This window comes from Jaculus jaculus, chromosome 1 (genome assembly GCF_020740685.1).
Source record: "Jaculus jaculus isolate mJacJac1 chromosome 1, mJacJac1.mat.Y.cur, whole genome shotgun sequence".
Lineage (NCBI taxonomy): Eukaryota > Metazoa > Chordata > Mammalia > Rodentia > Dipodidae > Jaculus > Jaculus jaculus.
In genome coordinates this window covers 245,530,317-245,590,768 of record NC_059102.1, presented here as the reverse complement: position 1 = coordinate 245,590,768, position 60,452 = coordinate 245,530,317, and the positions used below count along the sequence as shown (strand labels likewise).

Sequence of the window (60,452 nt, the reverse complement as noted above, 5' to 3'; positions counted from 1 at the left end):
AAAAATTACTTTTTTAAATTTGAGATTCCAAACAAGGTGTACTGGTACTCGACTATAGTTCCATTACTTAGGAGGTAAGGCAAGAGGTTTGCTATATGTCCACACCACCCAGGACCACATAGCAGGACTGCATTTCCAAACAATGAAGCAAAGAAGTCAGGTGTGGTGGCGCACACTTTTAATCCCAGAACTTGGGAGGCAGAGGTAGGAGGATCGTCATGAGTCCAAGGCCACCCTGAGACTACATAGTGAATTCCAAGTCAGCCTGAGCTAGAGTGAGACCTTACCTCAAAATGATAATGATAATGATAATCCCAGTACTTGGGAAGTAGTGATTGGTCATCCTCAACTACAAAGTGAGTTGAAGGACGCTAGGACTCATGCGACCCTGGCTCAAAAAATAAATAAATTTGAGAGTCTGCATAAACTTTTAAGTTGAATTTGACTATAGTCATATATTTATATGTCTTCTATGTGGTATTTCATTCTGCTCTGAGCTTTGGAACCTGACAATACCATTGTTCCTGTGGCTTTTTCATCTCCCTTGCTAAAGATGGAGAGAAGAATCTCCCATTATCCTTTCTCTGTACCCTTTCATCAGTTGGGAATGTAGAGCATTTTGACCCTCTGCATAGTCTCCAGAAGCTTATAGCAGCTTGTCTTCCCCCGGTTTGAAGCTATATCTTTCACAGTGATATCTAGAAAGTCAATAAATGTGCAATAACAGTTTAATAATCATTATGCTGTATGTCAAGATTATATAAAATTCTTTCTTTTTTTTTTTAAGTGTGCTGGGCATGGTGGTGCATACCTTTAATCCCAGCACTTGGGAGGCTGAGGAAGGAGCCATGAGTTCAAGGTAGGGTTTTACTCTAGCCCAGGCTGACCTGGAATTCACTGTGTAGTCTCAGGCTGGCCTTGAACTCACAGTGATCATCCTACATCTGCCTCCCAAGTGGGAGTAAAGGCGTGTGCCACCATGCCCAGTAGAAGATCCTTTCTTTTTGGCCTGGGCATTGAACCCAGGGCCTTGATATGATATGCTAAGCATACAGTACCACCAAGCTGTATTTCCAATCTTTTCTTTTAAAACATCAACTTCTCCTGATCCTTCTGCTTCTGTCTCCCAAGTGCAGGGATCACAGGTGTATCATCACAATCAGCTTCAAAGCAGCTCCATCTCTTCTGTTCCTCCTTCCTGCTTTGGGTGACTGAACCGAAACCAGTTTTAGTTTTAGAAGTGCTTCAAGCCTATAAGCCCAACACTTGGGAGGTGGAGATAGGAGGATCAGGAGTTCAAGGTTGTTCTCTGCTACATAGTTTTAGGACAGCCTGGGCCTATATGACCCCATGTGGAAAAAAAGATTAAGTGAATCCATACTTAATGTGATGCATAATATGCCTTTTGCAAGTTACTCTTTGCTCTTCAATACTACTTGATTATATTTCAAAACTCTGCCATAAGAGGATGTGGTTCATGCCTTTAATCCCAGCATTCAGGAGGCAGAGGTAGGAGGATCACCATGAGTTCAAGGCCATCCAGGTCAGCCTGGACTAGAGCAAGCCCCCACATCGAAAAACCAAAAAAAAAAAAAGGAAAAAAATGAACCTGAGCAATCTGTGATGGAGACAGAATAGGATGGGCTCCTTCCCTTGTTTGCAAGTGTCCTAGAGCAGCGCATAAAAACTAGGTTGTGCCTTCAGTATCCTGGTCTTCTTACTTTAAATCTACCCTTTGACAGTCAGGTGCTAATGGTTATATTTTATTGAAACCAGCACTTTGTGAGTCTTCTTAGAGTGGGTATTAGTTACTTCCCAGCACAGTTTCATTAACTAGTAGAATTTGGGAGAGAAAAATTATTTGGATTGAGTTTCAGGTTTGCACAGTCAATGGTCTTCATCATCTTCTCACCCATAGCAAGTCTGCTGGTATCACAGGAAATGGGTTCCAATTTCCTCCTTCAGGTCAGGATGCCAGTGTGAGGGTTACAGTGTCAGCATAGAACTTCGGTGCCCAGAAAGGGGTAACCAGGGTAGTCGCCACCTAATGAAGGCCTGTTTAGCTCCTTTGTGTAAACGCTGACAATACCCACTTGCGTGTATTACTTCCCACATGACTCGCTTTCATTAAGTGGAAAGACCTACAAAGTGAGAATAAGGTCCTAGGGATACAGCCGGGTTGGTAGAGTGCTTGCATAGCATGCGCAAGGCTGGGTTCAACGCCAGCCCTGCACAAACCAGGTGTGATAGCATGTGCCCGTAATGTCAGCCCTTGAAGATGGATGCAGGAGAATCAGAAATTCAAGGTTATACATGACTACATAGTTCTAAGCCAGCCTGGGCACCTTGAAGTCCTTTCTCAAAAGAAAAAACAAGTTAGAACAATACTTCTGTGAATAATTAAGAGTATGCGCTAAGTATGTTTTTTTTTTCTCTTATTAGAATACTATGTTTAAATAGGACTTCTGTTTAAAAATGTCTTTAAAATTTCATTTTCTGGCTACCAAATCAAAAGCCCATGACATAAAATGGGGCTGTATTTGTGCTCATGATTTTTACAAAAGCTTTATGTACACTATAAATAAAGATGCATAGACAACACTTCCCCTTGAGTTGCACATCAACATATAGCATTGTATATTACAATGAAAATTTGTAACTTAAGGCTATTATATATAAATACATATACCTTTGTAACCTTTATACTGTAAATAAAAAGCTGCTTTTAGACTTTTTTCCTCACTTTGAAAAATGTCAAGCTGGACATGGTGGCACATGCCTTTAATCCCAGTACAGGTGAAGGATCACCGTGAGTTCAATACCACCCTGAGATTGCATAGTGAATTCCAAGTCAGCTTGGGCTAGAGCAAGACTCTACTTTGAAAAACAAAAACAAAAGTCAAAATTATTTCAAACATATAGGAAAGTTTCAAAAAAAAAAAAAAGCAGAGTGTGGTAGTTCACCTGTGATCTCTGCACTTGAGGGCCTGAGGCAGGGAAATTGCTATAAATTTGAGACCTTGCTGGGCTGCCTAGTGAGTTACAAGCCAGCCTGAACTAAAAAATCAGTGAGATTGAGCTGGAGAGATGGTTTAGTGTTTAAGGCGCTTGCCTAAAAAGCTAAAAAGACTCAGGTTTGATTCCCCAGTACCCACATAAGTCAGATGCCCAAGGTGGTGCATGAGTCTGGAGTTCATATCCAGTGGCTGGAAGCCCTGGCATGCCCATTCTCTTTCAGATAATTTTTTTTAATTATATATATAATTAGTGAGGAAAAGTCGGGCGTGGTGGTGCATGCCTTTAATCCGAGCACTCGGGAGGTAGAGGAGGAAGAATCACTGTGAGTTCGAGGCTACCCTGAGATTACAGAGTGAATTCCAGGTCAGCCTGAGCTAGAGTGAAACTCTACCTCAAAAAACCAAAAGAGGAGCCGGGCGTGGTGGTGCACACCTTTAATCCCAGCACTTGGGCAGCAGAGGTAGGAGGATCACTGAGTTCAAGGCCACCTTGAGACTACATAGTGAATTTCAGGTTAGCCTGGGCTAGAGTGAGACCCTACCTCAAAAAACCAAAAAATAAATAAATAAATGAGGTGAAAGGGATGCTATTCCTTTAGTGAGATAACATACACAAGAAGCCCCTCCCTCAAGATAGCTGCTCACAGTCCCTCACTGCTGAACCTGCTCATGGTTTTTGTTGTTTTCGACGTAGGTCTTTTTCTAACCCAGGCTGGCCTGGAATTCACTGTGTCTCAGGGTAGCTGGCTGTGGTGGTGCACACCTTTAATCCCAGCACTCAGGAGGCAGAGGTAGAAGGGTCACTGTGAGTTGGAGGCCACCCTGAGACTACATAGTGAATTCCAGGCCAGTCTGGGCTACAGCGAGGCTCTACCTCAAAAAAACCAAACAAAAGGAAAATTTAAAAAAAGAAAGAAAGAAAAGAAAAACCAAGCCAGTGTGGTGGCCCAAGCCTTTAATCCCAGTATTTGGGAGGCAGAGGTTGGAGGATTGCCGTGAGTTTGAGGCCACCCTGAGACTCCATAGTGAATTCCAGGCCAGCCTGAGCTAGAGTGAGACCCTACCTCAGGAAAAAAAAAATAAAATGTTAACATGTGCGTGTATGTGTGGCACATTTACATTCATATGTATGGGTGGCATATTTACATTTATCCATGTGTGGCTGTACATGTATGCATGGCATATTTATATTCATGTGTGGTGCACATGTATATGTGGCATGTTTACATTTACATGTGGATGCACATATATATGTGGCATGTTTACATTCATATGTGGTGCACATGTTTGTATGGTATATTTATATTCATATTGTGTAAGTGCACATATTATGTGGGGGTGCAAAGGACAGGTGTCTTTCTCAATCGCCCCCCATCTTGTTCTTTGAGACCAGTTCTCTCAATGAACCTGGAGCTCACCAATTTGGCTAGGATAGCTAGACAGTGTATCTCAGAGATTCCCTGTCTCTTCCTCCCCAGTCCTGGGACTACAGCCACACCATGCCACGCATCTTACATGGCGTCTGGGGACCTGAACTAGGTCCTCCTGCTTGTGCATTAAGTACTTTACCACTGAGCACTTTTTGTTTGTAATTCTGAGACAGTGTTGCAGTTCGCTTCTCTTGCTAGGACAAAAAAACACCACCCGGCATGGTGGCACACACCTTTAATCCCAGTACTCCAGAGACAGAGGTATAAGGATCGCTGTGAGTCCAAGGCCACCCTGAGACTGCACAGGGAATGCCAGGTCAACCTGGGTTAGAGTGAGACCCTACCTCAAAACAAAATCACAGCTAATGGGAGGAAAGGGTTTATTTCAGGCTTAGATTTTCAAGGGAAAGCTTCATCATGGCAGGGACAGGCATGGCAGAGCGGGATTAAAGTTGTCTGGGCAAGCTAGCTAGCACTGGCAAGCAGGCCTAATAAATCTCAAGGTTTATTAACTACCAATGACACACCTCCTCCAGCAAGGCTCTATCTCCCAAACTGCCACCAGCCAGATTGGTCATGAGGGTGTGGGGACCCTTTACATTGAAACGACCACATTTGTTCTTGACCCCCATAGACTCATAATCATCTCAGGATGCAAAATACATTCGATCCAACTTTAAAAGTTCCCATAGGTGGGCTGGAGGGATGGCTTAGCAGTTAAGGCACTAGCCTGCCAAAGCCAAAGAAGCCAGGTTCAATTCCTGAGGACCCACGTAAGCCAGATGCACAAGGTGGCACATGCATCTAGAGTTCTTTTGCAGTGGGGCGCACCCATTCTCTATCTGCCTCTTTCTCTCTATGTCTGTCACTCTCAAATAAATAAATAAAAATTAAAAAAGTCTAAGAGGATGTAAATAAGTCATATGGAAACCTATTTTTTTGGACAATGGAACACTTGGAAGCCATAGATTGTTACTAGAAAATTTTAAGTGTCAGGGATGGGATACCTTCCCTTGTTGACCAGGGAGGTCCCTGATACCAAGACATTATAGGCCATTGTCGAGGCCTTTGTTTTCCCACTAGGAATAGATGCTAAGACCCTATTGCTGAAGACCACATATTCAGGCTACAAGGCACTAAGAAATCCTGCTGGAGCTGAGCTGAAAACCTCCTCCATGTAGATGAGCTGATAGAAAGCTGGAAGAAGCCATGCTACATGCAGCTCAATGAGAGAGAAATCACCCTACCTCAACAGTGGACACTGCAAGCCTTAAATTTGGCCAGCCAGGCCAAATAAACCAATGGGTGCAATAGTGTTATAGGGGAAACCAACTGCCCTCTAATTGGACTGGAGGCCCATTCCATGGGAGGAAATACATCCCTGATACTAAAACTTACATGAGCCCTAGGGGTGTAACTTCCCAGTAAGCATTTCTCTTAATGTTCATACTCATATGTTAACGCTACTCTCACTTGTGGTTAGAGAAGCTTCTCTTTTCAGATGCAGTGACCTGGGATGACTCAGAAGGCATCATGGTGCTGAGAAAAAGTGACAGAGGAGTGCTCAGCACTGAAATATCTCTATCATACATTCCAAGGCTCAGGGTCCATTGTGGAAGAGGTGGCAGAAAGAATGTAAGAGCCAAAGGAAGGGTAGGACTCCTTACAACATGCTCCTCCAGATACAAAATGGCCTGGATATCCATGACTTCACAGTGCCTGACACTACCTACATAAGATCATCATAATAGGAAGAAAAGATCATGACATCAAGATAAAATAGAGACTGATTGAGAGGGGGACAAGATATGATGGAGAGTGGAGTTTCAAAGGGGAAAGTGGGAGAGGGAGGGAATTACCATGGGTTATTGTCTATAATTATGGAAGTTAATAAAAAATTTTTTACCTTGCCATGTGGCGTATGCCTTTAATCCCAACACTTGTAAAGCAGAGGTAGGAGGATTGCCATGAGTTTGAGGCCACCCTGAGACTACATAGTGAGTTCCAGGTCAGCTTGGGCTAGAGTGAAACCCTACTTCGAAAACAAGTATTTTTTTAAAGGCCAGGCATGGTGGTGCATGCCTTTAATCCCTGCGCTAGAGATGCAGAGGTAGGTGGATCGCAGTGAATTCAAGGCTAGCCTGAAACTACATTGTGAATTCCAGGTCAGCCTGGGCCAGAGTGAGACCCTACCTCAAGAAAACAAAACAAAACAAATAAATCAACTAATTAAAAAATTAAAATTTAACATTACATCCAAAGAAAAAAATGCTCCAAAAGGCTTCATATTTCACCCCCAAAACTGTGCTGCTTGCTTTGCGGGCAGATCTTCCAAGCCAGAGCAAGAACCTTTAGCTTTCTTTATTTACTTAAAAAAAAATTTTTTTTATTGACAATTCCAAACTTATAATAAAACATATTTCCCTTCCATCCCCCACCTTCCCCTTTACAACTCTGCTCTTCATCGTATCCTTTCCCTCTCTCCATTAGTCTTTCTTTTATTTTGATGTCATCTTTTTCTTCTGTTATGAGGGTCTTGTGAAGGTATTATTAATCGAGGCCAGTTTCTGTCTAGACAGTTGCATTATAAGGAGTGGCCCTTCCTTTGGCTCTTACATTCTTTTTAAAAAAATATATTTTCATTAGCCAGGTGTGGTGGTGCACACCTTTAATCCCAGCACTCGGGAGGCAGAGGTAGGAGGATCACCGTGGGTTCAAGGCCACCCCTGAGACTACAGAATGAATTCCAGCTCAGCCTGGGCTAAAGTGAGACCCTACCATGAAAAACCAAAATATATTTATATATGTGTGTGTGTGTGTGTGTGTGTGTATTTGATAGAGAGAAATAAGGAGAGAGAGAATGGGTGTACCAGAGCCTCCAGCTGCTGCAAACAAACTCGAGATGCACGCACCACCTTGTGCATCTAGATTATGTGGGTCCTGGGGAATCAAACCTGGGTCCTTTGGCTTTGCAGGCAAGTACCTTAACCATTAAGCCATTCCCTCCATCCCTGCTATTATGTTCTTTCTGTCACCTCTTCCTCAATGGACCCTGAGCCTTAGAGGGTGTGAGAGATGTCTCAGTGCTGAGCACTCCTCTGTCCCTTTTCAGCACTACGTTGCCTTTGGGTCATCCCAGTGGTCACTGTCATCTGAAAAGAAGTTTCTCTAACCAGAAGTGAGAGTAGCAAGAATAAAGGAATATGAACATTAAGTGTAGTGCTTTCAGGGCTTCTTTCATTGTTTTGAGGTAGGGTCTCATGTCTCGTTCTTGCTAGCCCAGGCTGACCAAGATTCACTTGGTAGTCTCAAGCGAGCCTTGAACTCACAAGGATTCTCCTAGCTCTGCCTTCCTAATGATGGCGTCAAAGGCATGTGTCACCACACCTGGTGCAAGCAGTTAACAAAGACTTCAACAAGCCTGCTTCACATTGCCCAGTGGCCATCTCAAAAAAAAAAAAAAAAAAAAAAAAAGTACCAGGTGGGCAAGGCTGCCAAAATTTGTTAATAAAGGTGACTTTGAAGAACAGGAGATTCCTTCAGCATTCATCCTTCAGGTCCCCTTTTTTTAAAAAAAAAAAAAAAAGAACCAGCGCTCCCCCTACCGTCCGAATGCAGAACAGCTGGGCCAATCTCAATGGTGGAAATTTTTTTAATTTTATTTATTTGAGAGAGAGAAAGAGGCTGAGGGAGAGCAAGAGAGAATGGGTGTGCCAGGGCCTTCAGCTGCTGTAAACAAAGTCCAGTAGCATGTGCTACCTTGTGCATCTGGCTTATGTGGGTCCTGGGGAATCAAACCTGGGTCCATTTTGTTTGCAAGCAAACACCTTAACCACTAAGCCATTTCTCTGGCCCTAGAGTCTCTTATTAAACAATCACAGCTGAACTGGGCTGCAGTCTCCCTGGCCCAAAACTTTCATTTCTTTCTGCCAACTTGTATCTTTTGTATTCTGCTGCCTTCCCCACCAAACAAACCAGTCCCTTACTTTTAAAGTTTTTCTTTTTCTTTTTCTTTTTCTTTTTTTTTTTAATTAGAGAGAGAGAGAACACCAGGGCCTCCAGCCACTGCGAATGAACAGACACATGTGCCACCGTGTGCATCTGGCTTACGTGGGTCCTGGAGAATAGATCTTGGGTCCTTAGGCTTCATAGGCAAGTGTCTTAACTTCTAAGCCATCTTTTCATGCCTGTCCTTTACTTTTAAATTAAACTTTGGGGTTGGAGATGGTTCAGTGGTCAAAGGCACTTGCCCACAAAGCCTGATTGCCTGGATTTGATACCCTATTACCTACATAAAGCCAGTTACACAAAGTGGTGTGTGTCTGGAATTCATTTGCAGTGACGTGAGTCCCTGTCACACCCATTCTGTCCGTATATATCTATCATCTATTTTTATCTCTACTTGCAAATAAATAATAATAAAAATTGTTTGTTTCAAGGTAGGGTCTCATTCTAGTGCAGGTTGACTTGGAACTCACTCTGTAGACTCAGGGTGGCCTTGAATTTACAGTGATCCTCCTACCTCTGCCTCGCTAGTGCTGGGATTAAAGGTGTGTGCCACCAGACCCGGGCCCCCATTTTTTTTTTTTTAAGCTATAGTGTTGCTTAAGTTCTTGGGACGTAGGCAGAACACAGCCAACTTCTCCACCAGAATATCACAAAAACCGCTTCTAGCCCAGTTCTGAACAATGTTCTCTTTCTTCTCCGAAACCTCATGAGCTGAGCTGTCACAGTGTTCAGTTCTTTCTGTATTTAGGTCTTTAAAACTCTCACCAGAATGGCTCTGCCCACAGCACTGCAAAGCTTTTTCTAGTCCAAAGTTTCAAAACCTTCCACATTCCTCCCACAAAGCAGCTCTGAAAAACCAAAAGCCACATGGTCAGTTTTCTAGCAGCAACCCAATTTCTCAGTATCAGTTTTCTTTTGCAGTTAGCTTCTTGTTGCTGGAACAAAACACTCTGTGCTAGAGTAAGACCCTACCTCAAAAAAAAAAAAAAAAATCAGGGCTGGAGAGATGGCTTAGCAGTTAAGGAAGGCACTTGCTGGCAAAGCCAAAGGACTCATGTTCACTTCTCCAGGACCCACAAGGTGAGGCATATGTCTGGATTTCATTTGCAGTGGCTTGAGGCCCTGGTGTCTGTTCTCTTCCTCTCTCTCTCTCAAATAAGTAGAAGAATAAATAAAATAAAAAATCAGATAAATAAAACATTAAAATACACAAACGCACCTGTCAAAAGCAGCTGATTGGAGGATTTCAGGCTTAGAATTTCGAGAGAAGCTTCCTCAAGACAGGGAAAGGCATGGCAGAGCAGGAAGCTGTCACATGGTTGGGGGGAAGTAGCCCGAGTGAGCTGCCTAGCACTGTCAAGCTGGCCTAATAAACCTCTGGCTCTTTGGTTTCCTTTTTGCTTGTTTGTCTGTTTTTTCAAGGTAGCTGACCTGGAATTTACTATGTAGTCTTCAGGGTTGCCTCAAATTTACGGGAATCCTCCTACTTCTGTCTCCTGAATGCTGGGATTAAAGGAGTACACCACCATGTCTGGCTCTTTTTTTTTTTTTTTTGAGAGAGAGAGAGGAGGCGGATAAAGAGGATGAGTGGCATACCAGGGCCTCTAGCCACTGCAAAGGAACTTCAGATGCATGTGTCACTGTGTACATCTGGCTTACGTGGGTGGGTACTGGGGAATTGAACCTAGGTCCTTAGATTTTGCAGGCAAATGCTTAACTGCTATCTCTCCAGCTCATAAGCTCTTCTTTAAAAAAAAAACAATGTATTTATTTGGAAGCAGAAAGATATAAAGAAGGAGAGGGAGAGACATCTAGAGAGACTGTAGGTGCACCAGGGCCTGTAGCCACTGCAGATGAATTCCAGATGTATATGCTATTTTGTGCATCTGGGTTTATGTGGGTACTGGGGAATCTAACCCAGGTAGCTAGGCTTTTCAGGCAAGCACCTTAATCTCTGAGTCATCTCTTTAGCCTCTGTACTGCTCTTGTATAAACATGGAGGGTTTTATTTATTTATTTATTTTCAAGGTAGGGTTTTGCTCTAGCCCACGCTGACCTGGAATTCTAGTGAAGTTTCAGGCTGGCCTTGAACTTATGGCAATCCTCCTACCTCTGCCTCCCAAGTGCTGGGACTAAAGGCGTGTGCCACCACACCTGGCATTTTTTTTTTTTTTTTTGAGGTAGCTGTCTCACTCTAGCCTAGAAATCACTCTGTAGCTCAAGCTGACTTTGAACTCAAGGCAATTCTCTTACCACAGCTCTGGAGTGCTGGAATTAAAGACATGAACCTAGCCGGGTGTGGTGGCGCACGTCTTTAATCCCAGCACTCGGGAGGCAGAGGTAGGAGGATCGCTGAGAGTTCGAGCCCACCCTGAGACTACAGAGTGAATTTCAGGTCAGCCTGAGCCAGAGTGAGACCCTACCTTGAAAAACAAAACAAAACAAAACAAGACATGAACCACCACATTCAGTTTGAAACCCTTAAAATTAAGGGATCAGAGACTCAGTAATGTTGGCAGTACAGAGTACAGTGGTGAGCACAGCTGTCTTCCAAAGACTCAGGATGGGAAACTGAGGCAGGATAGAAACATGGGAGAATTGGCCAGGCATGGTGGCACATGCCTTTAATCCCAGCATTTGGGAGGCAGAGGTAGGAGGATCATCATGAGTTCAAGGCCACCCTGAGACTACATAGTGAATTCCAGATCAGCCTGAGCTTGAGTGAGTGAGAACCTGGGACCCTACCTTGAAAAAAAAAAAAAAGGAAAGAAAGATGGGAGAATTGAACTGAAAAGGAGCCCCTCTCTTCTGAATCTGGTGCAGTCTCTCCGTTCCAGTAGTTAACAACATCTGCAGTGATGTTCCCTTCCTGAAATGTTAATTGGGGTAAGCCACTGCCCCAAAATTAGGTCCTGTATCGTACAGACTTTTATATTGGTCATGTCCTGTACTGTATAGTCTATTGTGCTGGTTATGCCCAACACTGTAGTTTTTTCTATTGTTTCAAGGCCATAATCTGTATTGTGGCTCCTATCCCATACTGTAAATCAACTTGTGTTTCCTTTTTATCTTTGTAGCACAGCTGCAGGCATCTGTCTTCTAACTAACCATTTTTCTGTTCCTGTAAAACTTGCCTATCTCATACTCAAGGTCTCTGGCACTAGGCAGGAGCTCTGGGTATTTTCTTGTGGTAGGGTCTCGCTCTAGCCCAGGCAGACCTGGAATTCACTATGTACTCTCAGTTTGGCCTCAAATTTATGGTGATCCTCCTACCTTCTGAGTGCTGGGGTTAAAGGTATGGCTTCAAGATAATTTTATATAAGCTCTGAACCACCAAGAATCAGGGTTCAGGCTTTGGAGGAGATTCCCCTTGGCCCATGCTGGTGTGAAAATAAACTTTCATCCTGATTATCCAGTCAGTCTCTGGTACTAGTTCTTTGAGTCTCAGTTTCCTCATAACATCCTATGCAGATGTTTTTTTTTTAATTTTTTATTTATTTATTTGAGAGCGACAGACACAGAGAGAAAGACAGACAGAGGGAGAGAGAGAGAATGGGCGCGCCAGGGCTTCCAGCCTCTACAAACAAACTCCAGACGCGTGCGCCCCTTGTGCATCTGGCTAACGTGGGTCCTGGGGAACCAAGCCTCGAACCGGGGTCCTTAGGCTTCACAGGCAAGCGCTTAACCGCTAAGCCATCTCTCCAGCCCTATACAGATGTTTTATGATAAAGTAGCCAAGACCCAGGCTTAAGGTCTGTGTGCATAAGACCTTGAGAAGAACCTTATTCCTTTCCCCAGACAGTTAACATTGTTTACAAAGAAGATATTCTACCTTCCTTCATCCTGGGGATCTTGTCAAATGTAATCCTATCAAACAGTCCTCAGGAACTGCCCTGTGATCTCATTAAGATTCCTTAGCAACCCTCTAAAGATAGTAGTTTCAAAACCCACTAGACTAGGAGAGAAAAATGATGACATAAAAATAGAAGAGAGAGTAGTTGAAAAGAAGGGATTCAGTGGAAGGGGATTTGGGAGGGGGAAAAAGAAGGATAGTGGGAGGGGATTAGGATCATGACATATTGTCTGTATGTATGGAGGTTGTCAATAAAATGTTTAAAAAATACTATATATGGCTATTGTAAAGAAAATAGAGGGCTGGGGAAATGGCTTAGCAGTTAAAGTGTTTGCCTGTAAAGCCTAAAGATCCGGATTCGGTTCCCCGGGGCCCATGTAAGCCAGATGCACAAGGAGGCACATGCATCTAGAGTTCGTTTGCAGTGGCTAGGGGCTGTAGCATGCCCATTTTCTCTTTCTTTTTTTTTTTATTTTACTTATTTTATTATTTTTTGTTTTTTATTTATTTTCTCAATTTTTATTAACATTTTCCATGATTATAAAAAATATCCCATAGTAATACCCTCTCTCCCCCCACTTTTCCCCTTTGAAATTCCATTCTCCATCATATTACCTCCCCATCTCAATCATTGTACTTACATATATACAATACTAACCTAATAAGTACCCCCCTCCCTTCCTTTCTCTTCCCTTTATATCTCCTTTTTAACTTACCGGCCTCTGCTACTGAGTTTTGTTTTTTTTTTTTTCTCACACAGAAGCCCAATCATCTGTAGCTAGGATCCACATATGAGGGAGAACATGTGGCACTTGGCTTTCTGGGCCTGGGTTATCTCACTTAGTATAATCCTTTCCAGATCCATCCAATTTTCTGCAAATTTCATAACTTCATTTTTCTTTGCCACTGAGTAGAACTCCATTGTATAAATGTGCCATATCTTTATTATCCACTCATCAGTTGAGGGACATCTAGGCTGGTTCCATTTCCCAGCTATTATAAATTGAGCAGCAATAAACATGGTTGAGCACATACTTCTAAGGAAATGAGTCCTTAGGATATATGCCTAGGAGTGCTATAGCTAGGTCGTATGGTAGATCAATCTTTAGCTGTTTTAGGAACCTCCACACTGATTTCCACAATGGCTGGACCAGATTGCATTTCCATCAACAGTGTAGAAGGGTTCCTCTTTTTCCATATCCTTGCCAACATTTATGATCATTTGTTTTCATGATGGTAGCCAATCTAACAGGAGTGAGATGGAATCTCAATGTAGTTTTAATCTGCATTTCCCTGGTGACTAGTGACGTAGAACATTTTTTTAGATGCTTATATGCCATTCATATTTCGTCCTTTGAGAACTCTCTATTTAGCTCCATAGCCCATTTTTGGATTGGCTTGTTTGATTCCTTATTGGTTAACGTTTTTTTTTTAAATTTTTTGTTCATTTTTTATTTATTTATTTGAGAGCGACAGACAGAGAGAAAGACAGATATAGGGAGAGAGAGAGAATGGGCGCGCCAGGGCTTCCAGCCTCTGCAAACGAACTCCAGACGCGTGCGCCCCCTTGTGCATCTGGCTAACGTGGGACCTGGGGAACCGAGCCTCAAACCGGGGTCCTTAGGCTTCACAGGCAAGCGCTTAACCGCTAAGCCATCTCTCCAGCCCATTAGTTAACTTTTTGAGTTCTTTGTATATCCTAGATATTAATCCTCTATCAGATATATAGCTGGCAAAGAATTTTCCCCATTCTGTCGGTTGCCTCTTTGCTTTATTCACAGTGTCCTTTACAGTACAAAATCTTTGTAATTTCATGAGGTCCCAGTGATTAATCTGTGGTTTTATTGCCTGAGCAACTGGGGTTGTATTCAGAAAGTCTTTGCCAAGACCACTATGTTGAAGGGTTTCCCCTACTTTTTCCTCTAGCAGCTTTAGAGTTTCCAGTCTGATGTTAAGGTCTTTAATCCATTTGTACTTAATTCTTGTGCATGGAGAGATAGAAGGATCTATTTTCATCCTTCTACAGATACATATCCAGTTTTCCCAACACCATTTGCTGAAGAGGCTGTCTTTTCTCCAATGAGTATTTTTGGCATTTTTATCGAATATCAGGTGGCTATAGCTACCTAGGCTTACCTATGGGTCCTCTATTCTGTTCCATTGATCTACATGTCTGCTTTTGTGCCAGTACCACACCGTTTTTGTTACTATGGCTCTGTAGTATAGGTTAAAATCAGGTATGGTGATACCACCAGCCTTATTTTGGTTGCTCAGTATTATTTTAGATATTTGAGGTTTTTTTGTGATTCCAAATGAATTTTTGGATTGTTTTCTTTCTATTTCCATGAAGAAAGCCTTTGGAACTTTGATGGGGATTGCATTAAATGTGTAGATTGCTTTTGGTAAGATTGCCATTTTCACAATATTGATTCTTCCAGTCCAGGAACAAGGGATGTTTTTCCACTTCCTAGTGTCTTCTGCAATTTCTCGCTTGAGTGTTTTAAAGTTCTCATTGTAGAGTTTCTTTATTTCTTTGGTTAGGTTTATTCCAAGGTACTTTATTTTTTTATGCAATTGTGAATGGGAGTGATTTTTTGATTTCATTCTCTGTGTGTTTGTTGTTAGCCTATATGGAGGCTACTGATTTCTGTGCATTTATTTTGTATCCTGCTACGTGGCCGTAGGTTTTCATCAGCTCTAACAGTTTGCTAGTAGTCTTTAGGGTCCTTTATATATAGAATCATGTCATCTGCAAATAATAACTTGATCTCTTCCTTTCCAATTTGTATCCCTTTTATGTGTGTCTCTTGCCTTATTGCTATGGCTAAGACTTCCAGAACTATATTAAATAAAAGTGGGGACAGTGGACACCCTTGTCTTGTTCCTGATTTTAGTGGAAAAGCTTCCAGTTTTTCCCCATTTAGTAATATGTTGGTTGTAGGCTTGTCATAAATAACCTTTATTATATTGAGATATGTTCCTTCTATTCCCAGTCTCTGTAGAACTTTTATCATGAAGGAATGTTGGATTTTGTCAAACACTTTCTCTGCGTCTAATGAGATGATCATGTGATTTTTGTCCTTCAACCTATTTATATGATGTATTACATTTATAGATTTGCGTATATTGAACCATCCCTGCATCTCTGTAATAAAGCCTACCATTCTCTCTTTCTATCTGCCTATTTATTTGTCTCACTCTCAAAAAAATAATTTATTTAAAAGCTGGGGGTAGTGGCACATGCCTTTAACCCCAGCACTTGGGAGGCAGAGGTAGGAGGATCACCGAGGCCAGCCTGAGATTGCATAGTTTATTCCAGGTCAGCCTGGCCTAGAGTAAGACCCTAACCAAAAAACGAAACAAACAACAACAACAACAAAAATTATCAGGGACTAAACCTGCAGTTTGGTGCTTGCTGTGTGTGCACTTCGCTAGCTCATTCATTCCCCCTAGGTAGGTACTAATTATCCTATGTTATTAAACATGGGGAAAACAAAGCGCTGGGAAACCAGGTTTACTATGTGAGCAAATCCGCTCTGCGGGTGATGTTTATTCAAGCAGGGTCTAACCTCAGCCGGGCCTCCTGGACCAGCCCCCTCATTCTGTTCTCTCCAGGCCCCGCCCCTCGCTTCGCCCCGCCCACTCGGAGTTTCCGGGCCGCGACGTTGCGCGCCTTGCGAGCCATGGCCGCTGGGGGGCGGACGAGCGACTCGGGCCCGACCGCTCTGGGCCCCGCTCCTCGCTGGCCCTCGGACTCCGCTCCTGCGGCGAGCCGCAGCCCTGCCCGCGCCGAGTGCGGATCCGCCGGGCTCCCCGCGACGGACCCAGCGCCTCGGCTCCTCGGGACCGACCGAGGGAGGCCGCAAGCAGCGCCGCGGGGTGTGGGGCGGACCCAGGAGATGAAATGACAACGTCAACCCTCCAGGTACCTCGGCGCGGCCCAGCCCGGCTGCGGAGGCCGGCGGCGGCGGCGGGGCAGGGCCTGCGGGCCGCGGAGCCGGCGGGCGGCGAGGCAGGCGGCCTCCCGTGCCCGGGCCTCGCCGCCTGCGTCCGGTTGCAGCGTTTCGCCTCCGCAGTCTCTTCCCCACACGGAGCCGAGAGGTCGTCCGGCCCTCTCCCCGCCTGGCGGAGCCCTCGAACCGCCGCCTTGCAGCGGCACCGCCTCGCCGGCTCCTCCGGGTCCCTTCGGTCGGCCAGGGAGCGACGCTCACTCCCTTCTCCCGCCACCGGCCTCGGCAGTCCCTCGGCCCCCAGCGAATGAGTTCCGGCTCCCTTCTCGGCCAGCGACCCTTCATTCATTCCCTCCGTCGTGCGAAGAGATGCTGGGTGGCGCTGGCCGATGGAAGGAAGGGCTTGTTCACCCAAGAGCTGTCAGAGCTTTGCATAAACATATCCAGGCCTCAGACTCAGGGTTTGAATCTCAGCCCTGCCTCACACGAGCATGTGGTCTTAGACCAGAGTTTTGCTTTTGGAATCTCGTGTTTCCTCATCTGTAAAATGGGGCAGTACCCAGTAAGATGGTTGTCAGACGGCTGGATAATTCACTGAAAGGAACCGTAACATAGGTTTTGGTGTCTACCTAAGTGTCCTTAAGTAAGCCTTGACAAAATTAATGCTTGGTGAGGGGAGACCCATGGACTTCATGGAAGCAAAGACATTTGGCCAGGGCCTCAGAGGCGGGATGGGCATGGGTATATAAATTGTAGCTCTGGGCTTCAGATCTGGTCAGAGCCTGACTCACCTCTACAAGATACTCTGATCTGTTTTTGTTTACGGCTGGGAAGCCTACTTCAGCCTGCAGGACCTTACCTGCCTGGCTTGTGAGCCCAGGATATTTTTAGCCCATTTCAAGTAGCTATGTGAAGATGTAAGTCACATACCATCAGTTCCCCAGCTAAAGTGTACCACTCAAGTGCTTTGAGGGTGTTCTCAGCTGTGCAGCCATCATTGCTTGTAGAACATTTTCATCACTCCAGAGAAACTCCGTGTCTCTTAGCCAGCACTCCCCAATGCCTCTGTTCCTAGGCCACCACGAATCCATTCTGGATCTCTAGATTTGCTGTGGACATTTTATGTGAATGGAATTAGACAGTATATGGTCCTTTATGGCTGATCTGGTAGACTTAACATTATATCACAGGCTTTTACATTTCTTAAAAGATTTACTTTTATTTATTTATTTGAGTGAGAGAGAGATGTATAGTGAGGCAGAGAGACATATAGAATGGGTGCACCACTGCAAACGAACTCCAGATGCATTTACCACCATGTGCACCTGGCTTATGTGGTTCAAACCGAGATCCTTAGGCTTTGCATGCAAGCACCTTAACCACTAAGCCTTCTCTCCAGCTAAGCTTTTACATTTTTTTAAGTAGCTGAGTTGGTGGGGGGGAATCAAAAAACCAGGCTTTCATGATGTGCAAATAATTCAAAATTCAGATTTTTAAAAAATATTTTTATTTTTATTTAGCAGAGAGAGAGTGGGCATGCCAAGGCTTCCAGCCACTGTAAAAGAACTCCAGATGTGTGCGCTCCCTTGTGTATCTGGCTTATGTGGGTACTGGGGAATCAAACCGAGGTCCTTTGGCTTTGCAGGCAAGTGCCTTGACCGCTAAGCCCTCCCTCCAGCCCTATAATTCGGATTTTGATGCCTATAGGTAAAGTTTTATTGGAAGACATCCCAGCTCATTCCTTTGCATATTGTCTATGGCTGGTTTTGTGTTACAAAGGCAGTTGAGTAGTTGCTACAGAAATTGACTCATAAAACGTAAGATAGTTGGGTGTAGTGGCACAGTCCTTTAATCCCAGCAATCCAGAGGCTGAGGTAGAAGGATCACTGTGAGTTCGAGGTCAGCCTGAGACTACATAGTGAATTCCAGGTCAGCCTGGGCTACTGGGAGACTCTACTCAAAAAACAAAAACAAAAAACAAAAGCCAGGAGCTGGATGGCTTAAGCGGTTAAGGCAGTTGCCTGAGAAGCCTAAGGACCAAGGTTTGATTCCCCAGTACCCACATAAGCCAGATGCACAAGGTGATGCATGCGTCTGGAGTTCCTTTGCAAGAGGCCCTGGTGCACCCATGCTCTCTATCTCTCTTTTTCTCGTAAATAAAATATTTTAAACAAAAACAAAACATAAGCTAATTGCTCTCTGGTCTTTTATAGAAAGCTTGTCAGCCCCTCTATTAGCAAACCTTTGTTACTCTTTTCCTTCTCCTTTGCCATAGTGTTACTAGAGGTGGGGCAGGGCTAGCACATTTACTTGTCACCTCATTCTCCTGTTCGGCAAAGCTATTTCTCTCCATTAAAATAAAGGCACCTTCTGCATGCAAGAAACAGTGTTGATTGTCAGGAAATTCTAACACATGCACTGTTTGTTAGGTGCACTGATAACGTCTAGGAGAGACAGGATGCGTCTACTCTGTTCCATACAGGGAGTGGATGAGACCCCAACTTTAAAAGGACAAACCCAATCAGCTACGTAGAATGAAAAGTCAAAGGAACTGGGGGTGTTTGTTGTGGAGAAGAGATGCCACCAGGACATGGTTCAGGAAGGGCCGAGGGGGTAAGAGTAGATAAGTGGACCTTCTGTGTAAGCTCACAGAACGAGAAAGTTCAGAGCTAGGGGAGTAAACAAAGCCTGGCTGTAGGCAGCACTTCCACTTTTCCTGTCTCTAACCTAGTGAATGCCTCGGACATAGCCTGTCAGCCTCACTCCAGTTTGGCAGTTTTTGCTGCTGTTTTGTTTTTCAAGGTAGGGTCTCGCTCTACCCCAGGCTCACCTGGAATTCACTATGTAGACTCAGAGTGTTCTTGAACCCATGGGGATCTTCCTACCTCTGCCTCCCAAGTGGAGTGCTGGGATTAAAGGTGTGCACCACCATGCCCTGCCTATCTGTGTGCCTTTCTTTTGGAGATATCTTACTTACAGATGAGGACAGAGGCTGAACAAATGCCCTGGCCCTGCCAAGAGCGGGTCAGGAGGCTATTGTTTGTTGTGGCTGGAACTGGTCTGTGGTAAGGATCTGCCTGCCAGGCAACTAGTGCCACACCAGATGGAGGGGAATTCTGGTTGTGATGCATAGGTTGGGAAGGCTGCTGTGCTAAAACTGGCTGGAGAGGGCTTCCAGTTGAGTCGGGACTTGAGCCTGCCGGGCTTTTGAGACTTCCAAAGACATCACTCACAGAGTTCCCAGAAGGCTGTTCCCCACCATTGGTAGTATGCACGCCTCAGGAGTTAGCAGACATTGTCCTTCATGGAGTTATGGTTATATGGAGCCATGTGCCTAAGCCTCTCCTCCAGGTGTCAGCTTTAGGCAGTTTAGGAAAACGTTTCCGTTTAGCCTAAAGTAGTGAGTTAGGCCAATAGAGAGGGGTACAGGTGCTTTTATGGGGGGGGGTCTTGAGGTAGGGCTACATTCTAGCTGAGGCTGACCTGGAATTTACTATGTATTCTTAGGGTGGCCTCGAACTCACAGTGATCCTCCTACCTCTGCCTCTCCAGTGCTGGGATTAAAGGTGTGCGCCACCATGCCCAGCGGTACAGTTGCTTTTAAGGCCTCTTCTTGGGTTGAAACTCTCAGGAAGATGAAGGAGTTTCTTAGCTGGTTGACTCTTTGACCCCAGGTGTGGTCTCTGGCCTTCTTGCTAAGTACATGGCAGTCAATGTGTCTGGTGTTTCCTTTGCCAGGCCATGTGCCTTTCCCTTGAGGTAGTGAAGTAGAAAGAACCTTGGATTTGCCCTTGGCGCTCCAGCTCCATATGCTAGTCAGTTAGCACTTGCTGAGCTCCAGAGCAGCAATGGGGAAGAACTGGGTTTTAGGCACCTGAGCTCCTGTGAAGTGGGATGGCTGTCTTTTCAAGCTTCTTCATGAGCCTTTCCTGTTGCTGTCAGCAAAGTAGGACAGCAAAACAGTATGAGGCCAGTAAGCCCAGAGACTGGACACTAGCTCTCACCTGGTTCTGTTGCTCTCTGGATTTCCTGGGAAGTACTGAGCTATGTGCCTTGCCTTTCCAGAAAGCCATTGATTTGGTGACAAAAGCCACAGAAGAGGACAAAGCCAAGAACTATGAGGAGGCGCTGCGGCTCTACCAACATGCTGTGGAGTATTTCCTCCATGCTATCAAGTGTGAGTCACAATCAGGTGTCCCCTACCTGCAGGCCCTGTGAGACGAGGATGGGCACACAAGGCTCACAAGGGCCATTGTGGTTCTTTTGTAGATGAAGCACATAGTGACAAGGCCAAGGAGAGCATTCGAGCCAAGTGCGTGCAGTACCTAGACCGGGCTGAGAAGCTGAAGGATTACTTACGAAACAAAGAGAAACACGGCAAGAAGCCAGTGAAGGAGAATCAGAGTGAAGGCAAGGGGTAAGCTGCTGGAGTGTGCATCTAGTGGGACCAGAGTCACCGTGTGCATGTGCTTCCTGTGCTGGCATTCTTTCTGTTGTTTTTGAGCGGCAGGGCCTTCATGCCTTGAACTCACGATGATCCTCCTACCCTCTCTGCAAGTGCTAATATGACTGATACGGTGAGATTAAAGGTGTGGGCCACCATGCCCAAACCACACACTAGCATTCTTTTTTTTTTTTTTCTTTTGTTTTTTTGAGGAAGGCTCTTGCCCTAGCCCAGGCTGACCTGGAATTCACTACGTAGTCTCAGAGTGGTCTCAAACGCACAGTGATCCTCCTAACTTCCGCATGCTGGGATTAAAGGTGTGTGCCACTACCACTGGCCTTTTTTTTGTTTTTCCAGGGTAGGATCCTGCTCTAGCCCAGGCCGACCTGGAATTCACTATGTAGTCTCAGGGTAGCCTTGAATTCATGGTGATCGTCTTACTTCTGCCTTCTGAGTGCTGAGATTTTTTTTTTAAACTACTTTTTGTTCATTTTTATTTATTTGACAGCGACAGACAGAGAAATAGGCAGGGAGAAAGAGAGTGAGAATGGGTGCACCAGGGCTTCCAGCCACTGCAAATGAACTCCAGACACGTGTGCCCCCTTGTGCACCTGGCTAACGTGGGTCCTGGTGAATCCAGCCTTGAACTGGGGTTCTTAGGCTTCACAGGCAAACACTTAACCACTAAGCCATTTCTCCAGCCCTGAGTGCTGGGATATAAAGCATGCAACACCACTCCTGGCTCACTCTTCATTTTTATTAAATATTTTATTTGGAAAGAGAGAGAAAAAGAAATTAAAAATGAGTGTGCCAGGGCCTTTAGTTATAGCAAATAAACTCTAGATGCATGCTCTACTTTGTTCATCTGGGTACTTGGGCTTTGCAGCAAGTGCCTTAATTGTTGAGTCGTCTCTCCAGTGCACATGCTATCATTCTTTTCTTTTCTTTTTTTTTTTTTTTTTTTTTGAGGTAGGGTCACATTCTAGTCCAGGCTGACCTGGAATTCACTATGTAGTCTCAGGGTGGCCTTGAACCCACAGTGATGATCCTCCTACCTCTACCTCCCTAGTGCTGGGATTAAAGGTGTGCGCCACCACGCCTGGTATCACATGCTATCATTCTTGATGCTGATGCTGCCTTGGACTTCCATTGTACCTTCTTTGCGGGAAATCTACTCATATCAAAAATGCCAACAAGCTGGGCATCAACTCCTGTGGATGTGGAGTCAGGAGGATCCATAGGAATTGCTGGGTAGCTAGTGTAGCCCACTGGGTAAGTTCTAGGTTCAGGGGGAGACACTTTGTTTCAAAAACTATGGTGGAGGGCTGGAGAGATTGCTCAGTGGTTAAGGTGCTTGCCTGCAAAGCCTAATGATCCAGGTTTGATTCCCCAGTACCCACGTAAGCCAGATGCATAAAGTAGCACATGCATATGGAGTTCGTCTGCAGTGGCTAGAAGCCCTGACATGCCCATACTCTCTCTGTATCGCTCGGCTTGAAATAAATTTTTAAAAAAATTTAAGATGTATATTTATTAGAGACAGAGTGAATGAGAGAGAGTGGGTGCGCTAGGTCCTCTAGCCACTGCAGACAAACTCCTGATGCATTCCCCACCATGTGCATGTGGATTGCGTGGGACCTGGAGAATTGAACCTAAGCCCTTAGGCTTTGCAGGCATGTGCCTTAACTAAGCCATGTTGCCAGCCCAATAAATAAAATATTTTCTAAGAATTAAGGTGAGGAGTAATGAAGAAAAGTATCTGAAGCTGGGCATAGTGTGCATGCTTTTAATAATACTTGGCAGGCTGAAGTAGGAGCATCACTGTGAGTTGGAAGCCAGCCTGAAACAAGAGAGTGAGTTCCAAGTCAGCTGGGCTAGAGTGAAACCATACCTTGAGAAAAAAAGAAAGATACCTGAAATTGGCCTGTACACGTACAAACATGCATACCACATATAAAAACGTGAAAATACCGAAATGTTTATTTATTAACTTGAATATGAATAACTGCACAAAATAGGAAATTCAAAACCAAACAAAAGTTTGTAAGTTTTCATCTGTAACTGAATAAAATGGGACTGGGCCCTTTTCTGACCTAGGAGATGACTATGTGAGTCAGTATAATGCACACAAGCCATTTTCCCAAGCTTGTGATCTTCTGTCTCCTCTCTTAGCAGTGACAGTGACAGTGAAGGGGATAATCCAGAGAAAAAGAAATTACAAGAGCAGTTGATGGGTAAGAGGCATGTGGTCCCAGGGCAACAGGGGAGACATGGCTTGTGTCCTCTTGGGTCTGCTTGCACTCATGGGTTGGCCCCCCTCTTGCAGGTGCTGTTGTGATGGAGAAGCCCAACATACGGTGGAATGATGTGGCTGGGCTGGAGGGGGCCAAGGAGGCCCTCAAAGAAGCTGTCATTTTGCCAATTAAATTCCCACACTTATTCACAGGTAAGAGTATAAGCACTATCCCAGATATGAAAATATCAGATTTTTTTTTTTTTTGGTTTTTCAAGGTAGGATCTCACTCTGGCCCAGGCTGACCTGGAATTCACTATGTAGTCTCAGGGTGGCCTTGAACTCATGGCGATCCTCCTACCTCTGCCTCCCGAGTGCTGGGATTAAAGGCGTGTGCCACCACGCCCGGCAGAAAATAGCAGATTTCTGAGGGATCCTCTTCTGCACTTCTTCATTTTTTTTCTGCATTTTTTTTTTTTGTGGGGGTTGAGGGGTTGGGAAGGGTTGCAAGGTAGGGAGGTTTTTGAGGTAGGGTCTCACTCTAGCCCAAGCTGATCTGGAATCCACTAGATAGTGATCCCACTACTTCTGCCTCCCTAGTGCTGGGATTAAAGGTGTGCGCTACCACTCCCAGCTTGAAATGACAGTCTTGAGCCTAATGTGCCAGTGACAGTGGAAAGCAAAGCAATCCAAAGCTTGTGGGCCAGCTAGTCTGACATTTGTTTGCAGTCTGGCAATTTGAGAGAGACCCTATCTCAAGGTGAAGCATGCCAAGTGTGGTGGAGCATGCCTTTACTCCTAGCACTCAGGAGGCAGAGATAAGGGGATCTCTCTGAGTCTGAGGCCAGTCTGGCACTACAGAAAGTTCCAGGACAGCCTGGACTAGAGTGAGACCCTACCTTGGAAAAAACAAACAAAAAGAAAGCCAGAATCTGGGCATGGTGGTGCACACCGTTAATCCCAGCACTAGGGAGGCAGAGGTAGGAGGATCACTGTGAGTTCGAGGCCACCTTGAGACCCCTTAGTGAATTCCAGGTCAGCTTTCATCTACAATATCATATAAACTAAAGTTGTGGCCTACATGTACCTATAATCCCATGTAGTGGCAGGAGGATCAGGAATTCAGTATTATTCTTGGCTATATAGCCAACCTGGACTACATGAGACATTATTTTACAAAACAACTGAGTAGGGACTGGAGAGATGGCTTAGTGATTAAGGAACTTGCCTGTAAAGCCAAAGGACCCCACCCAGTTCGATTCTCCAGGATCCACATAAAGCCAGATGCACAAGGAGGTACATGTGTCTGCAGTTTGTTTGCAATGTGGCTAGAGGCCCAGGCATGCCCATTCTCTATCTACCTCTTTCTCAAGTAAATAAAATATTTAAAAAAAAATGCTAGCCAGGCGTGGTGGTGCATGCCTTTAATCTCAGCACTTGGGAGGCAGAGGTAGGAGGATCACTGTGGCTATCCTGAGACTACATAGTGAATTTCTGGTCAGCCTAGGCTAGAGCAAAACTCTACCCCAAAAAAAGAGGAAAAACAACCAAAAAAAAAAGTTGTGTGGAGCCAGGTGTGGCGGCGCACACTTTTAATTCCAGCACTCAGGAGGTGTGCATTCAAGGCCAGCCTGAGACTGCATAGTAATTCCGGTCAGCCTAGACTAAAGTGAGACCCTAACTTAAAAAAAAAAAAAGTGTGGGTTGGCTATGGTGGTACAGGTTTTAAATCCCAGCACTTGGATTGCCATGAGACTACATAGTAAAATCCAGATTAGCTTGGGTGAGACCCTACCTTGAAACACCCCCTCCCCTGCCAAAAAAAATTGTGTGGGCTGGAGAGATGGCTCAGCAATTAAGGCACTTGTCTGCAAAGCCTAATGACATAGGTTCAACTCCCTAGTACCCATGTAAAGCCAGATGCACAAAGTGGTGATGCATCTGGAGTTCATTTGCAGCAGCTCATTGTGTACCCATTCTCTCTTCTGTCTGTAAATAAATAAAGCAATTGTGACTACAACTTTGAATAGAACACCACATGGCAAGATCAGGAACCAGTGCTATCTTATCATTTGGCAAGGACATGGGATCATGAACAAGAGCCAGAGTAGGCTCCCAGCAAATGTTCTTTTTAATCCTTCACTCCTAGAATCAACTGCTTCATAGAACTTTCTCTTTCTTACTGTATTGACAGTGACTAGAGGCCTTCAACTTTTCTTTGCTCATCTTGTTTATTCTTTATTGCAGGCAAGCGTACCCCTTGGCGAGGTATACTGCTCTTTGGGCCCCCTGGCACAGGGAAATCCTACCTGGCCAAAGCTGTGGCAACAGAGGCCAACAACTCCACCTTCTTCTCCGTGTCCTCCTCAGATCTTATGTCTAAGTGGTTGGGAGAGAGTGAGAAGTAAGTCAGCCATCAGGCCATGCTGTTCTGCCAGCTCCTTGTAGTCCAGATTCTGGCCCCTTGGCAGTCACCTTCCAGAGGAGTGTAACTTAACCTAATATGGAAAACAAGAGCTTGGTAGCTTATTGATTGGGACACCAGTATTGGGGAACTTGGTGGGAGAGATGGAGTACTGAAGGGAAAGGAAAGTGGGGTTTGTTGAGGCACAACTGGTCCCAGCACTCATGAGACCGAGGCCAGAGGATAATAACTTCAAAGTCAGCCTTTAATATGTAATGACACCTTGCTTCAACACACACACACACACACACACACACACACACACACACACGTCTTTGGGTAGAGATTTGGCTGCAAAGCCACTCACATAAAGCCAGATGCATAAAATGGTAAAAGTGCCAGTTTGTTTTGTTTGCAGGGGCAAAAGATCCTGGTACTGCCCCTCCTCCCCCCCCCCCCACCACACATATTAAAAAGAGAAAATCCAGGGCTGGAGCACTAGGGCCTGAGGGTTCCTGAGACTACCCAAGGTTGAATCTCCCAAACCAACTTTATTTTTATTTATTTATTTGACACAGAAAGAGGGAGAGAGAGAATGGGCATGCCAGGTCCTTCAGCCACTGCAAACGAACTCCAGAAGCATGCGCCCCCCTTTTGCATCTGGCTAACATGGGTCCTGGGGCATTGAACTTGGGTCCTTTGGCTTTGCAGGCAAATACCTTAACTGCTAAGCCATTCCCCCAGCCCCCAAATCAACTTTAAATAGCTGGGTATGGCCACACATACCTATAACTCTGTCCCAGCAAGTGTTCTTAGTGCCTCACCCATCTTCCCAGCCCTATTTATTCATTTATTTATTTTCAAGGTAGGTATTCTCACTCTAGGCCAGGCTGACCTGGCCCTCTGTAATCCCAGGCTGGCCTTGAACTCACAGCAATCCTTCTACCTCTGCCTCCCAGGGCCTGAGATTAAAGGCCTGCACCACCACACCTGCTTCCTATTTATTTTTCGAGAATGTGTCTCATGTTGCCCAGGCCAGTCACAAAATTTCTGTGCAGAAGAGGTTGGCCTTGAACTTCTTGTTCTCCTGCCTCCACCTCACAATTGTCAGGATTATAGGCTTGTCAGCACATACTGCTTGTGTAGTAAGCTCAGTATACCCTTTTGGGCATTATCCTTTGTTGAGATAGGTCTCTAGCCTAGGTTGACATGGTACTCCTTTTGTACTCCCAGGCTGGCCTCAAACTCACAGCCTACCTCTACCTCCTGAGTGCTGCTGGGATTAAAAATGTGTGCTGCCATGCCCGGCTTGTGGGGCATGTTATGAAGTGAGGTTAGCTTATTCCCAATACAATACCTCTTTTCTTTACTTTTCTTTTTCTTTTCTTTTTTTTTTTTTTAAGGTAGGGTTTTACTCTAGTCCAGGCTGACCTGGAATTCACTAGGTAGTCTCAGAGTGGCCTCAAACTCATGGCAATCCCCCTACTTCTGCCTCCCAAGTGCTAGGATTAAAGGTGTGCACCACCATGCCTGGTTTGTGGAAGGGACACAAAAGGTTGCAACTGGGACCCAGGGTTGGCATGTTTGGGAATATCCAGGTCCTGACCTCTTTCTTACCGTCACAGGCTAGTCAAGAACCTGTTTGAGCTGGCCAGGCAGCACAAGCCCTCCATCATCTTTATTGACGAAGTGGATTCCCTCTGCGGGTCGAGAAATGAAAATGAGAGTGAAGCTGCTCGCAGAATCAAAACTGAGTTCTTGGTCCAGATGCAGGGTATGTGCCAGTGCCATGTCCTCTCTTGGGTGTCCACCTCCAGTCAATCCAGGGCTCCACTGTTTAGTTGGGGCTGGGCCTGACTGACCTCAGGATAGAAAGGCACTTCTTTTATGAGAGAGGATCCTCAGGGCTTTGTCATGCAGTCCCTCTGCCCCTCCAGGGCAGGTGGCATTGTAGACCTTTACCCAGCAAACCCACACAGGATATGGTTTAGTTCCAGTTGGGCCCCTGCCACTGGTGACACAAGGATAGATTCAGTGATGACTCACAAAGTGGTCCATCCCCATAGGTTCTGACTCTTGCAGTTAACCTCAGAATCCCATCTTTGTCTTCCACTCTCCACAGGAGTGGGGAATAATAATGATGGAACTCTCGTTCTTGGTGCCACAAACATCCCCTGGGTGTTGGACTCAGCTATTAGAAGAAGGTGAGTCTCCCCTAAAAGGTGCTGAGGACTGAAGTCTTCCCATCCATGGTTAGCCTGTGGCTGGCAGCTCATGGTTACAGCCTGACCCTGTTCTTTACAGTCATCCCAAGTCTGCAAGTTAAGCAGAGCCCATAATGAAGCTGGCTGTCCTTTCTTCCCTTCACACCTTTCTGTGTTCAGCTGTCACTTTATTCCACACATGTGGCTCTTTAGGTTTGAAAAGCGCATTTACATCCCGTTGCCAGAAGAGGCTGCCCGCGCACAGATGTTCCGGTTGCATCTTGGAAGCACTCCCCACAACCTCACTGAAACAAATATCCATGAGTTGGCCCGGAAGACTGAAGGTTACTCAGGCGCAGACATCAGCATTATTGTGCGGGATTCCCTCATGCAGCCTGTCAGGAAAGTCCAGTCGGCAACACACTTCAAGAAGGTGAATGGCAGCTGGTGTTAGCATCACCAAATTGGGGGCAATATTCATTTTATTTGCCAGCTCCCTAGACATTTTCTTTTCTAGGGTAGGGTTTCACTGTGGCTCAGGCTGACCTGGAATTCACTGTGTAATCTTAGGGTGGCCTTGAACTCATGGTGATCCTTCTATCTCTGCCTCCCAAGTGCTGGGATTAAAGGCATGCGCCACCACACCCGGCTTCCCTGGACATTTTTGTCTGAAAACCAATAGCAAGGTGTTAAGTACACTCTTTTGCTCCAAGAGTGGGGCTGTATTTGTACCCTCTTCCCTACAATTCTTTATTATTATTTGTTTGGTTGGTTGGTTTTTCGAGGCAGGGTCTCACTCTAGCCCATGCTGAACTAGAATTCACTATGTAGTTTCAGGTGGCCTTGAACTCACAGTGGTCCTCTTACCTCAACCTCCCAAGTGCTGGGATTAAAGGTGTGTGCTATTGCACATAGCTAATTTTTTTTTTTTTTTTTTTTGCCATTATTGGTTTATTCTAGTGTGTTCATACTGTTAAGCAAACATACATGTTCTTTACAACATTGGTTTTTTTTTTGCCTTTTTAATTAATTTTTTTATTAACAACTTCCATGATTGTAAACAATATCCCATGGTAATGCCCTCCCTCCCCCCCACTTTTCCCTTTAAAACTCCATTCTCCACCATATCCCTTCTCCCTCTTAGTCACTCTCTCTTTTATTTTGATGTCATGGTCTTTTCCTCCTCTTATGATGGTCTTGTGTAGGTAGTGTCAGGCACTGTGAGGTCATGGATATCCAGGCCATTTTGTGTCTGGAGGAGCACATAAAGGGTCCCCTTGTGCATCTGACTTACGTGGGTCCTGGGGAATCAAACCTGGATCCTTTGGCTTTGCAGACAAATGCTTTAACTGCTAAGCCATCTCTCCAGCAATCTTTTTTTGGGGGGGGTGGGGCTTTTCAAGGTAGGGTCTCACTCTAGCCCAGGCTGACCTGGAATTCACTATGTAGTCTCACGGTGGCCTCAAACTCATGGTGATCCTCCTACCTCTGCTGGGATTAAAGGCATGCACCACCACTCTCAGCTCCTCATTTCTTTTTTTGTGTCAGAGTCATGTAGCCTAGGGTGGCCTCAGGTTCACTGAGTAGTTCAGGATGACCATGAACTCCTGTTCTTCTCAACCAACCAAGTGCTGAGATTACAGGCATGTACCACCATACCTGGCTCAATCAGAGTTCTAAAGAAGCCTGTCCTCCTTCAACTCTGATGACCCAGAAACCACACCATTCCCTCCTCTTCAGGATAGCTCTAGGAATCTGGGTGTCTCACTATTCCCTAATACTGAGGGTAGCCACACCAATCTGTCATTCTCCACTTGGTTTCAGGTCTCTGGTCCTTCACGCACTAACCCTAGTGTCGTGATTGATGATCTCCTGACCCCATGTTCTCCAGGAGACCCCGGAGCCATAGAAATGACTTGGATGGATGTTCCTAGTGACAAACTCTTAGAGCCTGTGGTTTGCATGGTAAGTGATCAGCGGGAGAGGACCAGAAAGCCCAGAAAATTGGAGGTCTGGATCCAAGAATAAAATGAGCCTCTCAAAAAAAAAAAAAAAAAAACAAAAAACTCCTGCATCCTGGACATTATCGCCCTCCCTCCACCTCAAATATAGAGTAGCCTCTGAAGCTGCTGGGTAGCAGGCTCCTGCCATGATTCAATGAAGGCCAGGCCTAGGACTAGGACATTAGCATTTTATATTCTTTGGCAGAAAAAGTAAAGCCCAGATACTTTGTCATTCCAAGATCTTGGCTTTTTGGTCCGTAAGAAGCTAGCACAAGTTTGTCAACATGGCTTAAATGCAATAGTGAAGGTAGCCTAACCTAAATGGTACAGAATTCTAATGTTGTCGATTGGGCACCTTTTCTGCCCTGGCAGGTGTTCACCCTGCGGCTGGTGTGTGCTGCTGCTGCTGGGATAGGTAACTTTTAGGGTTGAAGGCATCTCCATTCTTTCATATGGGAAGGTCTGCGTGGAAAACTTGTGCAGTGCTTCAGAGGGAAGGGTCAAGCAGGGCAACTGCATCAAGGTAGTTCTGCCCTGGGGTGACCTCCGGCACGCTGAGGATCTGCTGTCTTCAGCTGCATACTCTTGTCTTTACAGTCAGACATGCTCCGGTCTTTGGCTACCACCCGGCCTACGGTGAATGCAGATGACCTCCTGAAAGTAAAGAAATTCTCAGAGGACTTTGGACAGGAGGGTTAATAGCTTCTGCATGCTGATGATGGTGAAGTTGGAGGTCGACTGGAGCAAATTCATGGCATTGCCCATGTTGGTGGCCAGACAGGGCCTGAAGTCACTAGTATCCCCTCTGCTGCCTGGCTGCAGACCAGGAAGCAGGAAGGAAAACCCTCCGTGGCCGCAGAGGTGTCCTGCTGTGCGTTGGGCACACGCGGATACTGGCTCTGCCTCTTGGTGGCTTACAAACTCCTTGCCCTGAACTTCCATGTCTTTTCTTTTTGAAACCTCTTTTATTTCCCCTAAATTAATGCTGCTTTGATGTCTGTCTTGTTTATACATAAAGATAAAACCACCTGGAAGTGTCAGGAGTGGCAGCTGCACCAGGCCCCAGCCCTCTGCTCCTTTCTACCTAAATTTGGCTCCTTGGGTACAGACTGTGGGATGGTAAGAAGAGCCATTCCACCACCTAGGTTTGCATCTAGAGCTCCTGGACCTCACTGAAGGAGGAATTGGTGTCTTCTGTGAGCACAACACTGTTTCCATCAGGAGAGAAGGCAGGCAAGCCGGTCTTTACTATTGCCTTTTCCTCACTGACTGAGAGAGCACTGACCCCAGCCTCTGCTGGGTCCCTGTCCTGGAGATGGTCTAATAAATCCTTTTCCCTCTTGATCCACCAGAGTAATCTCATCTTTGATGCTTACCTGGAGCTGTGAGGAACACTTTTTTTTTTTCAAGGTAGGGTCTCTAACCCTGGCTGACCTGGAATTCACTATCACTATGTAGTCTCAGGGTGGCCTCGAACTCTTGGTGATCCTCCTACTTCTGCTTCCCAGAGAATGCTGGGATTAAAGGCATGTGCCACCATGCCTGGCAAGGAAGAACACTTGACTTTAGTAAGAACCTCTGGCTTTTCTCTGCTCTCTCCAACACAGCAGGAAGTAGGAATAGTCACTACTCAGTTTTCAGGCCTGCTTTCCAATCAGGTGGCAAGGCCTTCCCCTAAGACTCTGAAGTTCGGTCAGAGGTATCTTTCTTTGTTTTAAGCAAACATCTCATATAGCCCTCCCAAAATCACTGAGGTGGCCAGGGCTAGCCTAAAACTCCTTCTTCTATTTCTCAAGTGTTGGAATTACAAGAGTGAGCCCTCAAGCCAAGCTTTGGCCAGAGCTGTTAGGGTATATGGACAGCTCTTCCTGTTCTCCAGTATTCAGATTGGAGGCTGCAAACTAGGAGGGTTATGGGTCAGATGTAGTCTACAGCTATTGGGTTTGTGCTTCTCCCAATATTTGTATATCAAGTTAACACAAAAAAAATCAGGGCTGGAGAAATGGCTTAATGGCTGAGGTTGAACTCCAGGAGTGTCAATAGGTTAGGCTCCACCACCCATATTACTTGAAGCATCAAGGGACCTAATATCCAGATAACAACTCTGCAGCAACTGTGAGCAGGATCTTTTTAAAAAAAAAAAAAAATATATATATATATATATATATATATATATATATATATATTTAAATTTTTTTTTTTAATTGAAAGAAAATGGTTGCACTAAGGCCTCTAGCCACGAAAAATGTACTACAGATGCATGTACCACTTTGTGCATCAGGCTTTACATAGGTGCTGGGGAATTGAACCCAGGTCATTAGGCATTGCAGACAAGCACCTTAACCACTGAGTCATCTCATATCTCCAGCCTGTGAGTAGGATCTTTGGTTACTTGGGAGTGCTTACATAGCTCTTATTTCCTTGCAGCTCATTAGTTTAAAAATTCTGGATTCAGAGTCAGGATATTAGGGCTGGGGAGATGGGTCTGCCCTTACAGGTGCTTCATTGCAAAAACATCTATTAGCTCAAGATACTGACTGGAATGTTTGATTTGGAGGCTGGTATCTACTATGGATAGATGAGATTGTATTGGAAGCAGGAGGATTTGTTACTTTTGATTCACCACAAAGGTGTCCTTAGGGCTGTGACGTGAAGAGTATAAGGAAGCATCAGAAGGTTTAGACAGCTCTCTGCAGAAGCTTTGGAACATCCTCCAAGGGGAAGGAGGCTCACTGAATTCAAGCTTTCACACTCATGTTTTCAGAATATCTTTTATTTTGGATGCAGGGTCTCATGTATTCCTGTGAACTCAGGTACTTCTGCTTGCACCTCTCAACTGCTGGGCTCACGGGCCTGAGCCACTCTGTCTAGCTGTAAAGGAGAACTTTCTTCAGATTCCCCAGTGCTTTAGTCTTCTAACTCTGGGGAACGCTTGGTTGTGATTCCAAAGTTTGACTGCTCCTGGTCTGTTCTACTTGGTCTCCTGAGCCTCCCACAGAAGCTGCAGATGAGGAGGGTCTTTCCTGGGTTTGTTGAACTACTGTTTAAAATACTTATTCTGGGCTGTAGACAAGGTTCCATGGTTAAAGCACTTGCTTGCAAACCGTGAAGGCCCAGGTTTGACTGTACCCATGTAAAACCAGATGTGCAAGATGGCACATGTGTCTGGAACTCGTTTGCAGTGGTTCACAAAGCCCTGGTATAATTTACTATACTGTTAGCACTTGTGTATTTTGATTTAGAGGATTCTGTTTTGTAATATGTTAATGGTAGAGCATATGCTTAGCATATGCAAGGAGCAAGACTCTGGGCTTACTTCCTAGCACTGGGGAGAGAATATACATGCTCACCAAACTAAAATGAGGTAATAGTCTGGGGTTCCTTCAACTGAAAAATCTGACAGTTTCTTCTAGATAAGCTCTAGTCCAGGCTGACCTGGATTTCACTCTGTAGTTCCACACTGGCTTCAAACTCAGTAATCTCCTACCTTTGCCTACTGAGTGCTGGGATTTAAGGCATGCACCACCACGTCCAGCTTTTGACAGCTTCTTAAAGCCAAACACTAGTCAAGCACTTACTTTTCAAAACACAATTTTTTTTCCTTTTTTTAAAAATATATAATTTATTTATTTGAGAGAGAGAAAGAAAGAGAGGAGGAAATGGGCACATCAGGGCCTCCAGCCACTGCAAACGAACACCAGATGCATGTGCCCCCTTGTGCATCTGGCTTCTGTGGGTCCTGGAGAATCGAACTGGGACCCTTTGGCTTTACAGTCAAATGCCTTAACTGCTAAGCCATCTCTCCAGCCCTCTTTTTTTTTTTTTTTTTTTTGAGGTAGGGTCTCACTCTGGCTCAGGCTGACCTGGAATTCACTATTCTCAGGGTGACCTTGAACTCACAGAGATCCTCCTACCTCTGCCTCCCGAGTGCTGGGATTAAAAGCATGCACCACCACACCTGGCTTAAAATTTATTAATTTAAATTAATACTGTTACTAAACACTTCCTTGAACATGTAACTAGTGTTGAAGGCAAACCAAGGACTCTTCACATCAGACCCAAGCCCTTTGACAGAGGAGTGCTCAGCACTAAAATATCTCAATCACACCTTCCATGGCTCAGGGTCCATTGTGGAAGAGGTGGCAAAAAGAATGTAAGAGCCAAAGGAAGGGTAGGACTCCTTACAATGTGTACCTCCAGACACACAATGGCCTGGATATCCATGACCTCACAGTGCCTGACACTACCTACACAAGACCATCATAATAGAAAAAAATCATGACATCAAAATAAAAGATTGAGAGGGGAGGGGATATGATGGAGAATGGAGTTTCAAAGGTGAAAGTGGGGGGAGGGAGGGAACTACGATGGGCTATTGTTTACAATTAATGGAAGTTGTCAATTAAAAAAAAAAAAGAAAAGAAAACAGCACACTCAGGAAAGATGGTCAATCACAACCTTAACAGCATTTGTTTTTTTGGAGCCAGGGTCTCAATGTATAACCCTGGCCTAGAAGTCCCTATGTAACAAGATTGGCCTGCAACTTGTAGGGATCTTCCTCCCTCCATCTCCCAACTGCCGGGAAATATGTCTAACCTTATCTGTATTTTGAAACATAGCTTTCAGATATTGGGAAACTACATTATTATCAAATATTGGCTTTGGGGTAGATTATACATGTCTTATGAAGTCATTCCTACCGTAAAATTTGGCGTATTTATTTCCACACAAAACTGTCAGGAAATATTCACTCTTTCACCAGGGGAATAGTTTTCCCACATTGTACTAGTATTTTGTCCAAACCTGATTTTAGGGCAAACATTTCTGTTTTGCTCCAACTCAGTTAAAACGCTCACTGGCGGTCCACTGTTTTGTCAGATCCGAGCCAATTCCAAGTAACATGTGCCCAGCTCAAACCAAAGGAACCGCATCTTGGCTTTTCAACTTTCAACTCAAGCATTAAAGCTTCAGTCATTCACCTCCATCCAATGAACGTTGGTAAATGTTTTGGGGTCCATTTTGTCAATGAACAAACAGCCCTGCAAGTGGTCCATTTCGTGCTGGATGATTCGGGCTGTCCATCCACTTGCCGGCCACACCACTGGCTCTCCTTTCGGGTTCAGCCCTGCAAAGGAAGTTATAAACTAAGGAAGTACCTCGTGCATCATGCTTAACCAATTGCCTTACTTCCTGTTCCTTGCCCTGGCCATTCCTACTTACTTACAAGAGGCATCATCAGAGAGCAAATGTGGACAACAACACGTATCCCTTCTAGAAGGATGCCTCAACTCTGCTGGTTGCCAAGTATTTAACCTGGTTCACAATTAGGTTGTGAGGCTCACATTTGGGGTAGAGGTTCTGAACCTTCCTCTTACCTAAATGCTGCTTCCTATCAAAGGTATTCCAGCTTGGTAGAATAGAAAGGTTAATCACATTCAGTAAACCATCGGAGGTATGATAGGAGTGGATGGCTGGATGTTCTAGTTTGGGCAAAGTTGGGTCCCGCTTCTCTAAGCCCACAGTGATGCAAAAATTCAGTGCGCGTGCACACAGGCACACCCCGAAACCCTTCTAAGACCGGCACCCCGCATCTGAGGGCTCTACCCTTTCACGAGCCTCCTTTCCACTGTCAGCCCCGAGTCCGTGCGCTCCGGGTCTTGCTTCGCTTCGGCGGCAGCCGCAACGTGCTCTGGGCCGCCTTCGCTCCACAAGTGGGCGACAGCTCACGGCCACCCAGCCCCGTACCTGAGACCTGCACGGCCTGGAAACGCGGCACAGAGGCCAGGAAGCCGGAGACGCTCTCGCAGCCCTCGGGGAAGGTGACGAGGCGGCTGTCCAGCACCCTCAGGCTGGGGTTCACGAGCACGCGCAGCGAGAAGGGCTCCATCTGGCGGAGCTCGCGCACGCGCGGCGCGCACGCGCGGAAGAGCGCTTCCGGGAACTCGAGCGCCAGCACCTGCAGCGGCACGCCGAGCTGCGGCGCGCTCAGGCCCAGGCAGCGCCGGCTCCGCATCACCCGCACCAGCCTCTGCACGAGCCGCTGCAGCTCGGGCCCCGCCAGCTGCGCGGGCTCCACCGGGGCGGCCACGGCCCGCAGCACGGGGTCCCCGACCTGGCACACGTGCAGGTATGGCGGCTGCGGCGCTCCCCGCACCAGACGCCTCACGTAGCGCCAGTAGGAGCGCGGGCGCGCGGGGCCCTCCGGGCTGTCCGCGGCTGCCGTGGAGCTGCAGGCCCGCGCCTGCCCCCGACCGGGCCAGGCCCGCGCCCACAGCAGCAGCCCGCCCCACAGCCGACCCATGGCTGCGCCTGCCCAGCACCTCCGCTGCCTCCGACGTTTCCGCCCGGGGGCGTGGCGCTAGGGACGCCGGGAAACGCAGTCCCATGAGGGCACCAGCTGACAATCCATCGCTTTATTAATTACCCCACTTACAAGAGTGACCGGGAAGCACCCCGTTTTTCATACGAGCTGACCTAAGCCGTCCCGGGCGCAGCAGCCCTGGCGTCTACACCGGCAGGGACCTTCCCTCTTAGATGCTGTTGGAACCCCTGCTCCCGGCCACAGGCTCTTCGCTGGGTGCAGGGGATGCCTTCTAGGACGGCTCACTAGGAAGCTCGGCTGCCGGCTGCTCCCCTTCCGTCGACTCCCCGTGCAGCGGTTCCCCAGGCTCGTCCTCGCAGGAGACTGTCGTGGCCAACTCCGGGCTCGGCTCCTCTTCCGGAAGCTCGGGTGTTGGGGCCGTGAGATCCGGCACTAGTTCCTGGTCATCTAGAGACAGCATCTCTCTCTTAGGTAGAATGAAAGCAAGAGGCTCCTGGATGATGTTGACGTCCACATGCCCCAGGTTTTCATACTTGGAGAGCTGAGAGGGGGCAATGCCTGATCCAGAAGACATGAAAAGTAAAGTGAAAGAAAATAAAGTCAATCAAATGCAACAGAGGTCTCAGAAAACAAAAAAAGAAAAAAAATCAAATCAGACACAATTGCATATTTTAATACATCAATGACTATCTTTGTGAATCCGGAGTCACATAATGGAGGGCTTGTGGAACTAGAGCGAGAAGCTCAGTAAAGTACCAGCTTCCTGGGAAAAGCCCAGGCCAAGGTGAACATCTGCCCTCAGCAGTGTGATCACCGACCCACTGTCCTTTGGGAAGTGGTGCCTTCCCTCCAACTTCACAAAGGAAGAGAAAATAAATTGGGAAAAATATTTTTATTTAAAACCACTTTTACTTTAAATCCCAGTAGTCTGAAAAAGCCGGGCGTGGTGGCACGCGCCTTGAATCCCAGCACTCGGGAGGTAGAGGTAGGAGGTAGAGGTAGGAGGATCGCTGTGAGCTCAAGGCCACCCTGAGACTACACAGTAAATTCCAGGTCAGCCTGGGCTAGAGAGCAAGACCCTAACTTGAAAAACCATAAAGGAAAACAAACCAAAACAAAAACAACAACAAAAAAACCCTACACATTTAGAGACTGAAAGCACACGTTTATAATTCTAGCACCTAAGAGGCTGAAGCAGGCTGCATGTGGTGATGCATGCCTTTGATCTTAGCACTTGGGAGGCAGAGGTAGAAGGATCACCGAGTTGGAGGCCAGCGTGGGACTACAAAGTTAATTCCAAGTCAGCCTGGACTAAGACCCTGCTTTGGGGGGTGGGGGAGAAGAGGGCTGGAGGGATGGCTTAGCGATTAAGGTGTTTGCCTGCAAAGCCAAAGGACCCAGGTTTGATTCCCCAGGACCCATGTTCGCCAGATGCACAAGGGGTCTGGAGTTTGTTTGCAGTGGCTGGAGGCCCTGGTGTGCCCATTCTCTCACTCTCTCCCTCTTTCTCTGTCAAATAAATAAATAAAAATAAAATATTAAAAAAAAAGAGGCCACCATACCCTGCACAAATTATCTTATATATAGATGTAAGGCAATTAAAAAACCCATGTAAAGCCAAATGTACAAGGTGGTACATGTGTCTGGAGTTCATCTGCAGTGGCTGTAGGCCCTGGTGCACCCAATCTCTCTTTCTCTCTCCCCTCACACACACATACATACTCAAATAAATAAATAAAATATGTTTTAAAAAGTCCTACCAGAGGGCTGAAGAAATGGCTTAGTGGTTAAGGAGCTTGCCTTCAAAGCCCAAGGATACAGGTTCAATTCCTCAGGACCCACATAAGCCAAATGCACCAGTTGTCACGTGCATCTAGAGTTTGTTTGCAGCAGCTGGGTGCCTGGGTGTGCCCATTCTCATTCATTTTTTTTAAAGATTTTATTTTTTTAATATCTTAATATTTTTATTTATTTATTTGACAGAGAAAGAGGACATGGGTACTGGGGAATTGAATCTGGGTCCTTGGGCTTTGCAGGCAAACACCTTAACCACTAAGCCATCCCTCCAGCCCCTAGTTTTTAAAATTTTTTCACTTATTTTTATTTATTTATTTGAGAGCAACAGACAGAGCGAAAAAGAGGCAGATAGAGAGAGAGAATGGGCGCACCAGGGCCTCCAGGCACTCCAAACGAACTCCAGGTACATGCACCCCCTTGTGCATCTGGCTAACATGCATCCTAGAGAATTGAGCCTCGAACCGGGGTCCTTAGGCTTCATAGGCAAGCGCTTAACCGCTAAGCCATTTCTCCAGCCCCAGCCCCTATTTTTATTTATTTACTAGAGAGGGAGTGAGAATGGACACACCAGGGCCTCTAGCCATTGCAAACGAATTCCAGATGCATGTACCACCATGGGCATCTGGCTTATGTGGGACCTGGAAAATTGAACCCAGAGCCTTAGCCTTTGTAGGCATGCACCTTAACCACTAAGCCATCTCTCTAGCCCCATTCTCATTCTCCCTCCTTCTCTCCCAAGTAAATAAATAAATATGAAATATATTATCCCAACACTCAGGAGGCAGATGTAGGAGGATCCCCATGGGTTCAAGGACACTGAGACTACAAAGTGAATTTCAGGTCAGCCTGGACTAGAATGAGAGCCTACCTCAAAAATAAATAAATAAAATTAAAAAATAAATCCTTTCTTGGGAACTGGAGAGATGGTTCTGTGACTAAAGGCACTTGCTTACAAAGCCTGCTAGCCCAGGGTTCAATTTCCCTAGATCCCACATAAAGCCAGATGCACAAAGCAGCCCATGCATCTGGAGTTTGTTTGCAGTGACAGGAGGCCCTGGTGCATCCCTACTCACGTTGCCATTCTCTGTCTCTCAAATAAATAAAAATAATGAAAAAGCCCTTTCTCTTACCTAAAGTCTGGGCTATTTGAGCTGGCGGAAAAAGGATTTGAAGGCAGCGATTCAGATAAGGTACCAGGTCTTCCAGGAAAACAGTGCAGAACTGGACAAAGAGCTCTTGCTCCCCAGTGCTGAAGGCAGCCTCTTCAGCTCGATGGAAGGCCAGGATTATTTTGGTTACCTATGAGAGACAAGGGTGTCAACAATCAGAGTCACTGTTGCCAGTTTATGAAAGAAAGCACAAACATGTGACCCCGAAGTTTTCATGAAGAAAGTATAGTACGTTTTATTGCTATCTTGTTCAAACTCAGAATTGTGGTCAGTGTTCACAATTCTGGGCTGTGGCAATGACTCAGTGATTAAGGCCTATGTTTGATTTCCCAGCACCACATAAAGCCAGATGCAAAGTGGTGCATGCATCTAGAGTTTATTTGCAGTGGCAAGAAGCCCTGGTACGTGCAAACATGCATGTATGTGTGTATAAGTAGATAAATTTTTAAAAATACAATTGTCACTTCAATGACACATTTATGATCCAGCTCATTTTTTACTGGTATAGTTTCCAGTTCTGGTAAAGGAATGAAAAAAAAAAATTTTATGCAAGGGAGATAATTTCCTGTTGGCCTTGAGGAGGAAACAACTCTATTGTGGCCTCTATGAATGAGAGCCTCAATCCTGCAACTTCTGTAACTGTACAGAATGTCATCTGTCAACTGGAATGCACCCTTAGCGGGGCCTGGCACTCCAGATGACACCTATGCCTAGCTGACGCTTGAATGCAAGAACTTTCTGAGGCCCTGAGTACAGGACCAGAGACACTGCAAATAGATTCCTGCCTCAGACACTGGACGATAGTAAATGTAGTATTTCAGGCTGCTCAGTTAGTAGGAATTTGTTATCAAGCAGTAGAAAAGTAACCTATTACTGAACCATTACAAGACTGTTGTAGAACCATTCCCACAAATGGCACACATAGAGTACTTATTACTGAGAGCTGCTCAACTAGAAAAACCAGTAGGACCACACCTAACTTCAAGCCAGCAGGCGCTATGGTTACATGAACTGGTTCACTACAAAAGTCTGGATGCCTCTTACCAAAGAAGGTTGAGAAGTATGCTGTAGAAAACTACTCACCTTGGCAAGGGCATCCTCCAAGGCCCGGGTCACATCATGAGCCAGGGCCACAGGGCAACAGAGACGCAGATCATTAAAGGCAACCAAAATACTGTTGAGAAAGCAGGCAAGGGGTGGGAAGTCCAAGAGCACCATTGGCGGCTGCAGTGTCCCTGGCTGAGTAGCTGGCACAGCAGCAGGCACGTTACTGCTGCCCAGGATGGCTGGAGCAGAGATGAGGGTGTAAGAGTTCATCTCATCCTGGAATTTCTCCACTGCTTCCTGAATTGCCTTCTGGAAACTAGTGATTGCCACCTGCTGGAAAATAGGAGCCAACTGGCCCCTGAAATCAGCCCCCACTCGGCTGAAAGACAGCCCAAAGTACATGCACTGGCCCAGCAGGGAGTCCAGGCGGCTGCCTATCCCGCGGTAAAGGTCAGTCTCTAGCACCTGCAGGAACTGGGAAACTTTCTGCAGCACCCAACCATGGAAGATGGCACCCTCATTGACGGTGTACTCTCCCATGGCAGGTGGCAACAGGGGGTCCTCGTCTGAGAAGATGGCACGGTACTGGGTGATGATATCAAAGAGGTGGACACGGCAGGCCTCGATGGTCTTTGTGATATGGAAATAGGGATCATCATTAGGGATGGCAGTCAGGATGGAGCGGAGCCAAGCATCCCGGGCCTGGAGAAACTTCACCCTTAGCTCTGCTTCTGTGAAGACATCCATGCGTCGAAGGTAACCAATGACACGGAGGCAGGCTGGGAGTTGAATGTTGGTCCTCAGCTGCTGGATCAGCTGGCTTAGCATCAGCTGCATGGACTGCCGCACCTCATTCACAATGCCCTGACAACACAGGGACTCGTCACAACATAGTGGGGCAAAATACTTTGGAACTCATTCCACTAATTAAACATTACAGACAAGGCTTTCCTAATATATAAAGTGGATTGTTTGTGTGTGTAAAGCCACAGGCTTTTCAAGGTAGGGTTTCACTCTAGCCCAGGCTGACCTGGTATTCATGATGTAGGCTCAGGGTGGCCTCGAAATCAGGGCAATTCTCCTACCTCTGCCTCCCAATGCTGGGATTAAAGGTGTGTGCCACCATGCCCAGCTTATAAAGTTGACTTCTAAAGATAAATGTTTTCAGGCTCACCAACAAGGACAAACAGGTAAGAGAACCTACTGTGCAAGCATGAGGACCTGAGTTCAATCTTTAGCACACACACAATAAAAATCTGGGTGTGGCTATGCATGCCTGTAACCCTAGTGCTAATGGGCAGGGCAGAGATAGGAGAATCACTGTGGCTCTCTGGTCAGCTTGACTGAGGGGGAGGTGGGAAATGGTTCAGTGAGAGACTGCATCTCAAGGAAATAAAGAGTGATTGAGGACACATTGTTTTCCACTCATCTTTGCACATGCACATCTGCATACACATGTATATATCACGCACACACAAGAAGATATAGTTGTATCACTAACTTGTTTAAAATTGGGGCTGGAAAGGAGGCTCAGTGGTCAAAGGTGCTTTCTTGCAAAACCTAATGGCCTGCATTCAATTCCCTAGTACTCACATAAAGCCATATGCAAAGTTGTGCATGTATCTAGAGCTTGTTTGAAGTGGTAAGAGGCCCTGGTGTGCCCATATTCTGTCTTTCTCTCAAATAAAAATACTGGGCTGGAGAGATGGTTAAGGCACTTGCCTGCAAAACCTAAAGACTAAGGTTCGATTCTCCAGATCCCACCTAAGCCAGATGCACATGGTGGCACATGCACCTGGAATTCGTTTGTAGTGGCTTAAGACCCTGGAGCACCCATTCTCTCTTAAAAAAAAAAAAAAAAATAGCTGGGTGTGGTGGCATGTGCCTTTAATCCCAGAGTTCGAGAGGCAGAGGTAGGAGGATATCCGTGAGTTTGAGGCCACCCTAAGACTACATAGTGAATTCCAGGTCAGCCTGGACCAGAGCTGAGACCCTACCTTGAAAAAAAAAAAAATTATATATATGTATATATCCTGGAAAAGCCAAAAAAAAAAAAAAAAAAAGCCACAAAAACCCTATAAGTACTTCCTGTGGCAATCACAATCAACTCCAGGCCCTGGTTGGATAATATTCCAGCTTCTTTCAACCTCAATCCTCTACTTTGTTCATCCCATTTCCCAGTTCGCTGTCTCTCCGACCATCATGTACTGGCTCCTTCTCATCGTTTAGGCCCAGTTTAAATATTACCTATAAGCCGGGCGTGGTGGTGCACACCTTTAATCCCAGCACTCGGGAGGCAAGAGGTAGGAGGATTGCTGTGAGTTCGAGGCCACCCTAAGACTACAGAGTGAATTCCAGGTCAGCCTGGGCTAGAGTGAGACCCTATCTCCAAAAAAATAAAAAATAAAAATAAATAAATATTACCTCTAGAAAAGGTTTTTTGATCACTCTGTGTAAAGTAACACACTAATAACCCCTAGCCTCGCTGCATTCCACCTCCTGGTTTGTTTTCTTCAGACATTCATTACCTGTTTGTCAATTATCAGACATCCACTAGAATGTAAGCTTCAGGAGAGCCATGGCCTTGACTGCTTTGCTCACAGGACATATATATATAGCCAGTACTTAGATCACTGTCTGGCATGATTACCACAGGCCTTGGAACATAAATGGATAAATAGCTATCTTCTGTTCTAGCCTGGTTGACAGAAATTGATGTTAAGCATACAAAGGTTTCTACCAAAAGGTTCTGTCACAACCTTAGAACTAATGATTATAAGAGCATGAGCTTGAGTGCTCTCCGGGAAGCTGGCTACCTGGATGACAGGGATGGATGAGTACTTCCTTTCCAGCCGGCGCACATAGGCTGCAAGCTCCAGAGCCTCTTCATAGTAGCTGTTCCGGACACAGGTGTCCATGAGCTGGGGAATCTCTAGAATTTCCAGGATTTCTGTGTGACGGTTTAGAGTCAGGGTGTTCATCCGGCGGTTGGAGCTGATCTCTTCAGCTTCCTTCATGAAGTTCCTAGAACCAATCAGGAAAACAGGTCCCTGATCACTGTAACTTTGAGGCCATCCTGATGCTAGTTCCAGGTTTGCCTAGGCTAGAGTAAAACCCTACCTTGAGAAACAAAAAAGAAACATTCATCTTTTCGAGGTAGGGTCTCACTCTAGCCCAGATTGACCTGGAACTCACTCTGTAGTCCCAGGCTGGCCTAGAACTCACCGCAGTCCTATTACATCTGCCTCACGAGTGCTGAGATTAAAGGCATTGGCCACATCAGGCTTCAAGTACTTTCTTCTTCTTCATTTTAAACTTGGGGGCTGGAGAAATGGCTCCGTGGTTAAGGCACTTGCCTGCAAAGCCTAAAGACCCAGGTTCAGTTCACCAGTACCCATGTAAGGCAGATGCACAAGGTGGCTCATGCATCTGGAGTTCATTTGCAGTAGCTGGAGGCCTTGGCACACCCATTCTCTATCTGCCTCTTTGTCTCTCAAAATTAAAAAACTAAACACATACACTACTTTGTGCTGGCTTTACACTGATACTGGGGAATTGAACCAGAGTCAACAGGGTTTACAAGCAAGGGTCTTTAACCACTAAGCCATTTCCCTAGCCATATAGGACCCCCCTTTTTTTTGAGATAGGTTTTCATTCTAGTCTAAGGAGGCCTTCAACTCAAGGTGGTCCTACCTTTGACTCTTGAGTGCTGGGATTTAAGGTCTGCACCACTATGACAGGCTTAGGAACCACTTTTATGAGTTCCCCAAATGGGATTTCCTTGTCAACTTCTAATCAATGAAGTTTTGGAGCAGATGACTTCCAGTCCGTTGTTGTACATAGATATATGTTTTTTTAAATGTTTATTTTATTATTTTTTTTTGAGACAGCGGAGAGAATGGGCACACCAGGGCCTTCAGCTACTGTGAACCAACTCTAGACGCCTGTTCCCCCTTATGGCACCTGTGACATTGTGTGCTTCTGTCACTGTGTGTGTGGTTTACCTGGGACCTGGAGATATGAACATGAATTCTTAGGCTTCGCAGGCAAGTGCCTTAACTGCTAAGCCATCTCTCCAGCCCTATAGATATAATTTTAGTATTTTTATTTATTTACAAGAGAGAGAGAGATTGAATGGGTGTACTAGGGCCTCTAGCTACTGCAGATTAACTCGACACTTGCCCCATCATGTGCATCTGACTTATACATGGGTTCTGGGGAATCAAAAGTGCCTTAACCACTAAGCAATCTCTCCAGCCCTGGATGTGTGTATCTCCAGTGATAACTTATGTGTGTGTGTGTGTGTGTGTGTGTGTAGAGTTAAGCCATCTCTTCACACATGTTGTATGTGTGTAATATATCATGTAAACTATTTCAGATCTAGTGATACATGCTTTATGTAGATGCCTCAAACTTACTATGTAGTCAAGGATGAACTGGAACTTCTGATCCTCCAGCCTCTACCTCCTATGTGCTGGGATTATTAGTGTATGCCAACATGAGCGGGTGGATTTCTTTTCTTTTTTTGGTTTTCGAGGTAGGGTCTCCGCTAGTCCAGGCTGACCTGAATTCACTGTGTAGTTGCAGTGTGGCCTCAAACTCACAGCAGTCCTCCTACCTGTTTCTGGAGTACTTGGATTAAAGGTTTACGCCATCACACCCAGCTGAACTTTGTTTTTAACTTAATGCAACAGTCTTACAAACGAAAGATGTACTCCTGGCTTCCAATTCTGAGTAGGAAACGTACAAGCTATGTTTTTGGACAAATAACTAACCTGTCTGTCTTGGTTTCCTCATCTGTAACATGCTACCTAGAGGTTTGTGAGGTTTAGGTGTATGAGTAAAGCGAACACCATACAGCCTGGAACATGCATGGTGTGTGCTGCTAAGGGCTAGTTATGTCTAGCAGTCTAAGTGTCCGATACCACAGCCAAGAAGAGCCTCTTTAGCACCCTGTCCTCCGCACCTGCAACTCTGCTGAAAGCTGGGCAAGCGGTCCAGCAGGCGGCCGAGCGACGCCTCCACGTCGCCGAACAGCCGGTGGATGCGCTCGGTGCACTCGGCGCCGCGAATGAAGGTCTTGTAGTTGGCGAAGGCCAGGTCGCGCGTCTGCTGCAGCAGCTGCGCCCGCTCCTCGGCCAGGCGCTCCGGCTCGCGCCGCAGCCGCTCCAGGCCCGACCCGCTCAGCTCCCGCAGGTAGCGGCCCACGTCGGGCCGCTCGCGCCACTGCGCCTCGGGGAAGCGATCCCGGAAGAGCGACGCCAGGAGTCCCTCATCTTCCACCTCCCCGACAGCCGCGGCCGTGGCTGTCGCGGAGGAAGAGCCGGGGCTCGAGGACTGGAGAGTCGCCGCGGCCGCCATCATCCCGGCGACGAGCCGCACTTCCCCTCCAGGCCGGCGAGGGCGCTGCTCCCGCCCGGACCCTCGACGCCTGGGACCGGAAGCGGCCGGAACGCATTTCCTGTCTCGACGTTTGCCTACCCGGCCGGCTTTCTTTCGCCCGAGATCCTCCGGGCTACGTGGAGACGGACGCGAGGAACACGTGGAGTCGGGCTAGAGAGGCCGGGCTTGCCCAGGGAGCGGCGTGCGGCGGGCTTCCGTTTCCGGCTACGGAGGCGCGAGGATCCGCGGCCGGCCCAGCCAGCGAGACGATGCGGCCTTTGACCGAAGAGGAGACCCGTGTCATGTTCGAGAAGATCGCGAAATAGTATGGGCGCGCGTGGGTGACGAGGGCGTGGGCGGGTGGGTGCGGTGGGGACGCGGTGGCGGGTGGAGTCGGTTCCGGCGCGACCTCTAGGCTTCTTGCTGCCCGCAGCATCGGGGAGAACCTGCAGCTGCTGGTGGACCGGCCCGACGGCACCTACTGCTTCCGGCTGCACAACGACCGCGTGTACTACGTCAGGTGAGGCGAGGGCCCTGGGCCGCCGGCGTGCGTTCGGGGACGGCCCTGGCGCTGAAGCCCTCCTCCCCCGTCGTCCCCTCCAGTGAGAACATCCTGAAGCTGGCCGCCAATATCTCCGGGAACAAACTCGTGTCACTCGGGACCTGCTTTGGAAAATTCACCAAGACGCACAAGTTCCGCTTGCACGTTACAGCTCTGGATTACCTCGCTCCTTATGCCAAGGTTTGGGCAGGGGTCAACTTTCCCTGCACTCTGGCGTCCACTTTGCAGCCTCCCGCCAAACCCTGGGAGTCTCTTGACAAGTTGGGCTGCAGAGATGGCTTAGCGGACACGGAGATGGCTGTAGGCCTCGCTGCTTGGGTGTGCTTACGGGAGGGACATGGGGCCGGAGAGTCATGCAGACCTTGAGTATGATGAAGATGATCCTTAACGTCCAAAGAACTTGAATAACTTCCAAGGCACTAACAATTGATTCAAAGGGAAACGTCCCACTGACCTGATTCCCACACTTCCCAGCCACAGAACCAATGGCTAATTTACCGACAGGGATGTAACTAGCATTTTACTTATTATGTTTTGCTTCATGTATGTTCTCTTACAGCATAAAGTGTGGATAAAGCCTGGAGCAGAGCAGTCCTTCCTGTATGGAAACCATGTGTTGAAATCTGGTCTGGGTCGAATCACTGAAAACACATCTCAATACCAGGGGGTGGTGGTGTATTCCATGGCGGACATTCCTTTGGTGAGTGGAGATGGTACTTATTTCAGGCAGACTGTGTGTGGACACGCTGGGGCCTCCTGCTGTGCGACTCCAGATACGTGCACCGCGCTTTTTTGGATCAGCCTTATATAGGTGCTAGGGAATTGAGCCAAGGCCCCTCAGGCTTGGCAAGCAAGCACCTTTAACAGTTGAGACATCTCTCCAGTCCATCAAAAAGGCTGTATTTTTTTAAAATTTATTTTGTTTTGTTTTTCAAGGTAGTATCTTACTCTAGCCCAGGCTGGCCTTGAACTCACAGCAGTCTTACCTCAGCCTTCTGAGTGCTGGGAATAAAGGCATGCACCGGCAGAAAGAGGAAGCTGTAGTCTTTTTTTTTTTTTAATTTTATTTATTTACTGGGAAGAGGGAGGGGGGAGAGAGAGAGAGAGAGAATGGGCCCACCAGGGACTCCAGCCACTGCAAACGAACGCATGTGCCATCTTTTGCATCTGGCTTACTTGGGTCCTGTGGAGTCAAACCGAGGTCCTTTGCCTTTGCAGGCAAACGCCATAACTGCTAAGCCATCTCTCCAGCACAGGAGGCTGTATTCTTAATGTATGAACTTTGGAGCTGAAGACTGAGCTGGTTTGTTTGTTTTCAGGCTGTAATGTAGACTTATTGAATAACTGAGTGAATTAGTGTCTGGTCTTTTGAATCCCAGGGTTTTGGAGTGGCAGCAAAGTCGACACAAGATTGCAGGAAGGTTGACCCCATGGCGATTGTGGTATTTCACCAAGCAGACATTGGAGAATACATACGACATGAAGAGACACTGACCTAAAACAAAGTCACTGCAAAGATTTGCAGCTGTGTGGAAAGGCCTAACTTTGTCTCCTGTGTATGCAAATGTCATCATCAATGTAGAATTTTGTCAGGACTTCCACCTCCATGGAGACTTTTTAGTTTAATATCCCATCCCATTGCTGACTATTATAAGCTGGGTTCTTTCTATACAGAAGTGGCTCAGAAGTACGATTTCAAAAAAGCCAGGCATGGTGATGCACACCTTTAATCCTAGCACTTGGGAGACAGAGGTAAGAGGATCGTTGTTTGATGCCACCCTGAGACTACATAGTGAATGCCAGGTCAGCCTGAACTAGAGCAAGACCCTACCTCAAAAAAAACAAACAAACAAAAAAAAGAATCCACCCTGAGAATATACAGAGTGAATTCCAGGTAAGCCTGGGCTAGAGTGACACCCTACCTCAAAACAACAACAACAACATTAGCCCCTGCAGAGGCACAAGGATCATAATGCAAGGCCACCTTGGATATACCTGTCTAGCCTGGCTACATAGTGAAGCCTTGCTTCAAAAGGAGGAGGAAGAACGTGGGGTTTCAAATCTCTTGTGTGACTAAATAGAATATTTTAATTCTCTATCTGGATCATTTTTATATTTGAATTGGAAGATTTGTTCTAAATTGTCAAAGTGAGGATAAGAACAGTTTTATTGTTATCTGTGATAACACTTGATTTCTAGATTCATGAATTTTCTGTTACTTATATCATGAAAGATAAATATTGCCATATAAGAAGAATGGGCCATCCCTGGGATTTTACTAATGAAATTTAGCTAAAGTAATAATTGCAATTTATTTAGCTTGTTTATCTATATAGTAAGTAGAGTGGGGGAAAAAAGTTGGATTCAAACCTCAGTTCTGTAACCTACCAGCTATATGGCCTTGGATTAATCAAGTTTCCATTTATGTTTACTATGCTTCATTTTCTTAACTGTAAAGACAAAGCTGAAACAGTTTTAATTGTCAAGCTAAGAATGGTTTTCAGAATTCAAAGTAAGGGTCCAGGGCTGGAGAGGTGGCTTAGTGGTTAAGGTGCTTAATTGTGAAGCCTAAGGACCCAGGTTCAGTTCTCCAGTACACACATAAGCCAGATGCACAAGGTTGCACATGGGTCTAGAGTTGAAGTGCAATGGCTGGAGGTCCATTCTCATTCTCTTTATTGGCCCCTCCCCCACACATACATACATACAAATGTTTTTAGAAAGAAAACTGTAGGGTCTAGAAGTATCTAGCATAGTGCCTGGCAAATGATTGATGCTGAAAAATACTAAAAGGTTTTTATATTAAACATTGCTGTTACTAAGCACATAATCTTGTGAGTGTAATTTAATTACATATCCTTTTGTGGGTTTTTGTTTGTTTGTTTGTTTTTTCTTGGCAGGTGTGGACTTTCAAGGTGGTGTGTCTCTAGCCCAGGCTGATCTAGCATTCACTATATAGTCTCAGAGTGTCAGGCTAGCCTTGAAATCACAGTAATAACTTTTACCGCTGACTCCCAAGTGCTTAGATTAAAGGTACGCACCACCACTGCTGGCTGTTGGGTTACCCCCACCACCAGGCAGGGTCCCATTCTAGTCCAGTCCTTTCACTGTAGCCTCAAGCTAGCTTCAACGTTAGTCTACCTCAGCCTCCCCAGTGCTGGCATTAAAAGGGTGTATCATGCAGTGGAGCGATGGCTCAGAGCAACCTAAGGACATGGATTCAGTTCCCTAGTACCTGTGTAAAGCCAGATGCACAAAGTAGTGTATGCATCTGGGAATATGTTTGCAGTGGCTAGAAGCCCTGATGCATCCATTCTCTCTGTCTGCTTGCAAATAATTCTTTTGTTTTGTTTTTCCAGGTAGGATTCCACTGTATCCCTGGCTGACTTAGAATTCACTCTGTAACATCAAGGTGGTCTTGAACTCCTAGCGATCCTCCTACCTATGCCATCCAAGTGCTCTGTGCAAATACATTTATTTTCTTGGTTTTTCAAGGTAGGGTCGCACTCTAGTCCTGGAATTTACTATGTGGTCTCTGGGTGCCCTTGAACTCATGGTGATCCTCCTGCCTCTGCTTCTCAAGTGCTGGGATTAAAGGCATGCACCACCACATCTGGCTCAAATAAATATGTATATTTTATTTTTTTTCTTTTTCAAGGTAGGGTCTCGTTCTAGCCCAGGCTGACCTGGAATTCACTATGGAGTCTCAGGGTGGCCTCGAACTCAAGGCGATCCTCCTACCTCTGCCTCCCGAGTGCTGGGATTAAAGGCGTGCGCCACCACACCCGGCAATATGTATATTTTAAAATATTTATGTATTTACTTGAGAGACACAGAGGAAGAGGCAGAGAGAAAGAGAGAATAGGCACTCCAGGGCTTCCAGCCACTGCAAACAAACTCCAGATGTGTGTGTCCCCTTGTTCATCTGACTAATGTGGGTCTTGGTTGGTTGGTTTTCCGAGGTAGGGTCTCACTCTAGTCCAGGCTGACCTGGAATTCACTATGTGGTCTCAGGGTGGCCTTGAACTCATGGTGATCCTACCTCTGCTTCCTGAGTGCTGGGGTTAAAGGCCTGTGCCACCATGCCCGGCTTCCACCTTTTAAAAAATACATATTTTTTAATTTATTTGTGAGGGAAAGAGGCAGATAGAATGGGCACACTGGGGCCTCCAACCACTGCAAACTTCAGACACTTGTGCCACCTTGTGTATCTATGGCTTTATGTGGGTACTAGGGAATCAAACCCAGGTCCTTTGCCTTTGCAGGCAAGTACCTTAACCACTAAACCATCTCTGTAGCACCATCTTTTTTTTTTTTTTTTTAAATTTTTATTTATTTGAGAGTGACAGAGAAAGAGGCAGAGAGAGACAATGAGCGCGCCAGGGCTTCCAGCCACTGCAAATGAACTCCAGACGCGTGCACCCCCTTGTGCATCTGGCTAACGTGGGTCCTGGGGAGTCGAGCCTTGAACCGGGGTACTTAGACTTCACAGGCAAGTGCTCAACCACTAAGCCATCTCTCCAGCCCCCCATCTTATTTTTTGAAACAGAGCCTCTCACTTAAATTCAGAGCTCACCAATCGTGTGGCTGGCCAGTCTGCTTGAGTTATCTTACTCTGCTTTCTAAGCCCTAGGACAATAAGCAGGCCATCACATGCCTAGCAACTCATGCTTACATGACAAGCACTTTACCACTGAGCGATCTCCCCAACCTGTTGGGTTTTGGTATGGAATTCACTAACATGGCTCCCAGATTGGGTTAGAGACATTTGTGCTTCTGTACTCAGCTTCCAAAGATGACATCTCTAAAATATTTTAAACCGTTAACGGGCTCTCTACTAACTCTTCCATGTAAGCAAACTTGATTGTGTCCCATCTCTCTCAGCTTGTTTTCCTTCACCTCATCTAGAATTACTGAACACTAAGGGACAGATACATGATGAACAGTATTTTATTTTTAGCAGTTAATAAATTAGAAATAGCCACCATTAGGTACTGGAGAGATGGCTCAGTGGTTAAGGCACTTGTCTGTAAAACATGACAACCCTAGTTTGGTTCCCCAGTACTCATAGAAAGCCAGATACACAAAATGGCACATGCATCTGGAGTTCATTTGCAGTGGCTATAAAGGAGGAGTGACGGGCGGTTGCAGTGGTGCACGCCTTTAATCCCAGCACTTGGGAGGTAGAGGTAGGAGAGGTCAGCCTGGGCTAGAGTAAGACCCTGCCTAAAAAAAAAAAAAAAAGCAGAGATAGACACCCTTGGAACTTTTACACTTAAAACTATTGCCATGTTATTTTTATTGATGAACATAATAGACAAAAGCTTTTAAATTGATTTTTTTTCCTAGTAATAAAGTTACTGAGCAAAGCTTTGACAGATGCTATGGCCACTTAACATCTTGGCTTCTTTGTGTCAGTAGTAGGGACATTGAAAAGACGCTTCAAGAAATACAGCTGCAGGACCCCAGAAAGAACAATAACAAGGCTTTGAGCCATGGACCACCAGTTCACATAGGCATAGTTTGACTGAAGAAGGAAAAAGTCAGCTACCTTCCTCATCCGGGCAAAGTTGTAGAAACGCCACATGTGAAAGACATTGTTCTGCACCTTACGTGTGCTCACCTGCGAAGTGGAAGGGGAAGTGAGTCATCTGGGGGCTCACCAACACTAACCTAGTGGAAGACAAATCATGATTTAAAAAATGTGTATTTGAAGCCAGGCATGGTGGTGCACACCCTTAATCCCAGCACCTGGGAGGCAGCACCTGGGATCGCCCTGAATTCAAGGCCACCCTGGGACTACATAGTGAATTTCAGGTCAGCCTGTACTAGAGTGGACACCTTTTCTAACCAAGAAAAAAAAAAGCATATATATGAAGGCTGGGCATAGTGGCACGTGCCTTTAATTTCAGAACATGGGAGGCACAGGTGGTAGGATTGCCATGAATTCAAGGCCAGCCTGAGGCTACATAATAAATTCCAGGTCAGCCAGGGCTAGAGCAAGAGCCTATCCCCAAAACAAACTATTTGAGAGAGACAAACAGGAAGTAAGTGGGTATGCCAGGGCTTCATGCCACTTTGTGCAACTGACTTTACATGCATACTGTGGAATAGAACCTGGGTCATCAGGCTTTGCAAGCAAGTGCCTTTAATCTCAGCCATCTCCAGCTCCCATTCATGATTAAAATAGTATGGGCTGGAGAGATGGCTCGTGAAGCTGGGTAGATGGTCCAGCTGTTAAAGGTGCTGGCTTGAAAAGCCTGCCGACCCAGATTCAACTCATGTAAAGCCAGATGCACATACATCTGCAGTTTGTTTGCATGGGTAAGAGACCCTGGCACACCTATTTTTCTCACAATTATTTTTTGAGGTAAAGTTTCACTTCTAGCCCAGGCTGACCTGGAATTCACTATGTAATCCCAGGGTAGCCTTAAACCCAGGGCGATCCTCCTACTTCTGCCTCCAGAGTGCTGGTATTAAAGGCATGCGCCACCAGCCTGGCTCACTCACAAACTTTTTTTCAAGATAGGGTTCCACTGCAGCTCAGGCTGACCTGGACTTCACTCTGTATTCTCAGTGTGATCTTGAATTCACGGCGATCTTCCTACTTCTGCCTCCCAAGTGTTGGATTAGAGGCATGCACCACCATGCTCAGCCAAATAAATAATTTATTTTTCCGAGGTAGGATCTCACTGTAACTCAGGTTGACCTGGAATTCACTATGTGGTCTCAGTGGCCTCGAACTTCTAGGCAATTCCCTCCCGAGTGCTGGGATTAAAGGTGTGCGCCACAACGCCCAGCTAAATAAATTATTTTTTTTTTAATTTCTATTTATTTATTTGAGAGCGACAGACACAGAAAGACAGAGAGAGAGAGAATGGGTGCGCCAGGGCTTCCAGCCTCTTCAAACGAACTCCAGATGCGTGCGCCCCCTTGTGCATCTGGCTAACGTGGGACCTGGGGAACCGAGCCTTGAACCGGGGTCCTTAGGCTTCACAGGCAAGCGCTTAACAGCTAAGCCATCTCTCCAGCCCAAATAAATTATTTTTAATGACTGGGCATGGTGGCCTTTAATTCTAGCACTTGGGAGGTTAGAGGGTTATTGTAAATTTGAGGCCAGCCTGGGATGACAGAGTGAGTTCCAGCTCAGCCTAAGCTACAGTGAGACCCTTCTACCTCAGAAAAACACAAAACTAAGTGGAGGAGCAGTAGAAGGGACAATGCTCTCTGGCCACCATAGACAAGTAGCCCCTGCCTCAGGCAGACATATGAAACACCACACAATGCGCGCACACAAAAAAGCAAAAAATAAAGTGAATGAATGAATACAATCAGAGCCCAGGGGTGTTTCTCTACCATAAGATACTCTATTACCTCAATTGCATCCAGAGTGTCATTCAGTTGTTTCCTCTGATGCTCTTTGTGATCCATCTCTGGCCCCTCATAGAAGACTCCAAAGTTGAGGTAAACTTGCACTGAACCAAAGCGATTTTGGTCATTTTTTAAACACAGCTGATAAAAACCTGTGGGAATGCCTAGATCATTACCACATCTCTGCTCTCCCACCCTCTCTTAAGGTTTCCCTAGGTAGAGCTGTTCTTCCAGGCTTCTTTCTTTCTTTCTTTTTTTTGAGTGTTTGTTTGTTTTATGAAGTAGGGTCTCACTCTAACCCAGGCTGACCTGGAATTCACTATGTATTCTTAGTGTGATCCTCCTACCTCTACCTCCCAAGTGCTGGGATTAAAGGTGGGCGCAACCATGCCCAGATCTTCCAGGGATTTTTTTTTGGGGGGGGGTCATGTATGTAATAGGTTTGATGTGTGTGTATGGTGTGGTACCCCATGCATTTGTGGAGGTCAGAGAAGAAAAATGGGTGTTCCTTTCATTGCTCATCTACTTGTTTTGGTTTGGATTTCATGGTAGGGTCTTGCTCTAGCCCAGGCAGACCTAGAATTCACTAACTAGTCTCAGTGTAATCCTCCTACCTCTGCTTCCCAATTAAAGGATTAAAGGTGTGTGCCACCACACCCAACACTCATCTACTTGTTTTGACATTGAGTATCTTCACTGATTCTGGAGTTTGGGAGCTAGTGGTTCTCAGGTTTTTGCTCCCTGGTACAGGAAGATCTCTTTAACAGCAGAGCCATCACTTCAGCCCACCCACCTCTACATCCTGAGGGCTGGGATTAAAGGCGTGTGCCACCACACCCAGCCTAAGTATTTTTAATATTGAATGAGTACTCTAAGCTACCCAATGAAGGATTGTCTGATGCCTCTTTTGGGAAAATTGTTTCTCTAGTACTTGGACAGTAAAGAGAGCAGTTAAAACTGACAGTTGCTGCCGGGTGTGGTGGCACATACCTTTAATCCCAGCACTTGGGAAGCAAAGGTAGGAAGATTGCTGTGAGTTTGAGGCCACCTTGAGACTACATAGTGAATTCCAGGTCATCCTGAGCTAGAGTGAAACACTACCTCGAAAAACAAAACAAAAAAAAATTGTCGGGCATGGTGGCTCATGCCTTTAATCCCAACACTTGGTAGGCAGAGGTAGGAGGATTGTCATGAGTTCAAGAACACCCTGAGACTACATAGTGAGTTCCAGGTCAGTCTGAGCTAGAGTGAGCCCTATCTCAGAAAACAAAACAAAACAAAAAAAACTAACAGGTAAACCGGGTGTGGTGGTGCACGCCTTTAATCCAGCACTCGGAAGGTAGAGGTAGAAGGTTCGCCATGAGATTGGGGCCACCCTCTCACTACATAATTAATTCCAGGTCAGCCTGAGCCAGAGTGAGACCCTACCTCAAAAAAACAAAACAAAAACTGACAGGTGCAGCCCAGGCAGGATAGCTTTGATTGGGTAGCAGTGGTTAAGGGCACTTGCTTGCAAAGCCTGATGCTCCATATTCATTTCTCCAGTGCCCATGTAAAGCCAGATGCACAAGGTGGCACATGCATCTGGAGTTCAAGGCCCTGGCACACCCATTCTCACTCTATCTCTACCTCTTTCAAATAAATAAATAAAATATTTTAAAAAATAAGCCTGGGACTGGAGAAATGGCTTAGCAGTTAAGGTGTTTGCTTGTGAAGCCAAAGGAGGACCCAGGTTCGATTCTCCAGGACCCACATAAGCCAGATGCACAAGGAGCACATGTGTTTGGAGTTTGTTTGCAGGTGGCTAGAGGCCCTGGCACGCCCATTCTCTCTCTGTGTCTGCCTCCCTTTCTCTCTCTCTCTCTCTCTCTCTCTCTCTCTCTCTCTGCTTGCAGAAAAAAAAAAAAAATCTCATCTGGGCATGGTGGTGCACACCTTTAATCCCAGCACTTGGGAAGCAGAGGTAGGAGGATTACCGTGAGTTCGAGGCCATCTGAGACTACATAGTGAATTCCAGGTCAGTCAGCCTGGCCTAGAGCAAGCCCCTACTTTGAAAAACAACAAAAGTTCTTTAAAAAATATGCCTGGCCAGCATGGTGCTACACACCTTTGATCCCAGCACTCGGCAGGCAGAAGTAGGAGGATCACCAAAACACTAAGAGTTCAAGACCACCCTGAGACTATATAGTGAATTCCAGGTCAGCCTGAGCTAGAGTGGGATTCTACCTTGGAAAAAGAAAAAAAGAACCACCCTCCCCCCGCAAATAATAATAATAATAAGCCTGTTGTGATGGTGCATGCCTTTAATCCTAGCACTCAAGAGGCAGTGGTAGGAGAATCACTGTGAGTTTGAGGATAGCCTGGGACTACAGAGAGAATTCCAGGTCAGCCTGGGCTAGCACGAGACCCTACTTGAAAAACAAAACAAAAATTTAAATATTTAAGGGGCTTTAGCAAGAAAGCATCTTAACTGCTAAGCCTGGGCTAGAGCAAGATGCTACCTTGGTGGGTGGGTGGATTCTGAGCTCTGCACCTTGGATTTTTTTTTTTTTTTTTAGTTTTTTGAGGTAGGGCTTCACTCTAGCTCAAGCTGACCTGGAATTCACTATGGAGTCTCAGGGTGGCCTCGAACTCAACGGCAATCCTACCTCTGCCTCCCTAGTGCTGGGATTAAAGGCGTGAGCCACCATGCCTGCCAGTACCTTGGATTTACAATGGGCACCTTGCAACCCTGTCCCCACATTGCCACTGGACTGCCACTTGATTCCCAGGAGTCTCCAGAAACACTGGTTTTGGTAAGGAAGCTGAATTTTCTCCCTATTGTCTTACCACCTCTTTATTATTTCCCCAACTTCATATTATCCTATGTTTAATAACTGTGGAGATGAAAACAGACCTGTTTCTTGGGTAGCAAAGTTAATCTGGCCCCGAACATCCTGGGAGGTACCTATGAGGAAACCCTGTGGGGTATGTGCAGTGGCAGCAACGTGCCGGTCATGTGACATTCCAAGTGTCCTCTGAACCTGCCAGTACCATAAAGAGAGAGAAAAAGGACCTATTACATCACTACAAAACCAGCAGGGGGGGATGGCTGAGCAGTTAAAGCACTTGCAAAGCCTAAAGGCCTGGGTTTGATTTCTCCAGTACTCACATACACAGAGTATACACAGATACACAGAGTGGCTAATGCATCTGGAGTTAGTTTGTAGTGGCAGGACGTCCTGGTATAGCCATTCTCTCTCTCTTTCAACCTCTCTCTCTGCTTGCAAATAAATAGAAGTATTTTGAGAGAGAATGGGCATGCACTGGGCCCTCCAGCCACTGCAAACTCACTCCAGATGCATGTGCCACCCTATGCATCCAGCTTTATGTTTGTACTGGGGAACTGAACCTGGGTCCTTAGGCTTCACAAGCAAGTGCCTTAAATGCGGAGCCATCTCTCCAGCCTCTTATTTATTTTTGGCTTTCCGAGGTAAGGTCTCACTCAAGCCCTGGCTGACCTGGAATTCACTAAGTAGTCTCAGAGTGGCCTCGAACTCATGGTGATCCTCCTACCTGGCCCCACCCCCAGTGCTGGGATCAAAGGCGTGTACTACCACACCAGCTGTATCATTTATTTAATTTATTTATTTTGGTTTTTCGAAGTAGAGTTTCACTCTAGCCCAGGCTGACCTGGAATTTACTCTAGTCTCAGGGTACCCTCGAAATCATGGCGATCCTCCTACCTCTGCCTCCCCAGTGCTGGGATTAAGGGTGTGCACCACCACGCCTGGCTTCTATCATTTATTTTTAAAATTAATTAATTTATTTGTGTGTGAGAGATTGAATGGGCGCACCGGGACCTCTAGCCACTGCAAACAAACTCCAGACACTTGTACATCTAGCTAATGTGGGTCCTGGGAAAGCAAACCTAGGTCTTTTGGCTTTGCAGGCAATTGCCTTAACCACTATATCATCTCACCAGCCTTAGAAATATATATATATATATGTGTGTGTGTGTGTATATATATATATATATATATATATTTTTTTTTTTTTTTTTTTTTTTGGTTTTTCGAGGTAGGGTCTCACTCTAGCTCAGGCTGCTCTGGAAGTCACTATGTAGACTCAGGATGGCCTTGAACTCATGGCGATTCTTCTACCTCTGCCTCTCCTGAGTGCTGGGATTAAAGGTGTGCGCCACCACACCTGGCTAGAAAAACTTTTCTAAAAAGACAATGAAAAGCTGGGCATGGACCCTACTTCAAAATAAATAAATAAATAATTTTTAAAGAAAATATCCAAGTCAGGTTCTCACTCTAGCCCAGGCTGACCTGGAATTCACTATGGAGTCTCATGGTAGCCTGCTTGGTGGTGCATGCCTTTAATCCCAGCACTCCAGAGGCAGAGGTAGGAGGATCATCAGGAGTTCAAGGCCACCCTGAGACTCCATAGTGAATTCCAGGTCAATCTGGGCCAGAGTGAAACGCTACCTTGAAAAAACCTTAAATTAAAGATTTGGGCTGGAGACATGGCTCAGTAGTTAAGGTGCTTGCCTGCAAAGCTTAGCGATTTGGATTCAACTCTCCAGTATCTAGGTAAAGCCAGATGCAAAGTGGCACATGTATCTGGAGTTTGTTTGCAGTGGCTGGAGGCCCTGGCATACTCATTCTTTCTCTCTCTGCTTATAAATAAATCGCTGAAGTAGACTTAAAACTCACCCACCACTGCTCAGAGAGTTTTGTGGAAGAGGGGGCAGAAAGATTGTAAAAGCCACAGGTTGAGACATCATGCCCAGAGGCATTCCCTCCCCTCAAAAAATAACTTGACTGCTGCTCCCACAATGCATAAACCACAACCCCATAGGGAATATCTGCAACCCCACTGAGAAAGGTCCCCAGTGGGATGGGGGCAGGGATGAGGGAAAAGTGGGTACCAACACATGATGTATCCATATGAAATGTTAATAATAAAGATTTTTTAAAATAGTCAACAGGTTTCTAAGAAATAGAACAAAGGAAAGGAAAGGCTTATACTAATAAACTCAGCGTTCTTGACTGTTACAAGGAAGCAGTGTGGATGAAAATACTTCAGTGAGGGACAGGTAGCTTAAACCACCTTACCCCCTCAAGGAAATAGGATTGACTGGTTATACAGAGGAAGTTTGAGCAGTCATTTATCCTGTTTGCCAGAATCATCCATCCCCAGTAACTAAACTGCCTTTGAGGAGTTCATGTGTTTTCATTTGACTTTGTATTGTCACATTGTTTAACTTTTTTTTGTTTTTTGTTTTTCGAAGCAGGGTCTTACTGTCTAGCTCAGGCTGACCTGGAACTCACTCTGTAGTCCTAGGCTAGCCTGGAACTCACAGCGATCCTCCTCTCCTCCTACCAGAATGCTGAGATTAAAGGCATGCCCCACCATGTCTAGCTTATTTTAACATTTCACCAGCGTGTTCTCTCTGTCATCTCCAAATCAGAGTAAAGATGATGGTTACCTCTCCAGGGAGAAGTATTCTATCTATAGTAGGCTTCCATAGCTCCCAGTTTGAGAGTCCTTGCAAGCCATATGCTTTCACTCCCATTGGTGATTATTTATCCAACTCTCACCAAGAGTTGCCTTCTCGGGCTGGAGAGATGGCTTAGTGGTTAAGGCATTTGCCTGCGAAGCCAAAGGACCTAAGTTCCATTCCCCAGGACCCACATAAGCCAGATGCACAAGGGGCACATGTGTCTGGAGTTCATTTGCAGTGGCTAGAGATCCTGGTGTGCCCAGTCTCTCTGTCTCTCTCCTCTCTTTACTTGCAAATATATAAATAAAAGAAAAACTATCTCTTGGGAAAAAAAAAAAAAGAGTTTCTTTCTCATGACAGGTCCATTTGATTAGCAGGTGGCAATTATAGTTGAAAAGACAACTGGACCTTGGTTTCACCTAAAACCCAATTCACTTTACAAAAAGAAAAAAATAAAAAGCTACCAGAGAAAGCCACGTACCTCATAGCTGAAATAGAAATAGCCATTCTGGTAGGCAAATTGCCAGAAACACTCTGTGCCTCCTGGAGAGATCATGATGGCAAAGTCATGTCGATTGGCTCCAGGGAAGAGTGGTTGGTCCCCAGAGCCACTTAGGGGTTCTGTCTTCTGGCTCCTAGCAGAAACCACTAGGCTCAGAAGCATCAGCCCAGTCCCAAGCAGCCAAGGGGACATGCTGTTTTCTGTAGCTTCCTCTGCAGGTGAACTGCTTGTGGCTCTATGGAACCAAGTAGTTCAGACAACTGCTAGGCTAATCATTAACTCTACAAGTCACATTTAGGCCAATTTCAGGGCCACACATAGATATTCCATGATAGAACCACCACGGAACTCCCAGGTTTGGCTCATAGAGGCTTTTGCCTCAAAAAGGGGGCTTACCGGACCCACTCGATGGGTGTGACAAAGTGTGTGCTCTATCAGGAGAAACTGCCACCCATTCTTTGGGCTGTTGTTTTTTCAGTTCTTGTGGATTAAACATGGGGTAAGCTGATGTGTAGTGACTGGAGCATAGTGACAAAAGTTGGCTGGGGATGTAGTTCAGTTGGTAATGTGTTTGCTTAGCATGCATGAGGCCTGGGTTTGTTCCCCAACACTGTATATATAAACCAAGTGTGGTGGCACACACCTGTAATCCCAGCACTTGGGAGGTCAAAACAGGAGGATCGGAAGAGATCAGATGCATTCAGGGTGGAAGATAGGAAGCAGGAGGATGTTCAAGAGTTCAAAGGTCATTCATAGCTGCACAATAAATTTGAGTCCGGCCTAGGTTATGAGAGTTTGCCTCAAAAGTTAGAGCTGGAGAGATGGCTTAGGGGTTAAGGCACTTGCCTGGGAACCCTAAGGACCCATATTCTATACTCCAGACTCCACATAAGCCAGACACACAAGGGTGAGGCAAGCGCAAGGTCACACATGCCCACTAGGTGGCGCAAGCACCTGCAGTTTGATTGCAGTGGCTGAGGCCTTGGTGTGCCAATTCTGTTTCCTAACCAGGCGTGGTGGCGCACGCCTTTAATCCCAGCACTCAGGAGCCAGAGGTAGTAGGATCACCGTGAGTTGGAGGCCACCCTGAGACTACATAGTTTATTTCAGGTCAGCCTGGGCCAGAGTGAGACACTACCTCGAAAAAACAAAACAAAAACAATTCTGTTTCCCTTTCTCTAAAAAAAAAAAAAAATAGTTAGTTGCTAAAGTGCTGGGATTAAAGGCATGTGCCACCATGCCTAGCTGTAGACCCACTTATTT

The 60,452-nt window shown here is 46.0% G+C and overlaps 4 protein-coding genes across 6 annotated transcripts; 2 read left to right on the top strand and 2 right to left on the bottom strand.

The window, feature by feature from the left end:
- The first annotated feature begins 16,087 nt into the window (after nt 1-16,087).
- On the top strand, nt 16,088-30,890 carry Vps4a (vacuolar protein sorting 4 homolog A). Of its 2 annotated transcripts, none has more exons than XM_045141437.1 (11): nt 16,088-16,233; nt 20,324-20,435; nt 20,528-20,675; nt 22,878-22,936; nt 23,029-23,148; nt 25,183-25,339; nt 26,965-27,113; nt 27,462-27,543; nt 27,757-27,976; nt 29,368-29,508; nt 30,144-30,890. In XM_045141437.1, exons 1-11 carry the CDS (start codon nt 16,213-16,215, stop codon nt 30,243-30,245), a joined length of 1,311 nt encoding a protein of 436 aa, XP_044997372.1. In that variant the 5' UTR covers nt 16,088-16,212; the 3' UTR covers nt 30,246-30,890. The 2 variants fall into 2 exon arrangements, with proteins under 2 accessions (XP_044997372.1, XP_004661714.1); XM_004661657.2 differs by having other exon boundaries at nt 22,875-22,936.
- A 3,353-nt stretch (nt 30,891-34,243) lies between these two features.
- On the bottom strand, nt 34,244-45,265 carry Cog8 (component of oligomeric golgi complex 8). Of its 2 annotated transcripts, XM_045157420.1 has the most exons (6): nt 44,848-45,265; nt 42,698-42,905; nt 39,918-40,745; nt 38,796-38,964; nt 36,253-36,426; nt 34,244-34,671 (listed from the first exon to the last, which is right to left on the bottom strand). In XM_045157420.1, the coding sequence occupies exons 1-6, from the start codon at nt 45,243-45,245 to the stop codon at nt 34,514-34,516; spliced, it is 1,935 nt and encodes a 644-aa protein (XP_045013355.1). In that variant the 5' UTR covers nt 45,246-45,265; the 3' UTR covers nt 34,244-34,513. The 2 variants fall into 2 exon arrangements, with proteins under 2 accessions (XP_045013355.1, XP_004661610.2); XM_004661553.2 differs by lacking the exon at nt 34,244-34,671 and having other exon boundaries at nt 35,945-36,426; nt 44,848-45,262.
- A 138-nt stretch (nt 45,266-45,403) lies between these two features.
- On the top strand, nt 45,404-47,473 carry Nip7 (nucleolar pre-rRNA processing protein NIP7). The gene is made up of 5 exons (XM_004661552.3): nt 45,404-45,588; nt 45,697-45,783; nt 45,867-46,005; nt 46,385-46,525; nt 47,205-47,473. Exons 1-5 carry the CDS (start codon nt 45,533-45,535, stop codon nt 47,322-47,324), a joined length of 543 nt encoding a protein of 180 aa, XP_004661609.3. The 5' UTR covers nt 45,404-45,532; the 3' UTR covers nt 47,325-47,473.
- A 3,615-nt stretch (nt 47,474-51,088) lies between these two features.
- Nucleotides 51,089-59,390, bottom strand: Tmed6 (transmembrane p24 trafficking protein 6). Its single transcript, XM_004661656.2, has 4 exons — nt 59,169-59,390; nt 56,093-56,219; nt 53,200-53,348; nt 51,089-51,448 (listed from the first exon to the last, which is right to left on the bottom strand). The coding sequence occupies exons 1-4, from the start codon at nt 59,379-59,381 to the stop codon at nt 51,218-51,220; spliced, it is 720 nt and encodes a 239-aa protein (XP_004661713.1). The 5' UTR covers nt 59,382-59,390; the 3' UTR covers nt 51,089-51,217.
- Nucleotides 59,391-60,452: the final 1,062 nt, after the last annotated feature.

Excerpts from the sequence above, each read along its gene's own strand:
- Nip7 (XM_004661552.3), top strand. The coding sequence starts at position 45,533 with ATGCGGCCTTTGACCGAAGAGGAGACCCGTGTCATGTTCGAGAAGATC. Across the intron at positions 45,784-45,866 it reads GACCGCGTGTACTACGTCAG|TGAGAACATCCTGAAGCTGG; the intron begins GTGAGGCGAGGG and ends CGTCCCCTCCAG. Across the intron at positions 46,526-47,204 it reads CCATGGCGGACATTCCTTTG|GGTTTTGGAGTGGCAGCAAA; the intron begins GTGAGTGGAGAT and ends TTTGAATCCCAG.
- Vps4a (XM_004661657.2), top strand. The coding sequence starts at position 16,213 with ATGACAACGTCAACCCTCCAG. Across the intron at positions 22,937-23,028 it reads ATTACAAGAGCAGTTGATGG|GTGCTGTTGTGATGGAGAAG; the intron begins GTAAGAGGCATG and ends CCCCTCTTGCAG. Across the intron at positions 27,977-29,367 it reads CGGCAACACACTTCAAGAAG|GTCTCTGGTCCTTCACGCAC; the intron begins GTGAATGGCAGC and ends ACTTGGTTTCAG.
- Cog8 (XM_045157420.1), bottom strand. The coding sequence starts at position 45,245 with ATGATGGCGGCCGCGGCGACTCTCCAGTCCTCGAGCCCCGGCTCTTCC. Across the intron at positions 38,965-39,917 it reads TGGAGGATGCCCTTGCCAAG|GTAACCAAAATAATCCTGGC; the intron begins GTGAGTAGTTTT and ends TGTCTCTCATAG. Across the intron at positions 36,427-38,795 it reads TCAAATAGCCCAGACTTTAG|GCATTGCCCCCTCTCAGCTC; the intron begins GTAAGAGAAAGG and ends CTTCTGGATCAG.
- Tmed6 (XM_004661656.2), bottom strand. The coding sequence starts at position 59,381 with ATGTCCCCTTGGCTGCTTGGGACTGGGCTGATGCTTCTGAGCCTAGTG. Across the intron at positions 56,220-59,168 it reads ATTTCTATTTCAGCTATGAG|GTTCAGAGGACACTTGGAAT; the intron begins GTACGTGGCTTT and ends TGGTACTGGCAG. Across the intron at positions 51,449-53,199 it reads ACACTCTGGATGCAATTGAG|GTGAGCACACGTAAGGTGCA; the intron begins GTAATAGAGTAT and ends TCCACTTCGCAG.